We start from the raw sequence: 72,089 nt of genomic DNA on the forward strand, positions 1-72,089 counted from the left end.
CTAGATTGCAAATCTGAGTACAACAGATTACCTTAAAATGGGGCTAAACATTTTTTTTTGTTACGTGGCCTTAATTTGCAGATGTTGGTCTACTGTGCTATATGGCGCCATCGTCTAGGCTTGCATTGTGTGTGGAGCTCTGTGTGTGTGTGTGGGGGGGGCTCTGTGTGTTGTGTGTGTGGGGCGCTCTGTGTGTGTGTGGGGGGGGTCTGTGTGTGGCTCTGTGTGTATGTGGGGGGGGCTCTGTGTGTGTGTCGTACTGTGTGTGTGTGTGTGGCTGTGTGTGTGTGATGATGTGTGTGTGTGTCTGTGGCTGTGTGTGTGGGGCTGTGTGTGTCTGTGTGTGGGGGGGCTCTGTGTGTGTGTGTGTGGCTCTGTGTGCGTGTGGCTGTGTGTGTGTGTGTGTGTGAGTTAAGCATGGGCGGAAAATCCGTTTCGCTCGCGGATTTTGCGGATTTTCGGTAAATTCGCAATCCGCGAGATTCGCGAATCTCCCGCAAAATCCGCAAATCCGCGAGCAGCGGATTTTATGGCTTGCTCGCACTGTTCGCGTGAGTTCGCGGCTTCCCAGTACAACTTCGCGCCCCGCGAATAAGCGCTAAATTGCAGAAATACGATCTTAGGAAAACTGAAACTACTTACCAGGTTCAAAAGTTCAGGCTCATCATTAGTAGCCATTTCCTGTAGTGCTTCCTGAGGGGCTCCTCCAGAGTTCAGTTGCCTACTTGCAACTATTATGTGACCCTGCTCTGAACCTCAGAATAGTTACACATATGCCACAAAGGTCCTGAATTACAGCTAAGGGAGACAAGCGGGAGCCAGGCTGGAAGTTCAAATCCATTAATCAGCCCCTAATTCATTATTGTCAGTTGGGGCAGGGCAGGTGTTGTAACTAATTTTGCAACAATGAAAGCACTTAGCAAGTGCAAAAGATCACTAATCAGGAAGCACTAAGGAAGCAGGTGCCAGCTAAAAAAATATTCTGTGACACATTAATCAGCCCCAAATTAATTCAGGTCACTTGAGGCAGGGAAGGTGTGCTTTGCTTTGCCACAATAATGTACACTGACTGGACAACCAGAGGGTGCTGTGATGAAACAGAGGGTGGCATGGGTGGGCCAGAGGGTGGCATGAGTAGTCAGAGAGTGGCAGTGGTGACAGAGAGTGGCAGTGATGAAGAAGAGTGTCCCAAACAGGCTGGACACGTAGAAACAACAAGTTCGCAAAACTTGCGACCCGACAGGTAAGTTCGCATTTGCGAAATTGTACAAAACCCTCGCGAACTGGCAGAAACCTGCGCGAACACAAAAAAATCCGCAAATTCGCGAGAATTCGCGGATTTTGCGAATTGCGAGTTCGCAAATCCGCAAAATTCGCGAACGCGAGATTCGCAAAATTCGCCCATGTTTAGTGTGAGTGCAAATGCAATAGGTCTCGCATTTGCGAAGGATTAAGCTATTGACATTGTAAATGACAATGCCATTTATTTATCTATTTTCAAAACCAACACATAAATGAACAATTTGTCAATTACAATGCCAATAGCTCTAACTTTGTCAAAGGCGAAACCGTTGCATTGTAAATGCTTGTTGTGCCTTTCTGCCCCTGTTAGACTCGTTTTTGTGCCCTTCTGCCCTCTGTTAGACTCGTTTTTCCCTTGTTTTTCTGCCCTTCTGCCCTGTGTTAGACTCGTTTTTTGTGCCTTTCTGCCCTCTGCATCACCACATCATCACTCTGCGCTACCCCAACATCACTCAGCACCAACACATTATCACTCAGCACCACCACATTATCACTCAGCACCACCACAGCACCACTCAGCACCACCAAATTATCACTCAGCACCACCACATTATCACTTAGCACCACCACATTATCACTCAGCAATACCACAGCACTACTCAGCACCACCACCACAGCACCACTCAGCACCACCACCACAGCACCACTCAGCACCACCACCACAGCACCACTCAGCAGCACCACTCAGCACCACCACATTATCACTCAGTACCACCACATTATCATTCACCACCACCACAGCACCACTTAGCACCACCACAGCATCACTCAGCACCACCACAGTACCACTCAGCACCACCACAGCACCACTCAGCACCTCCACAGCACCACTTAGCACCACCACTGCACCACTCAGCACCACCACAGCACCACTCAGCACCACCACAGCACCACTCAGCACCACCACAGCACCACTCAGCGCAACCACAGCATCACTCAGCGCAACCACAGCATCACTCAGCGCAACCACAGCATCACTCAGCGCAACCACTGCATCACTTAGCGCAACCACAGCATCACTCAGTGCAACCACAGCATCACTTAGCGCAACCACAGCATCACTCAGCGCAACAACAGCATCACTCAGCACCACCACAGCATCACTGGTTCAAATATGTACTCTCAATGTTTCAAGCTTTATTACAAATGTCACAAAAAGATGTTAATATTTCACTTCTGTTCTTGGATTTTCGTCACAATAAAATACACTGAACATAATCTTCACAAAAGTTATTTACAAAAGTTTAAGCTATTGCCATTATAAATTACAATCACTTTTATGTAAGTATTAATTATTTAAAAAAATTAAAAGCCATTGTTGTTTGTAATATCAATAAATCTAAGTCACGTAAATACAAAACATGTTGCATTACAAATGCTATAGGTGTCACATTTGCGAAAGTTATAACTATTGGCATTGTAAATGACAAAGCTATTAATTTAGCTATTTTCAAAAACAACACATAAATAAAAAAATTGTCATTTAGAAGACCAATAGCTCAAACTGTCCTAATGCGAGACCTATTGCATTGCAAATGCTTGTTTTCTTCTGCTATTGCAGACAGCTCAGGCCTTTATTTCTCCTTTAATACATACGTCTGTACACGTCTTTCTGCTAATACTTGCATTGACACGAGTGGGCCTTCTTTATTTTCTACATTTATTATAACAGGCAAATCATTTATTTTCCCTGTGCCCTAAAAAAAGGAAGCAGAAAACTGAATGTGTCCTTGTGTAATGTAACTGGTGCTCATGTAAAGCTCTCAAAATCCTTCAGGTCGAGTTTGCCCTAAATAAAATTGCCAAAAAAGAAGAAAGATGAATACGGAACTTGGCTTGGAAGGCACAGTGCTTAAATGGTTTGCTTCTCTCCTCTTGGATAGATCTAAAGTGATTAAAATAGCTAACAGCCTTTCGTCTTCAATGGTGGTAGGTAAAGGCGTCCATCAAGGATCTACCCTTGCACCCACTTTGTTCAGTCATTGGGAAATCTCCAAAGTAAATCTGGGACCCTTTATCACCTCTATGCTGATGACACTCAAATCTACCTTAAGGTGTCTTCCGCACATGACATCTCAAACCTCAACACTACTCTCAACTCTATCCAAAACTGGATGTCAGCTAATTAACTCATTCTGAATCCTTCCAAAACTGAATTCCTTCTTCTCTCTCACTCTCTCCTCCTTCTGTTGAATCGTGGATGGATAGGCTGAATTTACTTAACAACAAACCTATAGTTCTCGACAGTGCTAAATCCCTTGGTGTCATACTTGACAAAAGGCTCAGTCTACACTCCCACATCAATTCCATTGCAAAGAATGCAAGTTACCAACTGCGCCTTCTCTGGGGTATTCGACGTTTCTTTCCGGAGCAAGACCTAAAAACCTTGGTCCAATCTCTGGTTCTCTCTAGATTGGACTATTGCAATTCTCTCCTTGCTGGCCTCCCCAAATCCCACCTTTCCCCTCTTAAATCCATAGTCCATTCAGCGGCTCGTTTTGTTTATGGGGCCAAAATAAGTATTCACATTACGCCCATACTGTTCTCTCTTCGATGGCTTCCTATCAAAGCAAGGTCAATCTACAAGACTGCCTATATCTCCCACAAAGTCTTGCACACTTCCTCATCGTGATACCTGGTGAATAAACTTAAAATCTCTGGAGGCTCTAGACCGTCACGTAATGCTGAAAATTTACTGCTTGAGCCCCTACCTTCAAAGGGGAAAGATCGATGTCTCAATCTTTCTTAGGCAATGCGGTTAGAAGCTGGAACTCACTCCGTACCACCGCCTCTACCCGGACATTCAAAACTGACCTCAAATCTCTTCTCTTCCAAAGATGCTTCCAGAATTAATACAATATTGTAAATATGTATTCTATGCCTGGACGAATCCAATCCTTGTGTGTTTTTTTGTGATTGACTTTGCTTCTTCAACTATTCCGTTTGAATCGGTAACTTGTAAGTATGTAAATATCCTCCTATAACATAATTGGTTCTATTGTGAAGCGCTCTGACACCTTCGGGTAAAATCTGCACTGTATAAAAATGCATTAAATAAAATAAAGGCATCTTTAATTATTACTTGGACTTTCGCAACCCACAGTTTGGGAAACACTATCCTAGATTCACCCACATCAGTGTTTGTGCTCTAACTCACATAAGGTTAAACTATTACCTTGAGAGACGACATCCTGTTGCAGCTGGCGTTTGTCCAGATGCCCACCACTGGTTGACTATGAAACTGAGAGCGTCACAGTAATGTCCTGTTTTATTCCCCTCCTTGGTAGACGTTATGTGCAGCCCTTCTCCCTAGAATGTGACTTCCAGAGAAACCAGGTTCTGTATGTATAGGTACTATCTAGAACCAGAATTACAAGCAGGTTTCCCGTGACTATCTAAAATGATGGTCATAAATGGTATTCTTAGTTTTTGTCTTCAGCTGACACGACTGCCCTCACCTTAATGTGAGGGCAGCTGATGTCCTCTCGTGTAAAGGCAGACACGAAGGAGCTGGCCGACACTAAGGAGAGCGAAGGAGGCTTCTCCGACTTCAGCGACTCGGAGTTGCTGCTCGTGGATCTGCCGGACACGCTGCCCGCACCGACATGGCAAACGTCTCCGGATCCGAGGGCGAAATGACAGCGGCGCTCAAGAGCGGCGCTCTGTTAGACTCGTTTTTAGGTTTCGCCTGTCGAAAGCTGCGCACTGCGCAGCTTTTCGCGCAGGAGAAATCTTATGTCTATAGTATGTGTGTGTTGTTCCGTCCCTCTGTTCCATTGGCTAGCTCCATAAATGGAGGCTAGCCATTGGAACAGAGATCTGTCCGTCAATGCCGGAGCAGATTCGTTGGCGTTCCCGATAATTTTAGGCTTTTGCCCACGTCATGCGGCTGTGGGCAGGGTTTTTTTTTTGTCCTCAAGGTTTGTTTTCGTCGTTTCACTGAAGATGGTGGCCGGGCAGTAGCTTGCCTGCGAAGCTCCGCAGTTTGTGGGCTCAACGCACATTCCAATCTTGCACATCACGAAACAAAAGAGCCAAAGGACTATTGCAGAGGATGCAAGAAATGCTTATGAGATCTCTTTGTATCAGCGGTGCATGCATAGCAACCCAGGGCACTCGAAATTCCCATCGAAAAATATTGCTCAGTCAACAGAGCATTGGCTGATGCTTAACCCCAGCACGGAGTGCCCTCGGTCGCACCAGTACAGAAGACGCACCTAGCCTGGAGGGGCAGGAACCCAACACGGTCTCCTTGCCCGGTGGGAGCCATGCAAACATACATGCAGGGCTGCAGACATATTTCTGCACGCACGCCATCTACGCCTTCTGCATCTTTAGCCTACGAGCCCAAACATCAGCCCGCAGCTGCCACAATCCCAGCCATTTTCATTCGCGAACTGATCGCTCTTCTCGAGCACCCGTCAATGGCACAGCGTGTGCCACCTTCCTCCCCCGGCAGCCACTGTGAAGTTTGCCATCACATCTGCGGACGGGGTCACCCGCGCGGACACCCGTCCGTATCACAAACAGAATCGATAAGGGGGAGTCCCCGTTCTGAGCACCATAGCGCACAATCCTGGCAGCCTGGCGAGCTCCTCCCCCACTCACAGGCACATTACCGGCGCCCCCTCGCTCACCTTCCTTCGCCCCTCAGCTGGTCAGCCTCCGCGGGAGCCGGCGACCACCTGCCCGGATCCGGGCCATGCTGCGGGCACAGCGCACACTCCACGGTCGACACACATCCGCAGTGGTGCCTCGGATCCCCCCTGCGCCGCCGGGGTCTACACATTTTTCCAACCACATGCCTTCCATCCTATGTTGTGCATGCAATGTTAAAAGATGTGTATGTTTGGTGTGTGTTCTGTTGGTGTAGCTTGAACTAAACACACCTGTTATGGACGTTTTGTTGAGGTGGTTATTCCTGGCCATCTGTTTCGCTTTGGTGCTATTTTTATTCACATAACGTTACAACGTGAATGTTTGGTCTATTCTGTTGGTGTAGGTCGAAGTAAACACACCTGGACATAAGTATATTGTTAAGGTGGCAATGCTTAGCACTCTATATGTCTTTGGTGCTGTGTTGTGTGCGTGAAGGTGCCAGTAGTGTGTCTCATTTGTTCTGTTGGATGTTGCACTGTCCTGGTAAAAAGGCATACACTGTAACAGTGCACATCCTGTAAACACAATTAATCATTTCTCTTAGTAGAACTTTAGTTGAGAAAAAAGTGAAAACATTGAAAAGCAAATATGGTACGTTTCACATCAAGGGTGGAACAGATCAGGTGATGTTGCTCAATTCATTGTTGTGCGAGTTTAGTGAGGTTCCGATAACTCCCGAGAACATCATATATGTATGTTGATGCAGAATATGGATGTTCTGTTTAGGAGGCAATGTCTTGCGAGCTAAATGACTTTGCTGTGTCCACTGTGGAGGTACATTTTCAGTGTCCACATTTAGAGGTGGGAATTCCACTATCTAAGAGGGACATCAGCAACGTGGCTCCTACTATGAAAGATACAGCTACTTTGGGTTAGAAACTGCTGCTGCAAGTGCTCCTTAAAGGACTGGCCAGATATATGACCTGGTGCATGGTCTATGCTGTTGTAAGTGATGGGTAGAAGTGGGCTGACACGCACACCTTGCTGCTATTGGTATGTTGTATAGGGCTAGACAAGCACCCTGCTGCCGCTGTTTGTACCAATACCCGTGGTTCAAAGACTCTGCTGCTGTCACTGCTGTTGCACGACTGTGCGTGGCACACGCGCTCATCCGTTCAACCTTGCTGCGATATACAGGGACGGATGAGACCAACGTACCCCGGCTGCCTCTGTCCGCGAGTGTAAGGCTGAGCATGTCACATCCACCCTGCTGCTGTCAGTGTGTGTATGCGAGACACATTCATGGCACTGCTTTCACTATTGTACACGCATGGCTGTAGCACATGCACCTTCTGCTGTCAGCGATGCTGTGTAGGACAGAGCAGGGCACTGCAACCGCCGTCACAGCAACTGTAGTCGCACATAACACTCGCTGCTGCTAGAACAAGTTACTATTACAGTGCCACAGCACACAACGCAGACCAGAAAGTAGTTGGTACATTCGCGCAGCATGTGCATTAACCCGCTGGCCTTCCCTCCCAGTTTTAGTCATGGAACATTGCGTTGACAACGAAAGGCATGTTTTTATTTTCCTTATTATTTTCACACGCATGAAATGCCCGGGTTGTGCCACACAGATTGTGCTGAGATAATGCAAGGCACTGGTGCATGCATTACAAAAGACTAATTGCCCAGACAGCAAAATGTACATTCCTACGGTATGCATTACCGCCTTTCAGTATATTATTACGCCGGGCATGTGGGGTGAGTTCATAATGTATAATCTGACAGTTTATAAAATAACAATGTTTGAAGTGTGTAAATGCCCGCTAAGAATCTGAGTGGTGTACTAGCTAGATTGCAAATCTGAGTACAACAGATTACCTTAAAACGGGGCTAAACATTTTTTTTTGTTACGTGGCCTTAATTTGCAGATGTTGGTCTACTGTGCTATATGGCGCCATCGTCTAGGCTTGCATTGTGTGTGGAACTCTGTGTGTGTGTGGGGGGGGCTCTGTGTGTTGTGTGTGTGGGGGGCTCTGTGTGTGTGTGGGGGGGTCTGTGTGTGGCTATGTGTGTATGTGGGGGGGGCTCTGTGTGTGTGTCGTACTGTGTGTGTGTGTGTGTGGCTGTGTGTGTGTGATGATGTGTGTGTGTGATGTGTGTGTCTGTGGCTGTGTGTGGGGCTGTGTGTGTCTGTGTGTGGGGGGCTCTTTGTGTGTGTGTGGCTCTGTGTGCGTGTGGCTGTGTGTGTGTGTGTGTGGGTGCAAATGCAATAGGTCTCGCATTTGCGAAGGATTAAGCTATTGACATTGTAAATGACAATGCCATTTATTTATCTGTTTTCAAAACCAACACATAAATGAAAAATTTGTCAATTACAATGCCAATAGCTCTAACTTTGTCAAAGGCGAAACCGTTGCATTGTAAATGCTTGTTGTGCCTTTCTGCCCCCTGTTAGACTCGTTTTTGTGCCCTTCTGCCCTCTGTTAGACTCGTTTTTCCCTTGTTTTTCTGCCCTTCTGCCCTGTGTTAGACTCGTTTTTTGTGCCTTTCTGCCCTCTGCATCACCACATCATCACTCTGCGCTACCCCAACATCACTCAGCACCACCACATCATCACTCAGCACCACCACATTATCACTCAGCACCACCACATTATCACTAAGCACCACCACATTATCACTCAGCACCACCACAGCACCACTCAGCACCACCACATTATCACTCAGCACCACCTCATTATCACTCAGCACCACCACATTATCACTCAGCACCACCACATTATCACTCAGCCTCACCACAGCACTACTCAGCACCACCACCACAGCACCACTCAGCACCACCACCACAGCACCACTCAGCACCACCACAACATCACTCAGCAGCACCACTCAGCACCACCACATTATCACTCAGTACCACCACATTATCATTCAGCACCACAACATCACCCTTAGCACCACCACATTATCACTCAGCACCACTCAGCACCACCACAGCACCACTCAGCACCACCACAGCATCACTCAGCACCACCACAGCACCACCACAGTACCATTCAGCACCACCACAGCACCACTCAGCACCTCCACAGCACTACTTAGCACCACCACAGCACCACTTAGCACCACCCCAGCCCCACTCAGCATCACCACAGCACCACTCAGCACCACCACAGCACCACTCAGCGCAACTACAGCATCACTCAGCGCAACCACAGCATCACTCAGCGCAACCACAGCATCACTCAGCGCAACCACAGCATCACTTAGTGCAACCACAGCATCACTCAGTGCAACTACAGCATCACTTAGCGCAACCACAGCACCACTCAGCGCAACCACAGCATCACTCAGCACCACCACAGCATCACTGGTTCAAATATGTACTCTCAATGTTTCAAGCTTTATTACAAATGTCACAAAAAGATGTTAATATTTCACTTCTGTTCTTGGATTTTCGTCACAATAAAATACACTGAACATAATCTTCACAAAAGTTATTTACAAAAGTTTAAGCTATTGCCATTAGAAATTACAATCACTTTTATGTAAGTATTAATTATTTAAAAAAATTAAAAGCCATTGTTGTTTGTAATATCAATAAATCTAAGTCACGTAAATACAAAACATGTTGCATTACAAATGCTATAGGTGTCACATTTTCGAAAGTTATAACTATTGGCATTGTAAATGACAAAGCTATTAATTTAGCTATTTTCAAACACAACACATAAATAAAAAAAATTGTCATTTAGAAGACCAATAGCTCAAACTGTCCTAATGCGAGACCTATTGCATTGCAAATGCTTATTTTTTTCTGCTATTGCAGACAGCTCAGGCCTTTATTTCTCCTTTAATACATACGTCTGTACACGTCTTTCTGCTAATACTTGCATTGACACGAGTGGGCCTTCTTTATTTTCTACATTTATTATGACAGGCAAATCATTTATTTTCCCTGTGCCCTAAAAAAAGGAAGCAGAAAACTGAATGTGTCCTTGTGTAATGTAACTGGTGCTCATGTAAAGCTCTCAAAATCCTTCAGGTCGAGTTTTCCCTAAATAAAATTGCCAAAAAAGAAGAAAGATGAATACGGAACTTGGCTTGGAAGGCACAGTGCTTAAATGGTTTGCTTCTCTCCTCTTGGATAGATCTCAAGTGATTAAAATAGCTAACAGCCTTTCATCTTCAATGGTGGTAGGTAAAGGCGTCCATCAAGTATCTACCCTTGCACCCACTTTGTTCAGTCATTGGGAAATCTCCAAAGTAAATCTGGGACCCTTTATCACCTCTATGCTGATGACACTCAAATATACCTTAATGTGTCTTCCGCACATGACATCTCAAACCTCAACACTACTCTCAACTCTATCCAAAACTGGATGTCAGCTAATTAACTCATTCTGAATCCTTCCAAAACTGAATTCCTTCTTCAGTTCTCTCTCACTCTCTCCTCCTTCTGTTCAATCGCGGATGGATAGGCTGAATTTACTTAACAACAAACCTATAGTTCTCGACAGTGCTAAATCCCTTGGTGTCATACTTGACAAAAGGCTCAGTCTACACTCCCACATCAATTCCATTGCAAAGAATGCAAGTTAGCAACTGCCCCTTCTCTGGGGTATTCGACGTTTCTTTCCGGAGCAAGACCTAAAAACCTTGGTCCAATCTCTGGTTCTCTCTAGATTGGACTATTGCAATTCTCTCCTTGCTGGCCTCCCCAAATCCCACCTTTCCCCTCTTAAATCCATAGTCCGTTCAGCGGCTCGTTTTGTTTATGGGGCCAAAATAAGTATTCACATCACGCCCATACTGTTCTCTCTTCGATGGCTTCCTATCAAAGCAAGGTCAATCTACAAGACTGCCTATATCTCCCACAAAGACTTGCACACTTCCTCCTTGTGATACCTGGTGAATAAACTTAAAATCTCTGGAGGCTCTAAACCGTCACGTAATGCTGAAAATGTACTGCTTGAGCCCCTACCTTCAAAGGGGAAAGATCGATGTCTCAATCTTTCTTAGGCAATGCGGTTAGAAGCTGGAACTCACTCCGTACCACCGCCTCTACCCGGACATTCAAAACTGACCTCAAATCTCTTCTCTTCCAAAGACACTTCCAGAATTAATACAATATTGTAAATATGTATTCTATGCCTGGACTAATCCAATCCTTGTGTGTTTTTTTGTGATTGATTTTGCTTCTTCAACTATTCCGTTTGAATCGGTAACTTGTAAGTATGTAAATATCCTCCTATAACTTAATTGGTTCTATTGTGAAGCGCTCTGACACCTTCGGGTAAAATCTGCACTGTATAAAAATGCATTAAATAAAATAAAGGCATCTTTAATTATTACTTGGACTTTTGCAACCCTCAGTTTGGGAAACACTATCCTAGATTCCCCCACATCAGTGTTTGTGCTCTAACTCACATCAGGTTAAACTATTACCTTGAGTGACGACATCCTGTTGCAGCTGGCGTTTGTCCAGATGCCCACCACTGGTTTACTATGAAACTGAGAGCGTCACAGTAATGTCCTGTTTTATTTCCCTCCTTGTAGACCTTATGTGCAGCCCTTCTCCCTAGAATGTGACTTCCAGAGAAACCAGGTTCTGTATGTATAGGTACTATCTAGAACCAGAATTACAAGCAGGTTTCCGTGACTATCTAAAATGATGGTCATAAATGGTATTCTTAGTTTTTGTCTTCAGCTGACACGACTGCCCTCACCTTAATGTGAGGGCAGCTGATGTCCTCTCGTGCAATGGCAGACACGAAGGAGCTGGCTGACACTGAGGAGAGCGAAGGAGGCTTCTCCGACTTCAGCGACTCGGAGTTGCTGCTCGTGGATCTGCCGGACACGCTGCCCGCACCGACATGGCAAACGTCTCCGGATCCGAGGGCGAAATGACAGCGGCGCTTAAGAGCGGGGACCTGGGCGGGCACGACATGGAGAGCTGCGTGCGGAAGTACGGGGCGGCCCGGGACTACTACCGGCTGGCCTCCTACAAGATCCTCAAGGAGATGGTGCTGCTGCAGCGGCTGAGGCACCCCAACGTGCTGCAGGTAACGGGGGCTCCAGGGCAAGCAGGGAGTGTGTGCGGTGCATGACTGGACGGACCGGTGAGTTCTCCAGCCACGGTAGAGAGCGCAGCGTGGCAACAGCAGGAAAGCCTCCTTCAAGGTGCAGCTCGAGGCAGGGGAACCGCGGGACATTCTATTCTTGATTTATAAAGCGGTCCAACGAAAAGCGTCAGTGACCGCCAGCCAACAAACCAGCAAGGACTCTCATGGACCTCTTTACTTTTTCTTTTGTCCTGGCCTCCATTTTGCTGCTGCTCTTAGTCGCTTTTCTCTGGACTATGACCTGCCATCTTGTCCATTCCCTCGTCCTTTACCCTTTTCCCTCGTTTCCACCTTGACGATCCTCCAACCCCACTTAATGGAACTCTGCTCTCCTGCTTTTTAGGTTTCGACCTGGCCGTAGCACCGCAGGTGCTACGCCCAGGGCGAAAGCTTTTGTTTACAGTATCGGGGACTTGAACACTCCCCTTCTTCCATTGGCTAGCTCCATAAATGGAGGCTAGCCATTGGGAGACAGAGGCTGTCAATCACGCTTTCCCCGTGAAAACGCGATTCGGGGGCGTTTCCGTGACTTTTTTTAAGTCCCGCCCCTTGTCCCGGGCCGCCTTGTGATTGGCTGTCGGCCCGGGACACCCCCGTGACGTCATTCCCCGGGCCGCGCTGTGATTGGCTGCCGGCCCGGGACCTGACTTGTTTTTTTTTTTTAAATACTGGTGGTGTGAAACATAACTATGGTTGCCACATTCCATGAGAAAAATACCGACCATCTGTTGTGTTTTAAGACCCTGCAATAGCCCGAACATGATACTAAATTGTACACTAAACAAAATCGTAACTTGACGTTGCTGCCTTTGTTACTTTAATTAACAGGGACCGTGAACGCAGCTTTGGTGCACATCTAAAATGTTATTCTAATTACATTTGCTGTTTGAATTACGCACGGATTAAGGGTAAAAGTACCGGCTTTGGGTGATTTTGCTTATTTTTGTACCAAAAGGGGAATTAAAAAACCGGCCACGTGGCAACCCTACAGGCGACGTATGAAGCTTGCAAGCTACATCCTTCCCTCACTCAGCATATATCACCTACTTGTCTTTTGACCCACACCCTCAATAGTTCCCTACATCCTGTAATCTCAGCACTCCCCCCCTCTAGCATTTCTACTGTCACCTCACGTTTCCGCCTCCTTCTACTCCAAATGAACTACTCTTCCCGTCGTGCGCTGCGGGCTTGTTATTCTGTGACATCACGTGTTGCCGGATGAAGATGGCGGCACGCTGGAGCAGTGAGAATGTGGTGGTGGAATTCAGGGACTCTCAGGTGAGTTAGGGGCGGGCCTGGGACTTCAGGATAAGGAGAACCTACTGCATTGTGGCTTATGGAAGCCTTGCATATCCTCACACGTTTTCCATTTTAACTGTATTTAGTTCTCTCCTGTGCGATCTTATGTCACTCCCAGTCAGAGTTTGTGATGTGCAGTCTGTAGATTTTACGTGTGTGCGGTGAGATGTTCAAATGTTTGCCAGCAAAGGGAATGGATCATATTCGATCTGTTGTTTCTTCTCCATCTGCTGTGCTCTCAAGTTTAGAGTTTCTTCTGCCACCATTTACTGTTTGACTGTCTCTTCAATGCTCGATGTTGGCTGGGTCAAAAGTAAAGATGCCCATTTAGATCTCAGAGCGCCTCTTCTTACTGTTGCTGAGTACACGTTGTCTGCGGTGCTCCCGCCCTCATTTCACCTGTCCTTGATGTTTGGTCGTATACACGAAGAGCCTTTACAAACGAATTAGGTTTTGCCTTGCCCAGCCCACGCCCGGACATTGACAAAATGTACCTGGACTGTGTTTTGGAGAGGTTGCATTATTCATCTTCACTAAAACGTACTTTTTTTGTATATTCGCTTGCATTGATTCCTCTCTTCTTTGCGACTGCTTGAGCTTTAATATTATTACATAAAGTATTTATTTCTTTCCCTTCTTCGCATTCCTCTCACCTCGCATCTCACCCCCACCCGTACTTCAGTTCTCTTTTGCTTTCTCTTCCATTTTCTCTTCTTACCTCACCTCATCACTCTTTCTTCCTTAGTCTCTTTCTTTCATGTATTACCTCTTCTCTTAAATTCCTTTATCTTTCCTGTATTCCCCGTTTAATTTTATTTCCCTCGCCTCCTTTCCCTCCCCTTGCCTCTCTCAGTTTTATTTCCATTACTTTTTCTCTAGTCGCTCCTCATTTCGCGTTGTTTCCTTTCAAATTTTTCTCTTCTTCCCATCCACACTTCCCTGAACCTAACTCCCAATCTCCTTTCTTTCCTGTAGGTGTTATCCTGTCTTCTATCCTTCCATCTTGCAGAACTTCTTCTGTCCCCTCTCTTTTCATTCATTCTTTCTCTCTCTCCTTCACCCTTCTACCCAACTCTTGGCTCGCGAACTCCTACAACCTCGTGTCATTTCCTTGTGCACAGAAGTGATCTGGTCTCTCCTGTGTTAGAGGGTTTTAAGCGTAGAAATTATTGAAAGCCCAGTGTGTTCACAATCAGGTGTCAGACTTCAGTGCCTGTCAGCGTTTTATATGTAGGCGCTACAGCAATGTATGCAGACGCTTGTTTATTTCTGCAGTGTTTCATTTATAAAGTGTTAAATGTAGAAGCCGACTCATTTTCTCAGCAGCTGCGTCCTTCCCAGTGGCTATAATATACTCAATATCAGCTTTGAAGCCAGCTCTTTTGGACAGTTAGGTGCTGAGTGTACGATCTGTCACAAGGGCCTCTGCCTCTGGAATTATGCGGCAAAGGAGGACCCAAATAAGCCTTAAGGTAAGGCTAACTCAATCAATTAGCAGAATGCTACAGCATATCATGTGACGGTATACGCTTGTTATTTTATCATTTTATCAAAGATGCAGATTATACAGTAGATTATGGTAAATTCACAACTATACCAACACATAAATACAAATTTTGTCATTTACAATGCCAATAGCTCAAACTTTTCCAAAGGCGAAACCGTTGCATTGTAAATGCTTGTTTTGTTTTTTGAGGGGGTCTTGACCTGAGATCTACTATGTGTATGTATGTATATAGAGATAACTCTAATTTGCTTCCATTCTGGACAAGCGCTGGGATGCCAGAGAGTAGCTATGCGCTATATAAAATTCAAATAAAATAAATACATTTGCTTCCATTCTGGACAAGCACTGGGAGGCCCGAGGGTAGCTATGCGCTATATAAAATTCAAATAAATGTGACTCTTAGAGTATATCCAGTCATATCCCTTCCCTATGTATATAGAGATAACTCTAATCACTAGTATATGCAGTAGACCTTTGGACTCTACCATTCCTATGTGACTCTTAGAGTATATCCAGCCATATCCCTGCCCTATGTATATAGAGATAACTCTAATCACTAGTATATGCAGTAGACCTGTGTACTATCTACCATTCCTATGTGACTATTAGAGTATATCCAGTCAGGGCCGGTCCTAGCCATGGGCGTTATGGGCAGCTGCCCAGGGCCTCGCGCTCAGGGGGGCCCCTCCAGCGCCGCCTGCCCCGCAGTTTGGCAGATGGCCTGGGGAAAAGCGCTGCGCAGTGGGTGTGTTTCTCAGGGGGGGGGGGGCACTGCGGCCCCCCCTGAGAAACACACACACTCTCGATATTATTGGACGGACGGAGGAATGCACTGTGCTGTGCTCACTGCGCAGCGCTTTTCCCCAGGCCATAATTTATTTTTTTGTTGAAAATGTCTTTATTGTGCTAATGCATAGTACAGGAGGCTGCAACAGAAGAAGCGGGATAAAGGAAGATACAAAGAAATTAGGAGAGAAGATGAGATGTATGTTAAAAGGCTATTGATGGAGGTGAAAGTAGGGGGACGAGAAGGGCAGAGAAAAAGATGTATACACTAAATAAGGCAAATGGTAAAGTGAGAGAATAAGACATGGATGGAAAATAGTGATGTTGAGAGAGGGGAAGAGAAAAGCAATAAGAAAGGGAAGGAAGCAGAATATGAGAGAGGGGTGTGTCAGAATGAGACCAGAATTAATAAGTAGACCGCTTGGGCCATATTATAGAAACTTTGGAGTGCTGCCAAAGCAGTATATAATCATTTTGCACTGTTTTTGCTATGTATCTAATACAAATAGGCGAGTTTAGGTGGAGGAAGATGAAAGGAAATGATGAGAAAGTGGGCGGGATAGAAGAGTAGATTTTTTAGAGGGGTTTAACTGGCAGATTTAAAGTGTGAGGCAGGACAACAGAGCCAGAGGGGAAAGGTGGACAGGCGAGTCAGAGAGGTCACGTGTATGTCTGCGAGTAAAAGAGAACGTGTGTGTTCAGAATAAAAAAGAGACCAGTGCTGGAAGTGGGAGAAAAAAATGTACACAGGGATACCGTAAATAGGGGTAAGCATAAAAGGGGTGGGGGTCACAAAGGGCAGAGTCTGACTGTCACCGTATCCACTAAAAAAACCTGCAGCACCTAAATAAATTTGCAACAAGTACTAATATGTGCTCAGCCCCTGAGGGGTTGCAGCTCTGAACGCACAGTACACAGAAAGCAGTGCAGATAACTGTGTCCTGGTACCTGCAAATTGCACCAGCGCTGGAAAAGGCAAGAAGAAAGTGGGAGAGGAATTCAGAGCAAAGAAAGAAGAAAGTGGGAGAGGAATTCAGAGCGAAACTAATGAAGCAGGGACAAGAGATGTGGAAACGGAAATTCACAGCAAATGGGTAGCAAGAGATGGAAACGGCAGAATTGTTGATTTGGCGAGTACAAAGTAGAAGAATCAAGAGACCTCGATAAAGAAAGGTGGGGTATAAACAATGGGGTGATGGGGAGAGGGAATTCGAGAGGTTGAAGAGGAGACAGGAGAGTTGAGAGGGTGTTTGGAGAGTGGGTACATTTGGCGATGGTATGGGTGGCGGTATCAGTGTGGAGGGTAGAGATGGGAATGTGGAAAAAGAGGGCTTGGAAAGTGGACGAATGGGTGGAGATGGAGACAGACGTAGAGAGAGTGATAGAGAAACACAAATCGGCAGAGAGAGAGAGAGAGGTGGACAGCAAATAAATGGTGGGGGAGCATGGGTGACGGGGACAGAGAGATGGAAAGAATGAGATTGGGGACCTCGAGCAGACAGAGGATGAATGGAAACGAGATGGAGCTGGAGGGAGAATATATAGAGATGTAGGCTGAGAGAAGAGACAGAGACACAGAATGGAGCAGGAAAAGTGGATTAATCCGCTGGAAGAAGCCACACTAGAAACATCGCAGGTGATTTATTTAAGGCTGAGACCTCCGAAAGTGCTTCAGATCTATCGCACAGACATTAATTCATTCAACAAATGAAATGTGTACCCAGAGAAGTCGGAACAGGATCAGCGCTAGCGGAGACGTGCAGAGGATAGAGCTTCCAGGCGCTCGCTTGGTGCTGTTTTCTTGACCCTCTGGTTCCTTTGGAATTTGGGGGCATGTCCAACTAATCATTCAAGGAGACGGCAAGTGTTACACTCATGGATATTTGCTCACCTGTTTTCCATTCCCTCTACTTTTGTCCATGTTACTGATATCCACATTAGTTTGCTTCACTGATGCCAAATAACTAAGATCAAAAGTCCTGCGAAGTCACTTTCTGTGATGTCACTTGGAGGGGCCTCACATCTTCCCTTTCGCCCGGGGCCTCAGAAGGCCTAGGACCGGCACTGTATCCAGTCATATCCCTTCCCTATGTATATAGAGATAACTCTAATCACTAGTATATGCAGTAGACCTTTGTACTCTCTACCATTCCTATGTGACTCTTAGAGTATATCCAGCCATATCCCTTCCCTATGTATATAGAGATAACTCTAATCACTAGTATATGCAGTTGACCTTTGTACTATCTACCATTCCATGTGACTCTTATGGCCACATGCATCAAAGTCCGTTTTTGCGATTCCTTATTTGCGATTTTTAGGGAATCGCAAATAAGGAATCGCAAAACGGGATGCATGTATAACATTGCATACAATTTGCGATTCTGTAAAAATCGCAATTTTTACCAAATCGCAAATATTATGCGAATTCCAATCTGCGATTTCGCAATTCCCATTCATTCCTATGGGCCAAAAGGCCCATAGGAATCAATGGGAATTGCGAATTCGCAAATTGGAATTCGCAAAATGTTAATGCATTCCATGGGTGCAGGGGGGGGGGGTCTAAAGGACCACCCCTGCACCCCTGAAATGTATTTTAAAATGTATGTTTCACACACACATGTCCTAAGGCTAATTTGAGCATTTTAAACCTTTTTCGCAAATTACCACGAGGTTCACCCTTGTGGTAATTTGCCCCCCCCAATTGCGAATTCGCATTTTTAAAAACAATCATGCATTGCTTTTAAGGAATTGCAAATTTGCGATTCCTTAGAAGCAATCGCATTTTTGGAAATCGCTAAAAATAGCGATTTTTCCAAACATGATTGATGCATAGTAAAAAGGTATTTAGGAATCGCAAATGGCCGATTTTGCCGAATCGCACCGTTTGCCATTCCTAAATAGCTTGATGCATGTGGCCGTTAGAGTATATCCGTTTGTATCTCTTCCTTGAGTGACTTTACTACTTGTACATTTGCAATTTTTCTTTCTGTTTGTATCTCCTCCTTGTGTGGCTTTGCATCTTGTACATTTGCAATTGTTTCTGTGTGTATCTGTTATGAAACGCATGTAATCCTAAATCCTTATGTTTTTCAACTGGTTCTTATGTAAAGCGCTCTGACACCTTCGGGTAAAGTTCGCGCTATATAAAATCGCATTAAATAAAAAAAAAATATATATATATATATATATATATATATATATATACACTTTCCCCACATCCTGCGTCAACAGACGTCTCAGGTCAAGTGACCCTGATTGTAAAGGAGGAGTCGGGCAAAAGTGCCCTCCCTCCAGCTTACTTCCAGCACGCTGTCTCTCTCCTTTACACCAGTGAGGGCTTAGTGTCTTCGACACAACACAGCCCTTGCCTCCGGTCCAGCCATAGAATTAAATAAAGTCCAGCAGTTATAAATTGAAAAGATAACCTACAGAGGAGATAGATTCAAGCCCGTCAGAACCATGTGTCAATGTTGCACTACATATGGAAAACGGAGCAGCCATCTTTGAGTTCCCTTTTTCAAATTAACGGGATTTTAAAAACAATAAATGTTTGCATGTATGCTCGAAATTCCTCTCTCTGCGCATGTTTACATTGAATATTTCATGTATTTAAAAAATATACGTTTTTGGTACCAAATCGAGGAGTATCTGTATCTTATTTTCTTTTTAGAAATACATCTGCTTGCACTGAAATTGGTTTGAAAGGTCGTCAGGAACACTAAAATATGTGCATGGCGTTCGTTTTCAGGGTCAAAAAGTCCCATTCTATCGTCGCCATTGAAGGAAACGTCATATCCGGCGGGCTACGTCACCGCTAGCTATTGCTATCCTACCCCCTCTCTGTGCAGCAGTCGCCATTTTGTGAGCTGAAAGTGAAGGAAGGAGTTGTCCGAGAAGTGCAGAGAAACATAGACTGCCTAAGCGGCGGCAAAGGTGCGGTAAGCCGGGAGTCTGCTACCGATGGGTGGGCTCGAAGATATATGCTCATGCAGGAAAGAAGGGGCGGGGAGCAAGTAGAAGTACGCGGAAATTATAGGTGAACTGTTACCGACTGCGAGGGTAATGGTAAGATGAGATGGTGGAAACTGTGTTACATGTCTGTCATGTAGTAGAGCTGAGAAATAAGGACTCTCTGAGGTTGAGATCGCAGATGTTTGCGAGAAGGCGATGCGTGGGGGCTGACAAACGGCCCATTTAATGTGGAAATGAAATATGATTAGTTAGGTGTTTGTTATGCTGAAGGCTGACCAGCACAGAAATGCTTCTCATCCTCGGGTAGTTTTTTGGGTGGGGGCGAGCGGATCACCTGGGAAGAAGACCAAGCACATAAGGGGGCGAGGGGAGGGGAGCGATCCGAGGAGACAGATCCAGGGTGGAGGGGCGAAATTAGGGGCCTGAGAATGCAATTTGAGGTGAGATGGAGGACAAAGAAGGCGAAATGGAGGGGACATGGGAGTGGAAAGGGAGGCATGAGATAATGATCTAAGGACGTCGAGGGATGGAATAAGGGGTTTATTTACGAGTCGAATGTGAAGGAGGGCATTACCTGGCTACTTTAGGGACAGAATATGGTTGACTGGGCAAGAGTAATGTTGGAAGGAGGAAAAGGGTGGCATGAGAAGCTTAGGATCCCATCTCCCATAGAGGGTGGGGCTAAGATGGTCTGAATCTGTTAAATCGGTTCTTGATCTGGGTCCTCGTTGAATCACTATTGGTATCCTGGGACACAGGCAGTTTCTTCAGTTTGAACTGGAAAACAAGTATACAGCATACAAGTGTACAATTCGTTATTTTTTTTATTAAGATGCTACGTTCATATTTTTGCTCCTAACGCGTGCTCTCCTTTTGTCGGTGCATACCATTGGTTTAGTTGAAGCCACCCATCGTCCATACTATATTGTTTGCCGTTTTTAGCCTTCATGTCAAAATTCTTTACATTAACACGGTATCTCAAATATTTAAATGCAACATTTGCCTTTTATGTATGTATAGTCGGGTAGCCTGCTAATTTTATTTAATCGTTTAAACACACAGAACCCCTGAATAGGCGTGGTGGGGCCCCTGGATAAGAACAGCTGGTGCAGTGGAAAGGTGAGACTGGTTGTTAACGTGCAGCACTATTGCTAATTTTGTACGTGGTTATTTGCGATGGCTGTGATGCCATATGTTCGATTGCCCCATGTATCATGCACTTAGTTTATGCGCATGTTTAGGTGTCCAATGTCTCTTACGTACACCTTGCTGTCAATGTAGTATAAACATAGGTTTCACAATTTGCTCAGTTGTAAAAAGGGCGGTGTGGAGTAGGTGGTCTGTAAACCCAAAGCTAACATGTTTAGTTTCTACGAGTTTACTAGTTTCCTTGGTTTGTAATTAGTATCCACATATAAATTGCCTCTGATTCACTCGTTTAACTTGCACGCCATGAACGGCCCACACCCCCCTGATTCCCTGCCACTGATTGAGGGTAAAACCATTTAAGTGTTGCCAATACGATGATCGTTAATACGACAGTCTGCTTACCCATTGGTGTGTGACAGATTGGATTCGTTTATCTTAATATCCTGTTTATGGGTGGGAAATTATCGGGAGGGTGTATGTTTTTTCATAGGTTTTATGGCGTAGCTATTACAACAATATGCAATTTGATCTGTAGACCTTTTGATTACAAAAAAAATATTAAACATAGATTGACAATAGTCCTTATTTAACGGGGCTTTCAGCCAGCTCTCTTCATTTATTCTCTATCAATTTCATTCTCATTTTGCAGGGGCACCAAAGCACTTCACTTTGAGTGACTCTCTGCATTTTGCTCTTTCACACGGAGCCCATCCGCAACCGAGCCAATGTGCCAATTGTTTCCCCTTTGTTTATCCCTCTGATGTTGCCTTTGTGTTTAGTCTCATTTGACAGCACTGCACTTTCTACCAGATGTGAGCAGAGGCCACGTTCCGCACTTTGTCGGTTCCAGTCTCCTGCAAGTGCTGTTGGGAATTCATAAGCTGGGAATTCTTAACATGTTTGTTATGTAATCAATTTCACCAGTGGCTCTTTAATAAACTTTGCCCAGGAAGAAACCCAGGCTTTATCATGTTTAATGTGCATCTCTTGTAATACTTTATTGCCTTCTTTCCTTTCTTATTTTTTTCCCTGTCTTTCTTACTCAAATCACTCTTTACCTTTCATTCCCTCCTTTCCTTTTCATAAAGACACAGGCAGCCAGTGGCACATCCATTGCCGCCTTTGTGTATGTGGTAGAAAATACCTTTATTGATTTTACTAAAATTGTGTATGGCATCAATTACTTACAGGAGTTTTTAGTCACACTTCATCCATTTGTCTGCGTTGTCGTTCCCCTGTTTCCTCAACCCTCTTGAGGAAACCAATTAACGTTGCTAGTTTGGTACATGATGGTGAGCAAAAACTCGTGGGTAAACAGTTAAGAACAGCCTTGTGTGTGTGCAGTTAATATATTTTGAGTGCATTTAGGTGAATTTGTATTGATTTTCTCAGCTTGGAAAGTGTGAATTTGAAAAACTTGTTAGCAACACTAGCGGCATGGGGTGTGGTGTTGGTGCCAACACCTGTATCGATGGGCCTCAGACATGAAACACAGGCAGTGTTACTGAGGCGGTAGTTTTCCAAAGCAGTGTCGTAGACACCAGTAGGGTCTCATTTTCTCCAGAAGTTGAAGCCTGCAAAATTGTAGAAGTAGTCGTCCTCAGCTCGCAGCCAATCCACTCACTGCATTGTCTTTTTCAAAGGACTCTCTGCGCTGCATGCATGTAGCCGGAAAGAAGCAACGAGTCCTTTCCCTGGAGCGTTGTCTAATTGCCTGTACCGGTTTATTGTCCCATGGCTGTAGATCTTTTATTCAGCTCGAAGTGCTGCCCGCGGATTCAAAATCCAGTTTTGGAAACATGCGCCGCTTTCATACATTGTATTGGCATCGAGGTAAAGGGACACCCCCCAGCCCCAAGTGATCTCCCCGTTCCTGAGCACTTCTGGAAAAATCCATGTTGTGGTAAAGCACATCACCCAAAAAAAGTATGAAGAAGCGTGCTTACCAAACTGGCTGGCGCCCAATTCAATTGACCTTATGTTATGTACTGTGTGTGCACACGGTAATTAACAGGCCTATCCTGGTTTTTTTTTTTTTTTTAATTTCTTCTGCCTTGCCCCGGGCGATCCGATGTGTCCTTTTGCGCAAACTCTAACTTCCTATTCCGGTGTCATTTAAAGACGTGCTTCTTATGCAACTGTTGAGTACCTGTCTGAGTTTCACTCTAGGTTCTCTTAACACACGTCATTTTTTTGAAAATATATTTATTGCGGAAAATATAGAAGACACAATCCAGCATAACCTCTCAGAAAGACCGAGAGTACAGATTATCCACATGTAAGATTCAGGATTAGACACAGCCACATGGGCCCACATCCCGGAGGCTGGGCGGCGTCGGGTCAGTACATGCCACAAATTAATCATAGTAGTTTGTAAACAGTACGCATATATCATGGTAACCGCAGTTTTTTCATGTATGCTCTCTCCTATGTCTAACATGGAACCCTGCTCCCATCCATCCGGACAGATATACTTTTCAATAGAACACCGTCTAATACAGAAACAATAAACAAACCCCCCTGTGCGTGGCATCAATATTAAGATACGTGCAAAAGTCAGGTTATCCATTTAAGGCCCTAGAAGGTGCAGACATCATATTCAGAAGTAATCATTTGGGAATCAAAACAAATCACAGATATATACGATAGGGAACATTAGTGCGCGCACAGCAGGGCATTACTCTAGGCCAGGGCCCTCCAACCCGTCTCCTTCCCCATCCTCTTCGGATGCAGACCCCCAGGGGTGAACAATTCGGCACTGGTGGCATCTGAGTTATTATCCGGCAACCCTTCTGCATACATTATCCTCCAAGCAAGTAGGTCTTCCTGAAATTTGTCAGAGTGGCGCGTGCGCTGCATATGCGTCTCCTCAGCTAGGGACCACTCTCGAACATCCTTTAGCCAAAGGGATATCTCGGGAGCTCTCTGCCCCATCCAAGTTATAGCCATGCGCCGCCTTGCCAACACTAATAACAACTGCAGAAACTTAGAGGACAAATTCCTCTTTCTGGGCTTGGGTACCAGGGCCAAAAGACAATGGAGCGGATCTAGGGCAATCCGGAGGTTTGTAGCATGGCCAATATGGTCCACTACCTCTCCCCAAAAGCTACCAACCTGTGGTCACTCCCAAGCCAAATGGAAGAATCCAGCTCTCTCCGCCCCACATCTAGGGCAGTTGTCGCCTATCCGCAGAAATGCGATTCAGTGAGACCGGGGTCATGTAGGTGTGGTGAACGAAATTAAAGTGGATCAACTTAAACCGTGCATTACACAAGACTTTCCGGGTCAGGAGCCCAATACGCTGGCGTTTTCTCGGCTCCAGAGCCGTCCCCATGTCCGCCGCCCAGGACGGTGGTGCCGAATCCCTTCGCATGGCCGAGTACAGTTGGGAGATCAGCCGCTTTCCTCTACCACACGATAGGAGGATGTCTAGGGTGAGAGTCAGTGGAGGCGCCTCCGGGAACTGAGGCCATGTGGTCTTAGCCACCTCTTGGAGTCCCCTGTAGTAGGTATTGTCCCCTGCTCAAATCAAAGGATTCTGTGGCACGCTCAAGTCACAAAGGAGTCATCTGGGTAGAGGTCTGCTAGTCTCACATCCGCCGACCGCCATTCCCGGAAGGACACGTTCTCCTCCATCCAGAGCACCGGGGCCAAAATCCACACCGGCAGTTCCCTATGGAAGGGGGCCCGCCTCAACACCTTCTCCACAAATCGCTGCCAGACTCCCGCTGTGTGACGCACCACATAGGACAAGGCCTCGCCTGCTCCCCTTCCCTGCATCAAAGCCTCTCGTAAAGCCTTCTCGTTTGCTCTGCCCATCAGTAGTTGCAGCTCCCAGTTATCTTCATCTGCGAATCACCTCGCGGCTTGCAGGAGCTGTGCCGTATAGTAATAGAGTTATTTACAACAAGGGGTGGTGAGGGACAGAGTCTCTGAATTAAACAGAATACTCTCACCCAGTCAAGAGATCAGGGCTAGATCCAACACCGTTTTTTAGCTCACTGCACCATCCCAGTTTCAGAACCTGGCTGTATGCAAATTAGTCTGTTCCTGTCCCAGTGCATGATGGGAACAGGGCAAACCAAACTACAAAAGCCAATTCTTACACTGGGAAGGAAACAAGCTACCGGGGACCGGTTTCTGGCATTTCAGCCGTCTTCGGCCCGGCTTGCTTGAATCTGCGACCGGCCCTACCCTCCGCGTCCTCAGCTCTCATCTCCAATCACGTGTCGTGGCCGTGAGGTGCGTGACCGTCTTCTGCAAGGAGGCCACCTCCCCCTGTAGTTGGGTAATATTTCCGTCCGCAGCAGATTGACATCTATTGATAGTCTATCTGCCTCTCCAGAGCCGAGTGGGAGCCCTGTAAAGCCTTCAATATCTCTGCTCGAGAAAGGCTCCGCTGGCACATCCACACCCTCTTCCTGACCCGTCTGGCGCGTGATCCTCTGCGACGGCAGCCACGGGGTGGTATACTGTACAATGGTGTTGGGCCGCGAAGACCGTGAGGTCCTATCCTAGCGGGCCGCCATCAGGGGAAAGTCTCGCATCTCCTTCAGTGGATCGCAAAGGGTTCCCCTCAGCCACCGCCGGTCAGGCGCCCGCTGCTAGGTCGGTCTGCAGATCAGTGTCGGACACTATAGCTCACCTCCGGGTAGCTCCAGTCTGCTGCAATTCGGGGGGTGCCCGGGGTGGCCGGTATCCCAGGTGGGTCAAGCACGGGCGCCCACTCCCATCAGGGTAGCAGCGTCTGTAGAGGCAAGAGTCTGCCTTCCCAAAAAGCACCCAAGGAAGGACCAAGGCCCGCAGAATGGTGGGAAGCAACGTCCACTGGCACATACGCTCTCCACCGATCAGGAGGTGGGGACCCGGGTAATCAGGCTGGTGTATGAGGCAGGCCCCTCGCAGTGAGTGGGGTGCCCAGATCGCAGTCACTCGCCACACCCACCAGCACGATCCTTCGAGCTCCCAAGGCGCCCTCCAACAATGAGCGCCTGATGACAGTCCAGCACGGGCCAGCGGGCCTCCAGGCGATGGGTCCAAGCGCCACAGGGGAACAAGCGCCTCGGTGCAGGGGCAAGATGGCGGCTCAGTGGGGGAGGGGCGCCGATCTAATCGTGCGTATCTCCCAATGTCCTACACCCCCCCCCCCCCCAGCTGTCCCAGGCTTCAAGCTAGCCCCCCGGGGTCCCAGAAGTCGGAAGTGATCACTCCGCAGGGGCGCTCACCCGGCGGGAGGCTCCACTCCGAGGCAGCGCCTGGGGGAGGGCCGGACGCCGTGGCTCTCTTCCTCTGGATCAAGGCAGGCCAGGTCGCAGAGGCCGCCTGAAGGTCCGTCAGCTGCACACTATCGCCCTCAAGGTGGAGCCCCAGACGACAGCGGGCTCCGCCGATTCTCGATCAGACTCAGGGTCACCCGGGACCTCCGTAGGTGCGGATCGCCCCCGCAGCACCGCTCCGGCCTCGCGTAGTCCGGTGCAGCCCTCAGAGCGCCCGCACTACCTCCGGAACAGTTTGCCTATGTCCGCCAGCGGCCTCTTCGGAGCGAGGGTCCCCTCAATGCGAGAGGAGCTTCGGGTCCCCGAATCAGGGAAAAACAGCCCAAATAGGATATATATTCAGGATATCTGGGTCCTCAGGGCGGGAGCTGGAGGAGCTCACGTCCTGTCGGCCATGCTGCTTCGCCACGCCCCCCTTAACACACGTCTTTAACAGAATATTTTTTTTTGTCACGTGATTGGTTTGCAATTTTTTTTTTATTTATTTTTTTTTATTTTTTTTAACCAAACTACTGAAAATGTCCTTTTGGAATTTAATACATTTCTTTTGGAATAAAATGACATATTTGCAGAATACAGAGATCTGGGTTTTTTCTAACCAAAAATACCAGGTTTGGTAATGTTACCACCGCCGCAGAGCTTTTTAGAAGCAGAATATCTCTCCCCCCGCCCATGCACACAGGAAACTGAAAACCAGAATGCGCTTTATAACAAGTCTCCCGTGGAACATTTACTTCTTGTTAATGAGCTTGATTTCATAGCCCAACTCCCGCTTATCCATTGACTTGGGCTCGGTTCTCCAGCTCTTGACGTCCAGTTAATTAACAGCTGCGATGTTGGACTTTCCTTGCTCTCAAATTTAACTCCCCGGATTGTAGCTTCCCTAGATCGCTTGTTTCAGGGATTTAGTGCTGTGTGTTAGCAAGATCTTTGATTTTACTCCAGCATACAATTACACACACTTATAGGGACTTAACGCCGTTGTAGTTTTATTCTGTCCACTACAGCAAGCAGCCACCTCAGGCAAAACCAACCCACATTCCGCAGCCCGCAACCTCAGACAGTGGATTGACGACTGTGCCAACACCCTCGCCCCACTCAAGAAATCCTCCCAACAACCACGCCAGAAAAAGAGCCACCTGGTTCACAGATGAGCTGCAGACTTCCAAACGCGCATGCCAGAACCCAGAGCGTCCGCCTCCCGATCTGAGACCACCGACATCCTCTGCGGCGTCCCCCAGGGCTCGTCCCTCAGCCCAACGTCTACATGCCCCCCCTCGCACAAGTGGCCCGCCAACACGACCTAAACATCCTCTCCTACGCCGACGACACCCAGCACACTGCCAAAACCAACCTCCACGAGGGAATGAAGACCGTCGCCGACTGGATGAGGAACAGCCGTCTGAAGCTGAACTTGGACAAAACTGAGGTCCTCCTCCTCTGACCCACCCCCTCAGCCTGGGCAACGACACCCACCGACCATGCACGCAACCTAGGATTCATCCTAGACTCCCTATCCATGTCTAAACAGGACAACACAGTCTCCTCCACCTGCTACAACAACCCAGCGCATGTTCTACAAGTGGATCCCGACCGAAACAAGAACGGTGACGCAGGCCCTCATCAGCAGCCGACTGGACTACGGCAACGCACTCTACACAGGAATCCCAGCCAAACACCTACAATGACTACAGCGAATCCAAAACTCCTCCGCCCGACTGATCGTCAGCGCCCCCCGCCGCAGCCACAGCGCCCCCCGCCTGAAAGACCTGCGCTGGCTCCTCTTCGACAAGAGAATCACCTTAAAGCTTCTTACCCACGCACACAGAGCACTCCACAACGCCGGACCAGCCTACCTGAACAGCAGACTCTGCTTCTACACCCCCACCCGCCAGCCTCACCGCTGCCCCCTGCATCCAACGAACAACCTCCGGCGGCAGATCCTTCTCCTACCTCGCCGCCAAGACCCGGAACACCCTCCCTACCCACCTACGGCAGACTCGAGACCTACTCGCCTTCAGAAGACACCTCAAGACCTGGCTCTTCGAGCAGTAGCGGCACCCCTCCCCTCAGCACCATGAGACCCTCACAGGTGGGTAGCGCGCTTTACAAATACTCTGGATCAGCCCTCATTAGTTTAGCGTTAACCAAGCCTTGATTTTTTTTTAAATGAGATTAAAAATTGTCATTAGATTTTTGTACATGCATGGTCACCTGGAAATCACTGTCTTAAAGGCCTAGTGTTCTTTGCAATATCCTGGACCTCAATCCAGGACTGTGGTGTCCAAGACATCACTTTTTTCTTGTGTATTTGTCTAGCCAGCATAAATTCAAAGGATTCCTTTCCAGCAATGCCATTTCCATGTGTATCCAATATTTGAGTATCTCCGTAAACATTACAAGATTATTCTAAATTGAGTAGGGTGTTAATTTTAGAGATCTGTAAGCCCTATCCTCGATATGAACAGTAGCCCCAAGCACTACAGGTCTCCTGATTTCTTAAACTAGCTCAGGATTGTCCAGGCCGTATAGGTTTTGCAGTGTAGGCAGAATATTTCCAGATAATTAACATCGCTAAATTTTAAAGTGATTTGAAACCATTTTACTATTGTGCACAGCGTTATCTTTTTTGATTTCAAAATATTTTTATTACATTTTACAGGTAAGTACATTCGCTTTACAGTTACGGGGTACCAGCCAAGCTTGTTTGGTGATGCCTCTTTCCTTAATCTGTCCTAATCTTCTAGCAAGACATTGTAAAGGGATGCAGTCAAACATGTGCACAGCATTATCCAAACATTTTTTACTGGTGCTACTTAGCATTGGCAACCTAGGTGTTTGGCTTTGCCAATGCTCATTAGCAAATGACACTGTAAACATTGGTGACACTCTTAGACTTATTGCCTGAGGAATGGTGATAGACAAGTCACCAGTAACTCAATTTGGTGGGAGCAGTGTCTGCAGGGGGCGTATTTCAGAGTGGCTGAGCAAGTATGTGAGCCATTGTGCTGCAACTGCTTGGCAATGCTGTACGTAGTGCTGGCAGCAGTCAAAGTGGGCATCATGAGGTGTGTGCAGCGTCTATGGGTGCAGGCAAGATGTGTGATGAAGGAAATCCATTTCATATGAGTTTTTTGTGATCGACTATGAACCTAAAGCTGTTCAAGTATGATATCTAGTGGCAGTTATCTGTGACTGAAATCCTACCTGAAGCTTGTGCCTACAAGTACTAGACTCCAGACTGGCCGTGAGGTTAGTTGTAATTTTGAGAGTTGGACTTGCTTGACAAATGACTGGAGTCTAGAACATTGGTGGCTCCTTATATAAACTAGCTGGGGATTTTCTTCCAAGTTCAGGAAGCTGAGAACCGCAATATGTCTTTGCATCAAGCTAATGTGGTGTTTAAGATGGGGTTAGGAGCTCTGATGTGGACACAATCAAGCCCCACTGGAAGGGATTAAAGCAAGTTATTAGAACAAAAACATGGGCCTATTTAAGAAGTTTGTGAAGATTTGGAAAGGGCAAAGCTGTACTGAAGTCTGGTTGGTGGTTATATACTTCAACATCACAGAGGCTTTTTGGGATCCTGCAGTGAATATTTTCCCTGTTAATCTCATTGGGGCAGTACCCTCACACATGGTAATCAGCTGTGGTCAAACTGCTACTAAAAAAGCTATTTTGGATCCCTCTGAACTAAAAGTTATCTTTGCTACCAGTAAACTCAATCTTGGCTCCTATCTGGAGTAACAATGTCTGCTTGATGGCTTCCAGCATGGGTACAGAAGTGGCCTTAGCCCGGAGACTGCTTAAACTTCTGCTATAAATGACATACGTAATCAAGTAGAGGGTGGATACACCTCTTTTACCTAACTGCACCTTTTGATACCATATCTTCTACGAGGCTGGTTGGCCGTCTCGTAGAAATTGGGGGCATGGCCCCCGCTTTGATGTCTCTGTGCTCATTTCTTACGGATCGATCACAAAATTTAAAACGGGATCACTTCTATCTCACGCCACTCATACGTTTTGCGGAGTCCCACAGGGTTCATCGAGTCCAACCCTGTTTAACATCTTTCGCTCCTCTGGCCAATGTTATCCGATCTTTTGGGCTGGAGGCACTGGATACACATTTTTGAGTATTGCCAATAGCATTGAGGTGTCCGCTGCCAATGTTAAGAGCTGCATGCAGGCTTTGGCCTCCTGGATGGTAGACCACTACCTGCGACTCAATGGGGACAAAACAGAAGTCTTGGTATTTGGCAACAAACAATCTATATGGTCCCACTCCTGGTGGCCTGAAATGCTCGGCTCATGCCCCTGTCATTATTGACAGCTTTTTTTTTTTTAACCCCCAGATCAAAATAACTGTCTCTACCTGTTTTGGTGGTATCAGGATTCTGAGGAATATATTTCCCTGTCTCTCCTCTTCCTCCCGAAAGCAGGCTGTGGTGGCCATGGTTTTTTCCAGATTGGATTATTGTAATTCCCCTTTACCTGGATATCAATAAGGGTTTCTCCACAAATTGCAGCTTGTACAGAATGCAGCGACCCGACTTGTAATGGATCTTCCCGAATTCCACCCAGTCTCTGCTTCCCTTAGAAAAGAGAATTCTGTTCAATACCCTATGCCTCGTCCATAAGTCTCTGGCCAACACTGGCCCAAAGGCATTAAACGGCTCTTCCGACGGTATGCTCCTACCAAACATCTGCAATCGTCCATCAAAAACTGGTTGGTAGTTCCTATGTTCAGGAGAGCCAGGTTGGGTAGGGGGGGGGGGAGCTTTTTCTGTTGCTGCCTCAAAGCTCTTGAATTTTTCCCCCCTACCAATCTCTGGGCAAAACTCTCACCCTCTGTTTCGCAAGGCATTGAAAACATGGCTCTTAACTGCTAGGCCCTTTTTAGGTTTCGCCTGGCGTCCACTGCGCAGCAGTGTTCGTGCAGGCGAAATATTTTGAGCTTCAGTAGGGGGCTTTAACCCGCCTCTCTTCCATTGGCTAGCTCCATAAATGGAGGCTAGCCATTGGAAGAGATGGTTGTCAATCACTCTTTCCCGTCACGATGCGATTCGTGGGCGTTTCTGGGTCTAGTCCCGCCCCTTTTCTCTCCGTCATTCGGAGGTAGGCGTTTACTAATTTCCCCCACTACCGCCGCCCGCCGGACGAAATCGTCCTCGGGTGAGTGCTTGTTTCAACTTCTTAACTCCTCTGTACGACTGCATCGACAATGGTCACTTAATATTTGAAGTGGTTTTGTGCGGTTTCAAATTAGGGGATGTCTTTAAAATTTATTTGAAAATTAACCCTTTTGTGACATCCGGAGTATTCAAAACCAACACACGCAGATTATTAGTAGGCACACACTGGTGTATAAACAACAAATACAAAAGCTCGCAGGAAAATACAAAGACTACGTTAATGAAACAGATGTGCCTTTATAGTTAGTCTCCTCCCATACCACTGAGGCACCAACATGGCGGCCGGCGATGCAAAAGCCCCGTCCACTCGCAGAAGTCTAGCCCCAAGGAGTATGCAAAACCTGTTACTCTAGCAACCGAGGCCGCGCGCACCTAGGCAAAAACTTTCTCGGCCGCCTAAAAATGTCACACAGGACCTTGCACACCCCTGCACGCAGCGGGAAGATCCAGGCCTGGGAAATAAGCCCTGAAGAAGCTACTGAGGTGCATGAGAAGACTAGTTGTGGATGGAATGCTTCTTCGTCAGTGGTCCGGGGCGCACTCTGCGATGCAGCCGACAGGGAGGACAGTGGCGGGGGTCAGCAGGTTCTGCTTTGCGGGATATTTTCTGTGTGCAACAAAGCCGCGAGGTACAACTGACTGACAGCAGGCTGGTCTGGAGCCCCATCCTGTCCGAAAGACCCCCAGGTAAGTACCTGAAACCTGGTGGGAGTCTCCGGGATACGTTCAACAACCTCCATTACTACATGTTTGTTTCTTCGGGTGACAGCAGTAGAGCTACGATATGGTATTACTACAGAAGTCGGGCACATTAGTCATGCTCACGCTGCCCGGAGTGTAGCTGGACACACTTCTCTTGATCCCAGCATTGCACAGAGTAGCCCAGAACTCTCAAGTTGGCTAAATTCTTAGTCGTGAGAAATAATTTGCATGTTGATGACACAACCTTTGACATTGAGGTCTTCACATGAAGGCATAACTGTAAAATGGTAGAACTGCAGTAAATAGATGTAAAACGAATAAAGTAACGGGGAGCCCTCCCTAAAGTAACCATACAAAGAAAACAGCACCGACTAAAGAATATGCAACAAAGTGTTCAGTGGAAAATGTATTGTCCTTAAAGAGATAAATTAACTCATGAGCCTAATAAAGCTGCAGTAAAAACAACAAAAATAATCTTGGAAAAAATGTTTGTTACAAAAGGGATAGAGCACTAGAAACGGATAGAAAATGGTAGCTTCTGTGAACTATATGGAGTAAAATGATTTTGAGTTGACGTGCCGGGACATACTTTTAAAACTCTGCCCAGTGGTGCGTCCGCAGCCTCGCCCCTTCTTTTTTGCCTGGCACACTCCCGCGGGAACCATTGCTGCAAACACCGTTACTGACCGCTGCCAGGGGGGGGTTCTGTCTGTGTGTGGGGGGGGTTCTGTCTGTGTGTGGGGGGGGTTCTGTCTGTGTGTGGGGGGGGTTCTGTCTGTGTGTGGGGGGGGTTCTGTCTGTGTGTGGGGGGGGTTCTGTCTGTGTGTGGGGGGGGTTCTGTCTGTGTGTGGGGGGGGTTCTGTCTGTGTGTGGGGGGGGTTCTGTCTGTGTGTGGGGGGGTTCTGTCTGTGTGTGGGGGGGGGTTCTGTCTGTGTGGGGGGGTTCTGTCTGTGGGGGGGGGGTTCTGTCTGTGGGGGGGGGGGTTCTGTCTGTGGGGGGGTTCTGTCTGTGGGGGGGTTCTGTCTGTGGGGGGGGGGTTCTGTCTGTGTGTGGGGGGGGGGTTCTGTCTGTGTGTGGGGGGGGGGTTCTGTCTGTGTGTGGGGGGGGTTCTGTCTGTGTGCGCAAATGCAATAGGTCTCGCATTTGCGAGAGATTAAGCTATTGGCATTGTAAATGACAATGCGATTTATTTATCTGTTTCAAAACCAACACATAAATAAAAATGTCATTTACAATGCCAATAGCTCTAATTTTTGCAAAGGCGAGACCATTACATTGTAAATGCTTGTTTGTGCTTTCCCCGACCTCCTGCTCTATCTGTAGCGCCTTGACACGCTTGGGCAAAGTTCGCACTTTATAAGACTAATATTCATTAATTGTTAATAGATTTAACATTTAAAATTACAGTGCAATAAGCATTGTGGATGAGGTTTAGGGTATTGGTGCAATTTGAGCAAAGCTAAATCATAACAGCCTTTATGCACAGCAGCAAAATAGCACTGTGCTAATATATGTGAAAAGTAGCCCTGAATTTGTTTTCCCGTCAAACTTCATACTGCTATGTGGCTATTTTTTCAGTTCTGTGGAGTTATCATATTTTTGAATATCCTGATCTGCCAAGTCCTAATACACGTTTTCTCTCAGACCAACAGTTTAGTATTGAATGTGACCTACTGTACTCTACACTAACCAGTTATCTGTTTTTGCAGGTTCTTCTAGGACAAAATGAGTGGCTGCCGTGTCTTTGTTGGGCGCCTGAGTCCTCATGCCCGGGAGCGGGATGTGGAGAAATTCTTCAAGGGATATGGACGCATTAGAGAGATTAATCTTAAAAACGGTTTCGGTTTTGTGGTAAGCTGTTTGTTTGACCAATCTGAATTTTGTACAGTTTGTTTTGTGAACTATCCTGAAATTCATAGAGAAAATGCAATGACAGTCTCCTTTTGTTACAGGAGGTGCATGAACCAATCAGATAATGCACATGCTGGAGTGTCACTAAATGACCATCCAACTTATAAAATGTGACTGACTTTGAGAACCTCAGCCGTGTGTTAAAGCCCCAAAAGGAGTACAGAGCCCCCTGCTGCTACTAAAACACATAATTACTATCCAAAAGAAGTGGCGCGTCTCCTTTGCCTATTTCCTGTTGGTGTCCCAGATTTTGTCTTGTTTGTCTCTCCTATGGAGCACTGCCTATTTACAGTTTATTTGACTGGCATCACTGCTTCTGCTTCCTGCTATTCGAACACTATTTTGTTTTTGTGAAGCAGTCCATTAATGTGTGTTAGAGCCACCTCACACGGGTACTTCTCTCCCTATGCACCGTGTTGCTCAATAGCTTCTCCCCACTCCCTTACTCTTGTTCTCGCCCGTGTACTCCACCCCCCCCCACCCATGTTTTTCTCCAACCCCTGTGCTGCTTTCACTCAAACCTTTGCTTTGGCATCCCCCCCCACACTGTAGCTCCCCTCCTGCTTTCTTTAACATTCCCCATGTTGCTTCGCTTCCACACCCAATTGTCGTCTATGCCTGAAACAAAAAACAAAAATATTATACCCTTTTTTTTTTCTTCTCCTACTTTGATCCTTAACTAAAGGGAACACACCCGTGTCATTTTGTAGGAAAGTGCATGTCGTCTGCCAAACGTTCATAGCATTCCACTAGAGCAATAATGGTTTTAAGAAAACTATTCTGTATAGACTGCTGCTTGGTTCGCTGACCACTTGCCAGGAGGTCCATTACAGTAGGAGGGGAAACTAACTGTTGCTGCTTTGTCTAGTTCTGGACTGCTTTTGACCGGGTGGACTAGAACTTGCTTTTGGGAAAAGTTATTTTACTTTAAAGCAACAGTAAATGCAAGTATAGAATATTAAAGCTATGATTTTATTTATTTTTCCCCATTCTATGGGGATGAAAAACCACTTTTTGTTTCTCTCGAATATCCTTTAAGTACTCATGTAAATACTTAGGTTTTCATTTCTCTTGGCCAAAGCATATTACAACAGGAGAAATCGGCCATTTTGAGTAACTTAAAAAAAAGTATTCCATGCAAAAATAGCCGTCGTTAACAAACGCCAAGACAGAGCGCTTCTTTACTAATAAAAATCAGTTGCCTGCTCTTTTGTGTCATGGGTCTGTAGAGTCATTCCTATACATGTCAAAACTCTCTGAAATGGTGCTAACCAGCCTATTAATTTTACTTTCGCAGAACTGGGGAGGGGTATTGGTGGTCGGACTGGGTGGAGGATCATTCGAAGAGCCATGTTTTGAGTGGTCAACAACTAAATTGACCAACAAATTGGGTCAGCAACGCGGATTGCCCGAGGGGCAGGGTGTTCCAGGTCTTGGCTACCAGGTAGAACTTCCTTCCTCTGGTTCTGGTCTTGTGGATTCTGGGGACGGAGGCAAGTTAGGAGGATCGTAGTTGTCTTGCAGGTGAGTGGAATGTGAGGCATAGGTTAAAGTATGCTGGTTCATCGTCGTTCAGAGCTTTGTAGGCGTGAGTGAGGAGCTGGAAAGTGACTCTTATCTGGGAGCCAGTGGAGTTGTCTAAGGTGTCGTGTGATGTGGCTGCAGTGTGGGATGTTGATGCCAGTTTGGCTGCAGTGTTTTGGCAGTTTTGAAGTTTTTCGAGCGGTTTCTGGGTGAAGCTAGTGTAGTGTGTTGCCATAGTAGTCTGCTGGTGATGAGTGCGTGGGTGACAGTCTTTCTGTGGATATCCATCTGAATGTCTTTCGAAGCGGGCAGAGCATGTGGAAGTAGGCTGAGGAAACTACGTTTATTTGGTGGCTCATTGTGAGAGTGGAGTCCAGTATGGTGCAGAGGTTGCATGTGTTGTCTGAGTGGGGGAGATCCCAGAGTCATCCCAGGCTGAAGGGGTGTGTCCCAGGATGAGTACTTCAGTCTTGTCTGCGTTGAGCTTGAGGCAGCTGTCTTTCATCCAGGTAGCAACGGTCTTCATTACTGTCATTTTGAGTCAATGGCTTCTGATGATGGTTGTGAGGGGGGGGCATATAATCGGTGGGGCTCAAGGATGAACCCTGGGGTACCCCATAGCTGATCTCCATGGGTTCTGAGAGGAACAGTGGTAGTCTGACTCACTGGGTCCGACCAGTGAGTAAGGATCGGATCCAGCCCAAAGCAATGTTACTGATGCCGCCGTCATGTAGTCTTGTGACTAGGTTGTGGTGGGAGACTGTCTAAGCAGGTCGAGGGGTATAGTAGGGTGAGGGCTGTGGTCTCGTCCCAGTCTGAGGATAGCTTCAGCAGGGTGTTGATCTCTGCTTGCCTCCAGTCATCTGGGAAGGAGGCAGTTTAGATGAAGCAGTTGATGGTGCGGCAAACCTGGGGTGCGATGACAGCAGCTGCTCTTTGGATGATGTGGTACGGGCAGGGTTCTGTCGTGGTACCTGAGTGGATGTTCTCAAATGTCTTGAGCTTGTTCCCTGTTAGCAGGGTCCAGCAGAGCATGGTGTGTTGGGATGTGGTTTAGTTGTGTGTGTGTGTGTGTGATGGTGTTGGCTGGGGTCTAGGCTGTTGCAGCTCTTTTAGATCTTCCTGATGTGGTGGAAGAAGGTGCCGAGTTTGTGGCAAAGGTCTTAGGAGCGGATGACAAGTCTGTTGTGTGTCGGGCCTGGTGAAATCCTTGACATCGGTTCTTTGCTGTTGGTATTGATTCTGTTTTGGAGGGCTGTTTTCTTAGTGGTTTTCAGGAGGAGGTGGCAAGGTGGCATGAGTTTCTGGGGTTTGTTGTGCCTCCATCTTTTCTTGAGACGTTTGCAGGTGCGCCTAGACTCTTGCAGGGTGGGAGTGAACCAGCTGGCCTTCTTGAAGTGTTTGCCTGCTCTTTTCTGGAGGGGCGCCACTGTGTTGGCGCAGTTGACGATACTTCGGTGGAGGTTGTGTGTTGCAGAGTTGCTGTCAGTAGCCTCTAACTGGTAATTAAGGCCAAGATAGTTTTGTAGATGGATTTTAATATGTAACATGCGGTCTTATACGTTTGTCTTAAATTAGTTGTTTGGAGAGCAAGAGTTTTTAAAGGATTGTTATTTATGAAACCTTATTGCACATCTCATTGCTAATGAGCAAAAAATACATGGTCTGTTTTTTGTTTAATTGTGTACCTGCTGCAATGTGTAATGTGCATTGCCTGTATATTAAAAGGTTTGTTTTAAATGTGCATCTTTTCTGTTTATGCTGTATTTTGAGACGTTTACATGAAGTTTATTTCCATAAGACACTATCCTAAAAATTAATGAGTGACCCAGAAGTGAGCTGCAACAGTGAAAGCTATGCATAGTTGTCCATGTAGAATCCTATTTAGACTGACTTACGTCTGAATTTTAAGTTGAGTGAATATATTTAGTCTGGCTTCATCACAAAAAGTTAAGTGTTCCATGATAGTCACCCGGATTCACCCTGGACAACGATCAGAACTCGCTCCTTAAAGTGAAGTCATTTGTTTCAAGAAAACTGTTAAAGCATTCCTGCTCTGGACAATAGTAATGTCATGCACAATGGTCTCCCAGACTCCACACCATCGTCTACTTAAGGGCATCCTACGTGGTTCAACATGACTCGGTGAGGTCCTGAAAAGGAATGGCCACACCACAACCACCCTGATGGAACTCCACTAGATCCCCTTACTGGCCTGCACTATTTGCTTCATCTACAAAGCCATTTTGGTTAGGCACACCCTGCTCCTTTGGCTGATATGTTTACCAAAGCTAGTGACTTGTACCACCTGCAGCAAGGACACCATGAGAGTAGAACAGTATCTCTATCAATTAGGAATGTCCCAAACCTCCAGTTTATGAAAAATGTAAGACTGTTCTATAAACACCACATTATGATGCAGCAACAGTCGACGACTAGCTAGCCCTCCTATCATGATGACGGTTTCTTTGCCCTTGACCTTTTACACCGTTCCTCTGCTGTTCAAAGTAGAGGAGGGTCCAGAGGTCCTAGAACTGGATATTGATTCCCATTTTAATGGAGAAACTTCACAAGGCTCTGGACTTTTCCAGCCTTGTATTAAGTGATGGTGGGGGCGTGAACATATGTTTCTCTCTTCCATCTAAATCAAATTCAGCCAAAAGGATAATTCCTTATTTGCAACACCCGATAATCATCAAGAACAGTTTGAATAGAAGTAGGGGTTTATTGGCATCAGCCACTTTGTCATTTCATTGTGCAAGAATTTCACCTTTTTAAAAAAAAGTTTTTTTACAAATTAAGCCAGACCTTTCTCAAAGCTGTAAAAGAAAATTGCAATAAGTACAGAGTGTATTGAATTGGTAGAAAGAGAACCCAGAGAGGAACCACCAAGTTCTGCTCGAAGAGAGTAACAGTAAAACAAATTATTTAAGATGTATGTTAGTCAAAGGATAAGAAAAGAACAAGAAGAGAAATTAGACAAAGGCAGGAAAACATAGAAAAGCCAGAAAGAAACAGAAGACAAGGTGTGGTGCTGGCAAAGGCTCGTCTCCAACAAGATTAACTTAATATACTACAGAAGCATGTGGGCGTCCGGTCTCTAGGCAGGCTTAATGAGTTAAATGAGGACTTTCTTCGCCTAATCTCAGTAGGTATTTAGTGCTGCATGACTACTGCCTTACAGCTGCATTTGTGTTTATCATACATAGGAGAAAAAAGCTGCTGCATTTCCACTTATCTATAAAAGTACTCGAAATTGCAGACAATCTCTCTAGTCGTCATTACTGAAATTTGTAATGTAATAGATTCATCTAACCTACTACAAAAATGTTCTTGCTTCAGTACATTAACTTTCTGGGCGCAGATGCATGGAAATGTATCAGTGGACCATGTGTATCAGCACACTTTTGTAGGAGGCAGCTAATTGTGCTTTGTAGTTTTAATTTCTGCTTCGTTTTTCCTGTTGTCTTTTAGGAATTTGAAGATCACAGAGATGCAGAAGATGCAGTCTACGAACTTAATGGTAAAGAGCTATGCAGCGAAAGGTAAATTGTTCACTTGTACCACACTGGTTTCCATGTTTGCCACCATCTGTTTTGTTCCTAAGAGTTCCTTTCCTTACTGTCAAACCATGGTTGTGTGGAAGTAAAAATATATTTTTACTGCAGTTTTGGCTGACGTGTCACCTTAAGTTTGATCTCGTAAGATGAAGCTTACATTTTTTTTTCTTCTTGATCAGGGCTCATGGAATTTTTATCCTTTAAGTATCCTCTAACCTGTATTGCCATGTGTATGGCCGATCGTTGAAAAATAAGTCTGTACTGCAGTGCATATTTGACCACCGCTTAAGTGAATGTTTTGTTTAATTAAAATTTCAGCGTCGGGTTATCTCCAAACTCGGAGATTGAAATCCTGGGTGGGTGACATTGAAGCATCTGGATGGATGTGAATTACATACAGATGAAGGGCAGTGGATAGGAGATGGGGCGCTGGGGGAAAGGGGGGTGGGGGCACGGCAATTCAAGTTACCTCTGAAGGGACTTAAGCGAATTTCAAAAATAGAAATACTCTTCGCTGTGGGACGCATGTAAAGTACTGATAGAAGCGCTTAAGAAAACAGTTGTTTGCTAATACTTTGAATTTGAAATATCCTTACTATTGCACTAGGAAACTGCTTAGGGGGGACTAAATACTGATTTGAGGTTTCGGTGATGATTGAGATTAGATTTGTTTTTAGAAGATCAGCTGCATAAGAATTCATCCAATATTGAAATGGTGGGTGGGCTTTGGTGTGCAAGGAAATATGGACGAAATGTCCGCATATGAGTGCAGAGCAAACAATAAGGAAAATGTCCTTTTTTCATGAAGGTGATATCCATGTTGACTCATGGAAAGACTTTGCCTCTGGTCTGTTAAAACTGGGCAGTGCCTTGGTTCCTCTAGCAAACGTTTCTGCTGCCTGTATGTTTTACTCATGTCGCTGTTTATATTTAGCACATTTTATGGATGATAACTTTTTGTATTTTTTGTTAGGGTAACGATTGAGCATGCCAGGAATCGTAGAGGGAGAGGTGGCTTCGGCGGTGGAGGTGGTGGTGGCGGCGGCGGTGGCGGTGGCGGAGGTGGTGGTGGAGGAATGGGTGGCAGGTTCCCATCAAGATTCGGCTATCGTCAGTCCCGCAGTAATGCTCCCAGGTAATCTTGGTTTTCCTTTTCAATCTAAATATGGTGCAGGCACACTCTAAGCTTCAATTTTAGTTTAAACTTCAGTAGACCCGGTACAATTAAATGTTACGTAAATTTGTACAGTTAAAAGGATCTTGTCTGCTCCATTTAGTCTGAATGGCCCTATTAGTGCTTGCAGTGCTCCTAGAGTGGTCTCCTATTTTGGTGACTATAAATAGAGCACTGTTGCTTTATACCTTAAGTCAGCTACGGTCTCCAAGTCTGGAAACATTCACGTGAACATCAGCACGCCACAGTATCACCTCCCGCCCACAAATAGCCCATCGTCAATCAACCCACCCTCCTTATTTTAAACTTGGGCCCACCAAAACTTGCGGATCAGTGCTCAATCCAGTCATTCTGCTTGCCCCAGTTGCACAATTTCGCAAGTAAGTCTGGTTGCTGTCATTTGCACCATTGCCACAGTTCTCCTTTAGCAGCTTTAATCCGAGTCTACTATCAAGACTCCTAACTTGGGCATGGTATGCACCACTAAATCTCACCCACCACTTTATGGATTTAGCCTTATTCCAGTGCTCCTTTCAATCACCTCCAAGTTGGATAGGCAGTCATGAGATCTCCCCACCCCTTCTTACATCAGTCAATCAAACCCAGAAGACAACTCATTGGACTCCTCACCCATGACCAGTGCACTCGACCAAACCCATCGCCTGGCTTGGATTCCAATGGCCATTTTGCTTTCCTCTGCAGACTTTGCAAACTAGTTCTTCTATAGCCCACAGATGTCCGTCTTTCTTCAAATCTGCCTAACTTTTAAATCTTACTGCATGATCGGCAAAGCATTGTGGTAAGGAGATCCGTGATTTGTTAGTCCTGCTCCGAGTTGAGAAACATCTCAGCTGAAGCAAGCCCCCTCCATTTATGCTCCCAGACTCTGTACTGAGTCATCCCCCCACCTTTTTCAAATCACACTTATTCATTACCCTGCACTCCTCTTTGGTCTTAGCCGCTCCACTCTGTCAGCTTGTTCTTCCATTGCCTCTTGCTTCATCACCCGTGCTCTACATGCCTTCCTTACTTTACCGTACTCTGATCACTGTTAAAGCAGCTTGAGCAACGTTCCAGTATCTCTGAAACTCTTGTGAGACTGCGCCCCATGAGTTGCTTTGCCTCGCTTCTACGGTTCCTTTCAGGGTGGCAGAGCGTTGCCACTGCACAGCACTTGCAGGTGACCACGGGAGCTTGTTGGCTGTGCAGCACTATGGATTGAGTCCCAAGGGAGCCGCCATTTCCGTTCCTGTGGTTGGCATTGCTGAGGAAACGTTCACTTCAGCAGTTCTATATTTGTCTTCTTTTTTTCCTTTCCTCCGCTCAAAGGTTTGAACACACTGCTTCCTTGCACGCACAATTTTTTTCTGTCCACCCCTTTGCCACGATCTTTCTTTTCCTATTTATTTTTTTTCTCCACTGTTTTTCCCAATATTCCTTTGCTCACTTTAGTATTGCCCACCTAGCCAGTGAATTCAGCAGCAGGGTGAGACCTGAGACACCTGCGAGGTGTAGGCAGAGTTAGTTTGGTCATCTGCTACCACCTCAAAGTTGGAACATGACACTCGCCCACCTCAGACGCTGTCGGCTTGTACAGATTCAGTCACAAACTAATTGTGCCAGCTTGTGAAATGTCAAGAACTGCTCACGGTACATACTCCAAAATTGTTCTCTCTTATGAACTTCAACATTTCTTTTTATGAATTGAACGATCTGATCGTGTTACTACAGCCAACCACTAAAATATCCAATCTGTTCCTTGCAAATATCGAGACTGGACTCCTCGGGATGTCTTGGTTGTTGGTATGCTAGCTTAGAAACCAGGTAGCAACAGGGGTGGGAGCTAATTTGAGGGAAACTCACAGCAGATTACAACCTTCCACACAATTGTTCACTTGTGTGGCACATTTGTTACATTTATTTTTACGTTTTCTCTCAGATATGGACCTCCAGTTCGTACAGAACACAGGATTATTGTGGAAAACCTTTCTTCTCGTGTTAGTTGGCAGGTGAGCGTTTAATCGCAGTCCTCTTGTATGACCGTATTTGCTACAGGTTCATATACATTTGTATAAATTGCACCACTATGTATAATGCTTTGACTAAATGTGTGTGGTTTTTATAATGTTCCCTTTCCCGAAGGAAGATCATGGCGAGAGACACTGCTTTATGGGAAATACAATAACTGGAATTTTGAGTACAAATGTCGCCCTGGAGATGGCATATAAATGTATTACCCTGGACATCTGGCGTGCTTCCTTGAGCAGTGACCCATACACTACACTATATACGTTGGTTTTTCAGTATTTCTATGCTTATCTTCAAGTAGGAGTTTAGAGGCAGAAAATTATTGGGGAATTCGCTGATGCACATTACTACCGATTTTACCTTGTGGCCCCTTGAGATGTAAAATCTCTTATTAGTCGGTTTATATGAAGTATGCGTGACATCAGACTGCCCGATTTGTACTACTTGCTGCTCGATTCTTTGAAGCACACATTAGGTTTTATCCTGCCTTTCTTAATATTTAAATTGTACTGCCCAGTTTCATGTAGCAGTCTTTTGATTGACCTAATTTGCACAATTTAAATTTGCAGCTTTTGAAATTAGTGTTTTATCGCAGTCTTTGCGTGCATTGCTTTTAGTGAAACAAAAAGGAAATGCAGGTAATGTCCTTGAGCAGTGGTATGTTCCATTTGTTTTATTTATTTTTTTACTTTCAATGCGGTGGCATTGTGGTATTCCATAACTTACTACTTTCTGACACGTTTTGCTTTCCAGTTTGCGCTGACGTGACTGTTTCCAGCAGTACCGTTTTCATGACGCCCTCAACCACCAACCTCAAACATACTGGCCTAGAGCTTGTGGCTAGGGGAGAAATGGGAAGGCCCTCTTGCAGTTGAACACTTCCCATTTTAGTTTAGTTCTAGGCAGTTGAGCGTTAACTGGCTCTGGAGTTTGTCCATAGATTAATTTGGTCATCCTAATCGGTACTATGCTACTTTTGACCACTGCTGTGGTACATAAATGTTTTTTTTTTGGCTTTTTGTTTCACCTAGATCGATTCTGGTATGTTCTCTCTCGCTCATCCACTTTTAAAAATATAAATATTAACTTTAATGAATTGAAGTGTGAATAGGTGAAAGTTGTTCGATATTGTGTCAAATGTTTGAATGTACACTATCTGAAATGACTTCGTTCATGCAAAATGACCGAGAAACTCAAAAGAACTTGACTAGGTCTTGGAGTTTTGAACTGTAAAATAGCGGGTGTGAGGCTGTAGTCTGGTGGCTTAGAACTCTGGTTGCAGAAGCTTCTGCTGCCTCGCTCCCTCACCTTTCAGTTTCAATACTACCTGGGGTATCAATTTGCTCATTTTCTGCAGTTTTTGTGATCTGCTCAGCAGGTGTCAACCGGTTAACCGATTTGTTGCATGCCCTTTCCAGAACAGCATAGCTAGCTCTTTGATTACAACTTTTGTGATTCAATTTGAAGCTAAAGTCTCTCCATAAGATTGGAAAATCTTATCGACTGTCGAGTTGTCAGTGAAGCTATGTAGAGAAGTTTACCACCGCCTTTCCAGAGTTTGTGGGTCACCGTAGCATTCGCATACTCGTATGTACCACTTCAAAGGGCCCATCTAGAACTCTATATGATGGGGTCAGTGATTGGTTAAGACATGCATTAGGTAAACCTTTTGTGTATGTTTTAATTTGTTTTTAAAATATTTACGGTATTGTCATGATATTTTGCACAATTGCGGAGGATCACACCTGTTTTGATTAATGATGGAATCTCCAAGAATAAAAAAAATGCCATTCAAATAGTGCTAACCAAATTCAATGTGATTTTAAAACATTATATATAATGCGAATACTCTTGTACATTTATGCATTTTCATCCTGGTGATCCTCGGCATATTGATATTGTTAAGGATGGCTCAGTTAATTAGTCTTGGTACTGGTCTGGTCCACAGAAAACAAACTCCAGTTGGGCTTTAATGTAGTAATAAAAAAAATCCTTTCCGGAGTTTGCCTGCTCTGGGTCAAACTTTTGCTCCCAAATATTTTGTTTCCGATTTCAAAAGTAATTATCTGTGGTTTTCTTAATTTCCTATCAAATTACTTTTCTTTAAATACCGCTTATCACATTCGAGCATTTGAAACTTAACATAACAGACTGCAATTCTTACAACATTGCACCAAAAATGTAATTAAACCAGATTATCGAAGCTGTTAATTAGAATTTGAAGTTAATCTTGCTGAAAAGTTGTCGAATGTATTTCTATGTACATTTGTAAACCCGGTTTCAAAACGTTGTACATTTTAAGATGTTGATAGTGCTTGAATGCAGTGAATTTAGACATTAGTGAACTTGAGCCATCCTTTGTAGTAAATGCCTAGAAAATTTATTTTGTTTGTATTTTTTTCCCTCAACCATATATCTAACCAAGTGCATTTTGAACCTCTTTTAACAGCCTTTCTTTGGGTTAACCCTCATTTCTCTTGTGTGGAGGAGCGCCAAGAGTATTGGGTTTCCTATTGGCTGCAATTCTAGGGCTGGGCCTGTTCTGAAGTTTCCTTTTGGTTCCTATGATCCTCCCGTTTTGGCGTTCTGTATCTTGGTTGGCCCAGGTGTGAGCAAGATTGGCTAGCACAGGTCATCCTCAGGTTCTGTAGCCACTTCCGGAGCTTGAATCACGTGGTTTCAGGGTTCCCCTCAGGCTTATACTGGGGATCTGGCACATCCCCCCTGCAGCATGTTGGTATGATTCATTCTTCTACTGTTCTCATGTAAGTGGGAATTTCTGTAAAGGAAGTGCTATTTGACCAGCTAGTATTTGGACAGGCGGCTCTTTGCGCAAGGTACCTTAAACCATCTGATCATGACGGTATCTTGCTGTAAATAGCTTGGGGCTCGTAACTGCTACAAATATGGTACATTTAAAAAATGTATATTCTAAACTAAAATTGACAGCTAATGTTTTTTTCAGCATTTATCAGTCCGTAATGAAATTCTATTTGCATATTTAACGTTGGGGCATGTTACTGGTGTGCATTCTTACTTTTTTCTAGAATATTGTCAGTCAAACATCAGTGGGTTGTTTGGAACAGCATGGTCTTCTGTTCTCCTGCTGTCACTTAAACATTTGCTCACGCTACACCTTTCAGTTAATGAACTGCTCATGGGTTTTAATCAGTTGGGCATTCACTATGGAAACGTATCCATAAATAAAACTTCCGGTTTCAGCTTAGCTACACGAGCCCACTGTCTGTCAGTTGTAGTTTATTATGAGAGGTTGAGCTTTTAAAAGTAAACCTCAGTTTAGTTTACAATTTTTTATTTATAATTAGGATGATGTGCTTTTGTTTTTTACCGTTTTATCTAACTCTTTTCATTTTAATGCAGGACTTGAAGGATTTCATGAGAAAAGCAGGAGAAGTGACTTACGTGGATGCGCACAGGAATAACCGCAATGAAGGGTTTGTTTCAGTTTTATTTCCCCCACTGCTCTAAACTGTTGATGTACTTTAGATCAAATGTATATAAATGCATCCCATGTAGACTTAACTGTTGATATAGTGGTGAATCTAAAATCTATCATGATTTAACCTTCTTGGCTCATTTGAAAAAAGGAAAGACTTGGGTAGCACTCCTGCTGTTCTGCAGGCAAACAAAAGTTCAATTGCGTTTTATTGTCTCTGTAAGCAAAACATTTCCTTTTCAACACCCCAGGAGAACAAGTACTCACTTAATGACGTTAACCTTTTCTACTAACAATAGTGATAAAGCAAACCTAAATTGTAAAAGACCCTCGTGTGAAACTTAATTTCTTGCGCAGTATCACTCAAATCTCCACAAAGCGCAAGTACTTGCTCTCCAGCATGGGATAATTCCATGCTTAAATCCTTCCCGGTTTGTTTAGTAGCACATCCACCTCTTTTGAAACAATGTGAACTGAGCTGGAAGAGCTAAGCTCCCTAACTTCCTTTAGAAGCCACCATTGTTCAGATTTGTACCGCACATTGAGTCCCAAGAAGTGCCCTGCTTTACCTCTCAGCGACCATATCCCTTTTTAGGGCTTGCTGCGGAAAGCGCGCTCTCGCAGAGAGAACTATAGCTGTCGGCTCAGCCGACAACGAGTTGGAATGTGGATACAAGACCTGGCCACGCGCGCAGCGTTGTCCCATAGGATAACGTCGTGCGCTTTTGCATGGCAGACGAAGCCGGATCGCGACACTCGCCTCGTGGAATGCAGGGGGAGTCTGCAGAGGGGCGCGCGGCAGATTGCGACGCGCGCCTTGTGTCGCGCTCGTGAGCTTCTACCGTTGACTGCTCACGTCGCGCGGCCCAATCCCAAGGCGCGCGCCGACTCTGTGCACACTCACGACGTGTGACCCAACTGAGTGCCGCTCTGGAGAAGGACAGCGCAGAGAGGAGTGCTGTCCCAATAGCAAGCGGCCGGGTGAAGTTAACGGCCCGTAGTACGGCCTCGTTGCTCCTGTCGGAGGCCCCCATATGAGTTGGCTGTGACAGCGATGAATCAGCAGAGGCTTGGGGCTGTGCAGAGGCGGTGAGACTGTGGGGAAGCTCTTATTGTGAATTGGGCTGAGCGACCAATCGAAGAGTACATCCGGGGAGACCCTAGGCAACTTTACCCGAACATATGCTCCCAGATACCCGCCACTGCTGTGTAACACAGAGGTGAGGTAAAGAGGGAGGCGGCAATGAGGCGTAGTCGGAGCAGTTATGCAACTCCTCGGGGGGAACAGTCAGGTTCGGTTACGATCGTTCTGTTAGAACCACTGACTCCCAAGAGGTCATCTTCCACTGCATCCCTACGTGAGCCCAAAGGCTGGGGGCTCACTAGCAGGTCCCACTTGCCACACTATTACCCTGCTCCTTAGCTTCAAGCTTGGCCCTGAACCCTCCACTGGGGTGGCTGAGTGAGCTAAAGAATGGTGATGGATTAAACCCAGATCAGCTGACTGGGGTGAGTGTTTGATTTGCTCAAACGTTTCGTCCATTATTCCCTTTTGTTCCGCATTGGCAAAGAAGCAGACTCCTTACTGAACCACCCATCCTCCCTATTTGTGGACTGATTTCTATGGTCAGGGCAGATCACCATCAGAGCCTTCACTTAGAGCGGCAAGGAGAGTTGGAGAGATTCAACCATTTAATGTGAAAGACCCCTTTCTTCACTTTACCATAGACTATCCTCTTACCGCCCAACGCTAAATTCATGCCTGAAGTTACTACTAATTTCCATCTGAATTAACTAGTCCTGTTACTCTCATTCATCCATATTTCGACAACAGGAGAAAGATGCATGCAAGTACATTCTGTTTTATATGTACAAGACAGACTGTGCATTCACCAGGCCAGTGATGCTCCCAAGTATGGCCCGCTGGCTTTACATGAGGCCCCCAGCTGAACGACGGCACTGGGCCTCTGTACTTAAGAGTGCACTAAATTCCAGAATAGCAAATACACGGGCCAGCAAAGCCCCACTCCTGCTCTGCTGGCATAAATGTGGCCCTCTGACACACCACAGACCATATTTTGTGACTCCATGGAAAATGTTTGAGTACTCATGCACCAGACCAACCATTTTTTCCGGCCAGCCAGAAAGGGACCAACATCGAAGGATAGCATGTATGCAATCAATCTGCTTCCATCTTCTGCCACAGTAAAGCATCTGCACCAAGGGAAAGTGAGGGTACATTCCAACAGAAGCATGGCGAATGCTGCTGCGTTATACACTACTATGCCATTAACACCTTGACTGCTAAGGCAATTCCCGCTGGGGGCTGACATCATTTGAATACCATTGTTCATGACGAGCTCAGCTCGTCATAAGCACACAACCAGTGTACTGCATGACGAGCTGAGCTAGTCATGAGCAGCAAAGGGGTTAAGTGACCTCTGCAATGCAGGTACATGGAAAAGCAGGCACATGTTCACAAGCCACTACTGCTTGGTTGTAAACTTAGCGGTGTTTCAATGAAGGTGAGCCACTATCCGGCTTTATTTTTATGTGCCGATTGCTATACAGATTTAAGCATGTGGCTATAGAATTATACCAATGCTGTAGAACTGGAGTGACAAGTATGTAACATTTTAATAAAATCCTTTCCACATATTTCAGAAGGCAAATCTCAACCAAATGGCTTTGCAAAGGATGAGGCTCCACCACATATTTCAGAAGGCAAATCTCAACCAAATGGCTTTGCAAAGGATGAGGCTCCACCACACCTCATAAAATGTACCCCTCTTATCCTTCCATGCCATTTAATCCTCTTCTCCTTACAATCCAGCATCTCCGCCATAAATCCGTCCAGTCTCAGTGGCTTAAACTCAGCTTTTTAAATAATGCCACATTATGAACTTATTACGTGCAAAAGACTTCTTGGCTTTCCCAGTTTTTGCTGATGGGTCATTTTGTTTGAATGCAGAAAACCATCCATAACTAGCACTTGCTAAGCCTAGAGGATGGTTAACACCCCTCAGAGGCAAGCCTTAATTAGCCTTTGGTTGTTTTTAAGTAGTGATAACTGACCACTAGTAATAAGAGCTAAAGCTATGTTTGCAGAAACCATTCTAATTGAGTAGTCATTTAAAACTAATCCGTCTTACTTTTCTGAACTTGTTTCGTAGATCAATGACAATCTTAGCCTGCATTAAAAAAAAAATATCCATATGGAAGTTTTTTGCATACAGATGGTGACCAAATTTAACTGCATATGACTTTCACGTTTATGCACGCATATCAACATAGCACTTGTGCAACATGAATAAACTTGATGTTTCTAATCTGGATCCAAATCGATTACTGGGTGTTGAATTGTGGGGGATAAAGCCTGGCTCATTATTTCTTTGACTAGGAACATAATGGCTTTTCTTTCGCTGAACTGTCCTTTTCTAAAGCTTCGGTTCTGTTACCTTTTACAGAGTTGTCGAATTTGCTTCCTATACTGATATGAAGTCTGCAATTGACAAGCTGGATGGGACCGATCTGAATGGGCGCAAAATTAAATTGGTGGAAGATCGTAAGAAGCACAGGTATGTAAAAACATAATAGATCCACAAAAATGAAGGGAAGAGATTGAGCCTTCCGTCATTCTCCCACCAACTATGCCATTCACTCCATGAGAAGGACGTGTAGATGGGGATAATAACACAAATGTTTATTTATATGTATTACTCCGTAGGGGGTGGGCCAGCCAGTTAATCCTAGTTTAAAAAAGAAATTCTTTGCCTTAAGATTTAAAGAAAAGCCAAATTCCCCTAGACTTGTGAAAAAGGAAAAGTGAAAAATCATGACCCAATTTGGGAATCCCAAAGGGGTGTAAATACTTCCCTCACACATTCAGCGTGGCATACTTCATCATAGGGCCGCTGCGACTCCCTGGTGCAGACCAACGTCCTGAGAGCTGAGAAACAAAGAATATAAAGAAAAATCTTAGAATGACATGATCCTAACTTTGGGACAGAGTGGGAACCCCAACCTATAGTCATACTTCAAGGTACGGGAGTCTTCTAATTGGCCACTCTTATCCCTCCAGTAGGACGCGCTATACAAATGCACCCACACAATACATTTCCACGGGCCGTCCGTAGAGGCCCATATTGATCTGTCACTGGGTTGTCCCACAGTCCCGTGGGGGGGAGGGGGGGGAGAGTATGGGGGGGGGGGGTAGAGTCTTAGAGTGGCAGGAGTATAAGTCCCTCTATTGAACCACTGTGCTTCAGAGCCTGAATTTAAACAGCGTGACAGCCCTCGAGGCGCAGCGTTATCCAGTTAGTAGTCTTCTGTCAGTGGGTGGCATTAGATAGGCCCACGGGGGACGATCAGTGTACCCCTGGTTTGTAACTAGCAACTGAAACAGTAACATGAGGACACGTTGTGTGCTTTGGCTGCAGAGAACAGATACATTTATCATGCCATGCCTAAACGTTTTTCTTATTTATGCAATTTATAGAGCGCGCAAATACCCTTAAGTATAATACTCCTGCCACTCGAAGACTCTACCACCTGCCAATAAGGCCAATACCCCCTCCCCAAACTGACCCAGAGTCTACATCCAGGGTCAGCTCTCACCTGACTTTTTACTGGTAGCTGCTGCATGAAAAAGGGCCAACTCAAATCACTGGTGATGCACCTCCACCAGATAAAGCATAAGCGAATAGATGCTACAGGCACAAGAGTAACCTTGCAATCTGCCATTTATTGCCAGATTGCCAGTTCCATTTGGTTACTTTCTTAAATGTACTTTCAGAAAACTTTTTGGGGCCCTGGGTAGATACTTAAAACAGGACCATGAAACGGTGAAAACAATGGGTCCATACAAACCCCATAAGACCACTGCCCTGACCCCAAAAATTCAAAAGGCAGATGTAAAGTTGGGTTCCCCCCAAAGGTTCTGCCACCACCAATGAGCCCTGACTTGCCTCTCATTCACCTGATCACATAATACCAGTCGTGTTTCATCTCAAGGGTTTTCTCGCTTCGTGGAAAGTCACCTCTGACCAGTGTATTTTGGATATTATCCAACCTGGTTATTGTCTGGAGCTCACATCCACACCTTTCGACATTCCAACTCTCAAACCCAAACATTCCCCACAACAGAGGTTACTCTGGGAAGATGTCCAAGCACTCCTTCAGAAAGGAGCCATAGAACCGTGCCTCACCATCAACAGAGTGCAGGAGTTTACTCTCTATACTTCCTTATCCACAAAAGGGAAGGGTCCCTCAGACCAATTTTAGATCTCAAGCCACTAAAGGAATGCATTCTCTCAGAGCACTTTCACATGGTCACTCCTATCTCCAGCCTCTTCAAACTACGGTCAAATACCAATTCGGAGATGGGCCTAGGCTAACCTAACCAAGTGCTGCCACAATACAATCCTTTCAGGCACTCCTTCCTCTAATTCAACCAAATCATCAAGTTAGTCAAAATGGTATTCCGTAAAACGCCATAAAAGTACATTGATAGAAAAATATATCTGTATACACAACTTAGTAACACATTTCAACACATTTTAAAGGCACATAAAGACAGTACAGATAAACTACATATTTAAAATACCACTAAAGCTGTTCATTGAAATGAGACAGATATTTGTGTACTTATGAAAGTCTATTTAAGACTATATTTTCTTAATACCAAATGCACAGCAAATAAATTTAAGGACTGCACATCTACTGACTCTTGTAGATACCAGAAGTCCAATTTATATAAATGAAATGTTTAGGCCATAAGACTGCCGGAACAGTTATATGCTTCCTAGGCATAATGGCCTTGTGCATTTCTATAGCACTTCATGCCAGGTTACACACACACACATTACAGTCCTGCTTAACGCACCAATAGTCTCAAGGGGAGGTCTAGTGTAGGTCGGCCTTCTAACATGCCACTCTATGGTGGAACACCAACAACTTGTTAAAAGACCAACCATTCCTAGACCCAGTTCTGCAATATCGGATGCCTCCCTTACGGCGTGGGGAGCACATTCACAGAATTTGACAGTCCAGCGTCCGTGGAAGCAGTCAACGACCTCTCCACATAATTCACATAGAACTAATAGCTGTTCACCTTGTGTTGAAAGCTTTTCTTCCTCACCTAATTGACTAGGTAGTCCTGATCAAGACTGGCAACATGACAGCCAGGTGTTACCTTCAGAAACAAGTGAGACCAGATCCCCCTCCTAATTCTCTCACCTAGCCCAGAACATTTTTGTAAATGGGCCCTATCATAAGATCCAACTCTTGGGGAAAACTTTCTGGAAGTGGACAACAACGTTGCTGACCTCTTCAGTAGGATGCAGCAACAAGTGGGAACTCCACACACAAGTCCTCCACAACTATTGGCATTGGGTACTACCAGAAATGAACCTCTTTGCTGCTTCAGAATGCCCAAACTTCGCCACCAGGTTTCCACACCCACAGTCCAAGTGCAATTCACTATTCATGAGTTGGTCAGGGATATTTGTTTATGCTTTTTCTCCTCTCCTTTTTAGTTTGTGGTTCAAAAACTTCGACTGACATCACTCATCCTGGTGGCTCCCACATGGGAATGACAGCCACGGTTCACCACCCTCCTCAAACACTTGCCAACAGACAGGACCTTCTCACGCAGAGCCAATGAGATCAGTCACCTGGATCCCAGATCTCACAACTATGTGATCTCTCATGAGGTCCTAAAATTTAGATGGCTTAATCTCCCACTAGAATAAATGAACATACTCCGAGGCATGCCTGTTGCTTTGCTAAATGGAAGATATTTGTTCATTGTCATTCCACATTTATTGTTCCCTTGGCAGACAAACTACAAGACTTCTTGCTACTGCTTTCACATACAAACTTCTGGTTTATCTTTCAGAACCATAAGACACCTAGCAGCTGTAGCCGCTTAGCTTTAGAAAAGGCAACCCGTATCCCTATTCTGAATTCCTGCCACTATCCTTCATTGAAGATCTTAAGTCATTCCGTCTCTGGTCTCACCAGTCCTTATATGGAATCTTGTATAGTAATAACTAGATTAATGGGCCCTCCATTTGAGCTCCTGCCCCCTGCAGTTTCTATCCTGAAAGGAAACCTTTTTGGTCACCATCACTTCACACTGCCACACTAGATGGCATGTGAATCGACAGCACTATATGCCAAAATAATGCTTACTAGGTTAGTAACAATGCCCTACTGAGTGAAACCTGTTTAGTAAATTCATTCGATATCCTGCAAGGACACAACTGTTTAACACTGACCACAACAGCAAAGGCCTTGGGGCTGTTTCACTTGCTGTTCCCAGATTCTGGCGAGCTCCTGCCGCTCTGCTACTGGACTTCCTGCAGAACTTTAGGAAGAAGTTAACACTTTTTTAAGTAAAATCTCCAAATAGAGGTTCTGTGAATTCTAAATCCCATTACTACATATCCAGCACATAATATGCCAACAATCTGCAGGCTGCCATTGCAGGTTTCAGTCATTGAGACTAAAGGGAAGTACACCTAAATATCAGGGTATGAGGCATTGGGCTAAACGGACTACATGCACTGCCCGTCTTCTGCTAGTCAGAGGTACCTTTTTTGAGTTTGTTCTTCTGGGTGGTTTTTGGTGTTATGCCTGATGGTTTTTTGGTGTTATGCCTGATGGTTCATTTGATTACGCATGTGGGGTAGCTTTCTCCTTTCCTTGAACAATAGCCAAGCACTGGAATTGTGTGTTGCTGTAATTTTATGTTTGGTCGGTAGGTCGCCACATGCCATGCTGTAAAGCTACCACTTCATAGAAAACTGTGAACCATTTTGCATGCATTACTAATCTTACTTGTTTTTCCCCCAACAGCAGGTCACGTTCAAGAAGCTATTCAAGATCTCGCAGCAAGTCAAAATCTGCAAACTCCTCACGTTCACGCTCCCGATCTAGATCTGCCCGTTCTCCTCGATCTCCCCGTTCTCCCCGTTCTCGGTCTCCTCGACCTGCACGATCTCCTCGACCTGCACGATCTCCCAGCCGTTCTCGATCTCGCAGTCGCACACCTGAAAAGAAATCATTGCAGAAAAATAGCCACTCTGATCCCCCTGCTTCTTCCCCATCTCCGCGTCCGTCTAAAAGACGATCTCGCTCCAGGTCAAGTTCAGCAGATAGCCGTAATTAAATGTTTTTGTAGCAATGGATGAGCGTTTTAATTTCTGAATCCCATTTTTGATAGTTTTGAGAAGCTGGGGAGGCTTTTGATCGGGGGCAGGGGGTCAACTGAGAAGAACTGATTAGTGAATGATCCAAACCTTTTCACATTACCAAAGTGCCTGTATTCCTTTAGTATTAAAGTAAGGTAGGGCGCATGAGTCCAGTGGTTGAGCCCTACTACCTTTTCTTCATATCGCCCTAGTCTACAAGTAGATAGACCCAGAATTTTAGCACCAAAACATTAGTTCATTTCTTGCATAAAAAGGCCACTATCCCTGCATGACTATTTGTTCCTACCAACATTTTTGGAAACATTGTCAGTTGGGCAGTTTTCTTGCAAAGAACTACAACCTGTTTTTTTAATGTTTTTTTTTTTTTGGGGGTGAATTGGCTCAAAAAAAATCCAATTCCAAAGAAGGGCCCCAGGCTGTTCATAGGGCAGTGGTTGATAGGTGCATTTTTTATGCAGACCATGTTGCATGTCCCATCCTAGTTCCATGATGACCATCTGATACATTCCTGAATTGGCAAATTGGAGAAATTATATTTATATTTTTTCTGTTTCTTTTTTGTTTTATATTCTGTAAAAGCACTTGTAGTCCAGGAGGGTAAAACATTAACATTGTGGCTTTGCCTCCACCAGATCTGTTACAAGTAAAACCTACACTGGGACACTGTTCTCAAAAGGCAATGGATACAGTGGTGTAGTGCAGATTTTAAAATGCACGGACTACATTTTGGTAATGTCTAAGGGTTAGTAAGGCAGTTTTGTTGTAACGTGCTGAATGTGCGATTATTTGTTCACTATGTATTTCTACTGCAAATATTTGCTGTCTTTGCAAGCATAGTTCATTGTGATTGGTAATATGTTTCCTTTTTTTATTCTGATTTTGTGGGTGGGATGGGTGGAAAGCTGTTGAAGTAGTTTGTAAAACAGAGACCTATTTATGTAAAAAAGTAGAAATCTTAGTGAAATAAATAAATCCCCCTGCTTAGGCCTATTTTATTCCAGTGTTGCATTTATTTATTGCACTGCATTTGTGTGTATCAAGAAGTGTAATTATTTGGAAAATGTGGGTATCACTCATACAGGTAAGTGATGCGCCTCTGACATAATTTGGTAATGCCCAAGAGCATCCTGGAAGTTTTTCTGTTTGTCTGGCTCACTCGAGTTCTGTGCCATTTCAAAAGTCCCACTGGACAGAGCCAGAGGACAAGTCTGCAAAGGCCCAATTTTCTCCTATATTTGTCCACCCACCTTATTCCCAAACATATGTATCATTTTAAAAGCAAGCGATCTGAATTAATCTTTTATTGAACAATTTACGGTTTGTTTTAAGCTTATTCAGTCTGGTATTGGGGAATATTCTTTTTGGAATTCTGCTTGTGGTGGAATGTTACGTTTGTGACCAGTCCAGTATTAAGCACACATCTGATGTTAAATGTGAGCCTATATGTTGCAAGTACCCTTAAAAAGCTGTTGTGCAATGGCCCACCCTGTTTCAAGTCTGAGAATCACCAGACTCCAAAAAGGAGATTGGGATATACTCCTTGAAAGTGCACCAGAACTGTTGTTCTCCTAGCCTGGACGTTGTAATGAACATGCATCTGTTCAAATGTTTGACTGTTTTTAGCAGGATACTGTATACCAAGACAACAATGTTTACACTAATGTCCTTGGCTCCCAAACACCAGTGATAGCTAGTCTAGCAGTCTAAGCGTAGCTCTTGGGAGGTGGTGTGAAGGTCTCAACATACCAAAGGCTGTTCACTAGTCACTGTTCAGTTAATAATGCTCCTCAAAATAATGCTTTTTATTTGGCTACGTATTGAAGATTTGCATGTTCTAAGCTTTGGCTCTGTATAATGCACCAAAATGAAGTACACTGTACAGAGTCCAGGCAAACTTCAAAGGAGTTGCAGAGGCACAAATGACCTCCCAAATGCTCTGTTGTGGTAGTGTGAGCGAGTAGTTAGGCATATAAGAGGGTAGTTAGTTAGGCATATAAGAGGGTAGTGCTAAGCATTTATTAAGGATACAGAAAAGGGGGTGGTGATGAACAGAGTGTCTGAATTAAGCAGACCACTCTTACCCAGTCCGAAGATCAGGGCTTGATCCATCACCGTTATTTATCTCACTGCCCCATCCCAGCTCAGAACCTGGCCATATGCAAATTAGTCTGTCCCTGGCCCAGTGCATCATGGGAACAGGGCAGACTAAACTACTAAGCCAATTCTTCACCAGAAAGGAGACAAGTTACCGGGGACCGGTTTCTGGCATTTCAGCCTCTTCGGCCCGGCTTGCTTGAATCCTGATGGAGCAGTGAGAAAGGGACTCATGTCTGAGTATACCCTGCCACACCTATAGTGGCCAAAAACGATACAGAAAAGGGGGTGGGTCATTTATTAAGAGCACCGATATCATATACGTAGAGCACAATGGATAAAAGCGTTCCTCACCTTACTCACTATCTCCACCACCAGGAAATCCGCCCATGGCCTAACACTGTCCACCACACCATCCCAACTCTTCCCAGCCAGAGCAACCATCACTATCTACAACAACGGCATTATCTTAATTCAATCCACAGACCGGAACCTTGACCTATTCGACAACTTGTTCCCCATTTTCAAAGAATATATCTCCAACCCTCAGACTCCAATCCATCTGGCCTCCAATCCTAACAACCTTGACTCCACAGCGCCTCCTACCACTAAAACACACAACCCCCCCCTCCCCCCAGTACTCTACTCCTTCACCCACCCGCTCCAATCACCTCACATCCCTCAATCACAGGCGTAGATCACTCCTCTTCTGACATCCTCCCCACCCCCTCTACCCCCCAACATAACCCTCCCCTCCCACTTCCAACTAGACTCTCAGAACACCCCACCTCCCTTAACTACACTCCCCTTCCCCACATCAGGACCTTCTCCCATCTCTCCCCCCCCCCCCCCCCCCATTACCAGTCCACACCACCTCACCTGCACTCCCGCCACCCCTAGCCCTCACCCATCCATCAACTTCTCCCCCACCCATTCTCAGTCCCCACTACCTCACCTGCACCCCCGCACCCACCAGCCTACACTCATCCCTCAACTTCCCTCCCCATCCTACCACTTACTCCCGGCCCAATAACACCAACCCCCCTACTTATACTCACACCCCTCCCCCCCACCTTTCCTACCCCTCTTACCACCAACACCCTCACCTATACCACTAACCTCCCTAATTCAACCACTCCCTTCCCCCCCCAACCTCCCTACACTTCCGAACACCAACCCACTCACTACTACCACCAACCCCTGCACTAACACCACACTCCTCCCCACTCTAGTAACCTATTCACTTATTCACCCTCGGGGCCCATCCCCAACTCCTTTCCCAATCCCACGCTGGACATGATTATGTCCACTCTCCTCCAAATCAAAGATCTCCACACCCTCAAAGAGTTACTATTCACACAACCAAGACACCCCCTACCCACCACCTCCCCACCTAACAAATCCCCCACCCATCCTACTCACCCTCTCACACAAAAATCCCCACACTGGACCTCCATCCCTGCTCGCAATCCCACCAACCGCTCCAGACGCACCATCAATCCACTGTCGGACCACGACATACGCACCCTCCTCCGCTCATATGACCCAGTTCCCCAAAACCACTTAGCCACAAAACACCTTTCTATCCCCACGATTCATTCTAACCCCCTTAGGCACCCCACACAAAACGGAGGCTCCGTCCCAAATACCCTTAAAGTCCCCATCACTCTAGAACCCTCTACCACCCTCTGCACCCCCAGGCTCAATTGCATACTTCTTAACTGCAGGGCAGCCCCTAGACACTCCTCCGACATCGCTGATCTCATCAAAACACTGGACCTTGATCTAACCATTTTGACTGAAACCTGGTTAACTGAATCTTCTACACCTATCGTGGATATTCTAATTCCCCCCCAACTACCACATCATTAGACTTGATAGGTCCAGCAAGACAGGCGGTGGAATCGCATGTATTTATAGGAGCAACCTCTCAGTTACTAGTCACCTTCCCCCCCCCCACCCCCCTTACCTCCTGTGAATACATCCGTCTCGATGTCATCAGCGAGAGCAAACCTGTAAGGTCTCTACACGTCATCTACCACCCACCTGGGGACAACCTCATCTTCACCCAACAACTCATGGACACAATCTCAACCAATTCTGGACGGCAAAACACTCAAATTTTCCTTGGTGACTTCAATCTCCATTGGAACGGTCACAATGACGCGGTGGTAAATAGTCTCAAAAACGACCTCAACGCTCTTGACCTCTCTCAAATCTGCAACAGCCCGACCCACGATTAAGGCTCTATCCTCGACCTTATCTCCAAAGAGAACTCTACCCAATTTGGGTCAATCCAACCCTGTGACTGGTCAGACCACCACATTATCACGTTCTTCATCAATGAAAGTTAAATTTAACCCTGTTCAATCCACCAAATCCAAGGTCTGGAAAAGGGACCTGAAGAAACTCTTTACCTTCCCACAGCTGCAATCTCCTCCTTCCCCCTGCCGGCGCTTTTGACGTTCAATCTTTGACCGACCACTACCTCAACTCTGACTTCAATAATCAATGAGGCCGCCCCCTTGCAACTGAAAAGAGTCTCCACTAAGAACTCCAACCCATGGTACGATGGTAGACTCAACGAAGATAGACGGGCTATGCGAATGGCAGAGCGCACCTGGAGATCAGCCCCTTCGGCACTGCACCTAAAAAAAACTCTGAAGAAAAAGAAACGCCTACTTCAGGAAAATCAAGTGCACAAAATCAGATTTCTTCAGCCTCCAGCTCGACCAAGCAAAAAAAGGCCAAGAAAACTGTTTTAACTAATCAAAACACAATCCAAGGAACAACCCCAACAATCACATAGCACAATGGGCGATATACCATCCTGTGAAGACTTCTCTGCTTTCTTTAATTTAAAGACTGACATAAGGAGCGATCTCCTCAATGACGTAAGCCTTTACTCCAACCTCCACAGCATAACACCCACTGAACCAAAAAACAATGCTGCATGGTCAACCTTTGACACTTACTCAGAAGAAACCATTGACAAACTGTTCAGCATATTGAAACCTTCTAATCACCTCACAGACCCCCTTCCTGCTAACTCTGTAAAGGACTTCATCCCATTGCTCCTCCCACTCTGGACCAAAATTATTAAGAGTTCACTTCAGCAAGGACTTATCCCAAACTCCCTCAAAGTTGGACAAGTCACACCTATACTCAAGAAACCAACAGCTGACCTAAACAATTACCGTCCTATTACCAATATTCCCACCCTTGCCAAACTGTTGGAAAAATGCGTACAGCTCCAATTGACAAAACAAATTGATCAGTTTGACCTCAACCCTCATCAATCAGGCTTCCGAGCAGGGCACAGTACTGAAACTGCAATGACACACAATTGATGACTCCCTCCAAATCCTAGATCAAAACGATACCTGCCTCCTCATCCTTCTTGATCTCTCCTCAGCATTTGACACAGTCAAACATGAGAACTTACTCGAGCTGTTAAACACCAGAATGGGTCTATCTGTGACTGTTCTCAAGTGGTTCACTTCCTTTCTGCATAACCGGTCTCAGAAATTCAAGAGCAACAACTTGATGTCCCCACCAGTGCCTGTAACATTAGGCGTCCCACAAGGATCTTCCCTATCCCCAACATTGTTCAACCTGGTCATGGAACCTCTCACCACCTTGTTACAAGCATATAATGTACACTTTCACATGTACGCCGACGACACCCAACTATATCTCAAATTACAATCCCCCAAAGACATCCAACTTCTGAACTTAACGCTCAAACACCCAATCATGGCTTTCTGATAATCACCTCAAACTCAATGCTCTGAAAACTGAGTTCCTTCTGATCTCACCTCCCGCGAAAATCTCCACCACTCAAACTTGGCTTAAGCACCTAACTGCACTCAATGTCCAACCTACCATTGTGGGCTCAGCGAAATCTTTAGGCATAACACTTGACGCCAATCTCAACATGCAGCAGCATATCAGCAAGGCAACTAAGGGAGCTAATTTCCAAATCAATACCGTGAGGAAACTTAAACCCTTCCTCCCAGCCAAGGACTTCGAAACTGCAGTACAAGCCCTAGTCATTCCTCAATTAGACTACGGTAGCGTCGCCCTCTGCGGACTTCCTTCCCCCCCCCCCCCCCCCCCTGCATATTTCACCTGACCTAAAATCCCTGAACTGGCTGCCGTTTGAAGCCAGAATACATCTGAAAATTGCCTGCATGACACACAGGGCTTTACACCACAACTCAGCCGGCTACCTCACTCAGAAGTTGACAATATCTGGTGGCTCGAGAACCACTAGAAGTACAAAGAATCTTCTGAAACCTCGTAGATTCCAGATGGAAAAAACATATAAACGCTCCTTTTCAGGAATGGCACCCAGGATCTGGAATTCACTCCCTCCAGAAACCAGGCTTATCTCATCCACTACATTCTTTAAGAAAGAAGTAAAAGCTATCCTCGTGGCTAAATTCACCTGAACTTTTATTTTGGATCTATTTGAGACTCTGCACCTATTTGTACTATTTGTTTATCTGATTGTCTATTTGTATTATTGGTTTAGCTGATTGACTATGCTCCCTCATGTACCTACCCTATTTTGCTACTCATTTATTACCTACAACTATTCTTTGTTCAAAAGTCTGTTAATCACTCTCGTTTTCTTACCCCTAGTTTTTGTAAAGAGCTGATATCTGCAAAGATCTTGTTAGCGCTATATAAAACTTTCAAAACAAAGGCAGTAAATGAGAAATCCAACACAAATTAATAAATATAACACATACTTTTATATTAATTTAGATACCAAGATCATCGAAATTGTGCAAGTATTTTAGAATTCTGAATGTTTTACAGTTTTCAGAAGTGCATTTTTGGACCAGCAATGTTATCCTATGGAGGATAAACATGTTTTGCATGCAGGCACTCTGCAGCGACTCACAGGACTAGTCTTCAAGTGAGTATAGGGCAAGGTCCGAGGACACACCAATAGGCCACTTGGGAGGCTCTAGGGAGTCTGGGTGCAGCAGTGTCATGGCATTGGGTGTCCCAATCACTTCAATGGTCCGGTTAGAGGCTGCAAGCCGGTACTGGGGCACCAGTCCAGGGGTAACTCACTGGGACTCAACCCTTGAGATTCTTGGGCATGAGGGGATGCCTTTGGTCACCTTCTATGCAGGCTGTGTTACTCTGGCAGTGGTGTCTTGACATCTGATTCCGGTGCATGCATCTTTTTCGTGGATTTGGGATAGTGGGGCAAACCAAAGTGTGGGCTTGTTGGCACGGTCTCCTCCTTTGGACTGTGGTTGCGGAGCACGGGTACTTAAGTGCTTAGAGGCATCTGCCATCAGATAGTCGCTCTTGGCCTCTGTTTCTGCTGCATGGTTCGAACGACATCAGTGCCACTCTGTGGGTCTCACTGTCCTAAGTCCCTATTCGTTCAGGTTGGATTTCCTGTGGTGGTTTACAGTCTGGGCACAACCAGCCTTGGCTGCTGCAAGGGGTCCAGTATCCCAGCGATTGGTACTGTGTGGCTCAAGTCTGTCCTGGCGTCCCCACACTTGGAGGGATCTCCACTGTAGGAGCAATGCTACTTCTTTCTGGGTAATTGCTGTGTTGGTAGTCCCGCATAGCCATCTGGGTTTCTTGGAGTCTGCGCAGCAGCAGGAAGAGTCAGAAGATCCATGAGGGTCTGGCGCGGCAGGCAGGGTTTGCATCAAATCAGTCGTGCTTCTTGGGCCAGGAGTCTTTAGTCCACTTTTGTGTTAGTCAATTTAAAGATCTGGTATTGAGGATCCACTAAATACTCCGTATAGGGTGATGGATAGTAGCCAATGGGCTACTTACCTTAGTGGTCACTACACCCCCTAGATGACCATTTCCTTTGTGGTGTGGGCATCACCATGTCCCAGAATTCCTAATTCCACCACAGACGATACAGTGGAATTTCTAAAGTTGTGTTTACTTTCAGCTGGTCACCTTAGGTCATGGGTACTCACAAACTTTCTCTCGGGGGCCGAATTTACAGTGTGGTTTGTGGCCGAGGGCCGCATTGGTGGGGGCGGGGTCATTTGGGGGCGGGGCTAAAATAAGACCACTGCCATTTCAAAACATTACTAGACAGTGCTGTATTTCCAAAGCAGATTTAACTACATGCAACACATGTTTGTTGTATTTTTTTATTAGCAGACAGAGCAATCTGAAGTGGGATTGAATGGCAATTGTTAGTAATTGTTTGGCATTTCATTGCCCAGTTACAACTTATTACGTTATATAATTCAACAATGCAGCTTCTTAAATATCTCCAGCTAGCTGAAAGTACAAACAAGGAAGCAAGCATTAGCAAAGCCAATAGGTATAGCCTTGGCAAGATTGCAATAAATTGAGAGCTTGATGCCATCTTTGGCCCAGTCACTGAAAGTGCACAGGTGCACTCGCCTAAATTCTCAATGTGTTTACATTTTATAATCATGGCTAGTAAATGTTTTCAATATTGTAACACAGCAGTAGCTCACTAATATTACTGCAAGTAATGTCTGTGACTCCACTCCCATTTCTCATATGTGAGTTCCTGTTTTGATCTGGTTTAGCACTTAACTTGACAATAAAACAATCCCCTTTTACAGTTCCTTATTGTGATCCACTCCATATTATTCCTCCCCTAGAATGAAGCAAATGCTACTGCATCTCTATTTTTTAAATTAAACACAATTTGACAAAAGAAAAAGTTCCCATCAGAAAGCCTAAAACAAGTTTTCCGTTTTTGGCTAGTATTATTCGAAATGCAAATCTTAAAAATAAAAAGGAAACATATTGTTCTTTTACACAGGGAATTCTAATTAAAATAATTTTGGGTAGGGCAGGTGGCAGAGGAGCACATCATAGCAGTATGTCTGGGACATCGTGGGCTGTGAGAATGCGGAAAGGACGTAAGGCGGTTTGGTCTTAATGACAGTGTTTTTTCAGTACAGAACCTTGCAATTGTCAAACACCTTCAACTAAGTCCCTGCTGCAAAAGCCAGTCCTTCCCCAAGAACAAATCAATACATACTGCAAAACAGGTGTTCACCCCTTTTCAATCCATGTCATTTAAGTGAGGTCAATGTCAGTTATGTCACCCATTCTACCCTGCCACTTTGGTAAATCCACCGTCATGGAAACGTGTTCAGGTGGTTCGGCCGGAGTTGGAGGTTTCAGGGCACCCAAGGTGGATTGCAGTTTAAGGTTCCCTGCCCCATCTTCATTTCCCTGCCCCATCTTCATTTCCCTGCCCCATCTTCATTTCCCTGCCCCTTCTTCACTTCACTGCCCCTTCTTCATTTCACTGCCCCTTCTTCACTTCCATTCCGTTCCCTCACCTCTCTTTCCATCCCTCCCCAGTCACCTCCCCTCCCTTTCCATTGCCTCTCCCCTTATCTCTTTCTCTCCCCCCCCTTGTCTCCCACTCACTTTCTATTTGCTTCTCGGACCCCTGTTCAGCGTGCTTCATTGCTGTGCCGGCACAAATTAAGCACCTTTGCTTTCAGTCCCCCGAGCTCAGGTGTAGCCCACGCCCACCCCCAGTAGGTAACCTGCAGGCCCCAGGACAAAGGATGCTTCCAAAACGCACGTCTCCCCCCAGAGCCCCCCTAACATGCACACACCACTTTTCTCTTGTAACACACTATTTGCTACCTCTTACATTTTGTTTGCTTTCCATACTTGCACAAGTGCCACCATTGCCTCATGTAACGTTTGTTCTTTGTTCTTGTGTTTGAAAGTCCTCCATTTATTGCAGTATTATACCGTGACGTGTACTTTGTACGCTTTTGTAACCTTCACACCTGTATTGCACCGTTTCCTACCTCTTGTATTTTGTTTGCTCACTATTGTCACTATTGCCTCATGCAACTTAACGTTTGCTTTTGTAATTTGTTCACACGTAAGTATTCTCATGTATCAGCTCTGTTCATACATATTGTGAGGCCTCTGACACCTTCGGGTAAAGTCCGCGCGAGAGAACAATGCATAAATAAATAACTAAGTAACTGAATAAAGCTGAGGGGTGCCCCCCCCCCCCCCCTCCCTCCCCTTCGACAACACACTCCTCCATGCATGGGCCTCACGCCTTGAGGTGCCCCTCACCCGAGCCGGTGCCACCCCTCACACAATATGGTTCACTGACCTATTAAAGCAGAAGACTTTACGGCGGTAGTCAAGATCTCCGTGGCTGGGGGGCAGCGAGGACTTTTGTGAAGATTCTCCCGGGCTGCTGCAAGGAACGTGACGGAGGTGAAGATTCATCCCGGCTGCTCCAATGCGAGGAGGCTGCTGCAGAGAGGGCCGTCGACGTCACCACGGACACAGGAAGCTCCTTTAATAGTCAGCTGTAACAGCGCTAGTTACAGCTGACTTTTAAAGGGCCTGTGCTTTGCGCCGGTGCCGGGGCCGACGTCACAGGGGCGCAGTCCAATGAAAGGAAATCTAAAGTAAAGAAGATGGCCGCACGAGCAAACATTGTGAATACTATTTAATACGTATTCACAACATATGTGCCTGCGGCCTTCTTCTCTGTTTAACGTTCAAGTTTATCCATGCACAGGGTCCACGGGCCGCCAATTAAGGCCAGGCGGGCCGCACTATGAGTACCCCTGCCTTAGGTGTTTCAAGCCTGGCAGTGCAACACTGCTCCTGCATAGGTAATTTTCATGCTTCTCCAGGTACCTAAGGGCTCCTGTGAGGGGACGACCAAATTCGCATACCAAAGGGGTTGGGCCCTTTGAAGCTCTCCTGCCTTGATATGCTAATCTGCAGGTTATCCTATGGGAGAGGTGTGTAAACACCCTATGCCTGACCAGGCCTTTCTGGCCTCCTGACGGCAGGTCCCTCCCCCTTTGGGCAGTAAAACTTGACTGGTGGCAGGCTTGTGAAAAACAGCACATCATCCAATATAGATGGGGGAAGAAGGGCATCACCTGGTGAACATCCGAGGGGTGCTGGTGAGGCCAAAGAGGAGCTTAACAAACTGAAAATGGTTGAATGCGAGGTAGTGCCTACGGGCAGAAAGGATGGGAATGTGAAAATGGCATCCTGCGAGTCCAATGCTACCATCCTGGGTCCAGGGCAGACAGTACCCAAGCCAGAGTGACCATCTTGAATTTCTCCTCTGGTGGGATCTTTGCCTTGTAAACACAAGCCTGCCACCACAAGACATGTTTCCGGACCCCTGGGGTGGGAGTCTTTGCTTCCTGGACTCGGAAGCAAAGCATTTCCTGGTTGAAGGTGTTCAAGAACAATCTGTGGCAGGGCAGCTTCAAAGGCGTTGCTGCCTTTGTAACACGACTCCCAGCCTCTCCTGCTATCAGGAGCAGGCCCCCTTCCTGTCACTCCCTTTTCGGCGGCAAGACAGGTGGAAAACCAGAAGGTGTCCGCCTCTGCCAACCCCATACCTTAGGTGGGGGAGGCAAGGTGAAGCCCACTCTTCAGTGATCGGCATCTTGCAGATGGCAGGCAGTCTCTATTCAGGATTAGGGGGGTGTGTGCACTCCCCATGTGGGGTGAGCACTCCAAGGGTGTGGTCATCCTCAGGTCAGTAGCGCACTGGCTACTAACCTTGGGACCTCCTAAATACAGTATTTAGGGGACAGGCCAGAACCAAGAAGGCAGATTCATGCAACCCTCAAGACACCCAGCCGAGGAGACTGCAGAGAAGAACGGACTTGGCCCCCGCTCTACTTTCTCGTCTGCAGTTTTCAGAGATCCTGAAAAATTGCCTTGTCCTGCGGCCAGCAAACTCCAAAGCCCCCGGGAGGAAGACTGCCATCAACAAAGACCGGGTCTCTTGTGAACAGCTCAAAAGAATTTCCAAAAAATGACCCTGAGCTTGCTGAGGACAAAAAACCGGACCCCTGGAACCACCCGACACCTACGTCCTGAGTCTGATTGTCCCACTGGTCCTGGCATTGTCATCCAGCGCTCCAGTATGTAGGTCGACCCCACCCCCCAGCCTACCCAACGGCACCTGCAGCCTCGGAGTGTGGCATTTCTTGCCTGAGTGTGTACAATAAATGCTTAACACCACTCTGATTTAGTCTTACTGCTCGCCCACACTATCACAAATGGAGTACGCGGTATTATCTACTTCTACCTTTGGGTATCCACTGGACTCTGTGCACACTGTACCTTGCTTGTGTATAGTATACACAGAGCCAGCTTCCTACAGTGGTCGGACTAGAAGGGTTACGAGACTGTGGCGGAAGCACCCACCTTTGGTCTCCATCTTCAGATTCTTTTTTCTGCTGTTGGGTCTAGAATCTGGATCGTCGCGGAAGAGTTCCAGAAACTTTTGAAGGAATCCACGAATATCTGCAAAAAAAACATTGAAAATTGGAGAATTCAGCACCGACTGCAGGCCGGACAACCGGGACGACGAGGAAGAGAGAAAAACCAAGCACTTCAACATCCAACGTAGAATGCGCACACACGGAGTGCCCTGAGCACGGTCATGGATGAAACTCCATTCAAATTCTGCAACCATTGCCACCACAAGTACGCGCAGAAGGACTAGCACCCAGTTTGCAACTTCTGCCTGCTGCTCGACCATCGAAGTGAAGACTGCAACGTCTGCTCAGCGTTCACACTGAAGACCCTCGGAGTTCGGGAGAGGCAGCGAAGGGTAAACTACAACATGCAGGGTCAAGGACCACCCCCATCGCTCCGAGATTGGGCCTCTCCAGTGCGGAAGAGGACATCGCGGAGGGACCAGAAGACTGCACGGTCGTCGAACGATAAGTCTGCAAAGGAGGCTAAGAGTAGTTAACCCAAAGACCCCCGACCGACGCTCCAAAAAGTGATACAAAGTCCACCGAAGGGGCGCTGCCGTCAACTCTTGATGCCCACAGCTGCACCCATGGACAAACAGCCCAGCTGATCCTTCGAAAACGACTCTCAGCCGGCAAAAACTCTGGAGAAATCTAGGTCATCGAAGCCCAGTCTTAAAAAGGACAGCTTGACACAGAGGGAAATAGTTAAAGGCTACTTGAGGTTGACCAGCGCTGGGGCGCTCCACGCCGAACAGGCGGCCGAGATGCAGAAAAGAAGGCTCAAGGCTGAAATGGTAAACCTCCAGCGAAAGGATTTCGATGACCATCCCTTCGAGGCACGCAGCTGAAGCAGAGCTGAAAGAGGGGGTCGAGGACCCATATCCACGAAAAACTCCAGAACCTGCCGAAGAACAGGAGGCAGGGGGCCTAGATTACTTTGAAGTAGAAGGCGAAGTGGATCAACAGACCTACCAGGACTCTACATCCTCGGTGGCGCAAGACCTGGAGTGGCAGGATCTCGACGCCGAAAACCCTGAAGAGGTTGTAGTCATATCCACCGAGGCCTTTGCCGCTGGACGACATTGGCATATACAATCTAGTCAAAAAGAATACTGCAGCCACTTATGGAGTGAAACTAGAGGAGGAAAAGCCCAAAGCTTGTTTTCTCCTGGAAACTCTGCTTCCTACACAGACCAGGAGCCAATTTCTACCCATGCTCCCAAGTGTGCTGGACCAGGGCAGGGAGGCCTTCAGGGAGCCAGCTATATCTCAGTGACTCCAAGGACAGTGAAGAAATATAAACATTCCTCACAAGACCCAGCATTTATTCAGTGATCAGTATCTGCTAACTATAATGGCATCAACAGCTAGGAAGAGGGCCAACGTGCCCACTAACTCCAGACAAGGAGATCAGGAGGATGGATCTCGCAGGAAGTAAGATAGAGAAAAGTGCAGCAATTCAATGGCGCATCGCCAACTCAAATGCCTTGATTAACAGACATGCCTGCCAGCATTGGGAGGAACGATTCAGAAAAGGGAGGAAGGCAGCCAGCTGCTCAAACTAATCTACCGGAGCAAAACCAAAAGAAGGCACACCACCTCGTGGAAGAGGGCAGGAACATGGCCAACACATGCCTGAAATCGCCCTGGACGCAGCACAGACATTCAGTGGGCAGATGAGCGGGGTTACGAAAAGGCATGTCTGGCTGAGGATCTCAGGGTTCAAGCCAGAAGTCCTAAATAACATCCTGACCACACCCTTCAATGGAGAACTGTTCAGCACTCCGGTTGACGAGAAACTTACACCGCTAAAAAAGGACAATGAAACTGCAAGGTCCATGCGAGTGCTGCAGTTCAGGGCGATGAGGGGCAACCCCTCAAGGAGACCAGCAGGCAGAGGAAACAGCCGGCCGGCAACCTCACATCTAGCCTTCCAACAGGGTTACCAAGGAGGCAACCAGACACAGCAACAGCAAAACTGGCAGTACCAGCCATGGGCCAACCCTTTTCGAGGGCGCTCGAACGGACCAGGTCAGACAAGAAGGGGAGGGCAGCAACCCACCTCAAAGTGACTGCTGTAAGGACGCTCACCCACACTACACCTCGGGGGAGGGGGGGCGGCAATACAAGGAAAAAGACAAACTATTAGTACCACAAGACAAACAGTTCCACGAGCACACAACACTTGTAGGAGGCAGAATCAGACACTTCTTTCAGGAGTGGAAGATGGTCACAACCGACAAATGGATACTCATCATACAACACGGCTACTGCATAGAACTAGAAAAGCCACCTCCAAAACAGGAAACCAAACTACAAGGCACACTCTACAGCAGAACTATCACTCTTGCTGTTAGAGGCACAGGAGCTCCTAAAGGAGGCACTAGAGTCTGCCGTACAACGAAAGAAACGAGGGGATCTACTCCAACTACTTCCTCGTACCAAAGATAGATGAAACATTAAGACCTAAATGTTAAGACCTATCCTGGACCTGCGGTTCTTCAACAAATTCGTAAAGACTCTGAGGTTCAAGATGACATCTCTGCAAAATGTAATACCCTTGATACAGGAAGGGAATTACATGACCACTATAGACCTAGAAGATGCTTACCTGCACATCCCCATGAATAATAGACAAATGCTTACTAAGATTTGGGATCAAGGAAACTGTTCGGTCCTAGCATTCGGCCTAAAGTCCGCACCAAGGGTGTTCACAGAATGCATAGCTGCGGTTGCAGCACACCTATGGAGGCAGGGGATACACGTATACCCGTACCTCGAAGACTGGCTGGTAAATGCAAACTCTTACAGCCAATGGAAACAACACATTCAGCAGGTTACTCAAACGCTAATGCAATTAGGGTTTGCAATACATTGGGGAAAATCCTCACCAGAACAGGTGAAGATATTCCTAAGGGCAGAGTTCAACACCTTACAGGGAGATGTGTTCCCCAGCACGAGGAGCACATAGGCTCTACTGAAGGACACACTTTGCGACCACAAAAGGGCAAGTTCTGACCCCGAGGACGGTGAGCAAGCTCTTGGGAATGATGGCATCATGCATACACCTAGTTCCAAATATTCGACTCCACATGAGACCATTCCAAGAATGGCTCCAACACCAAAAGCAACGGAGTTGGGAAGATCTAGTGGTTGTCACACACGAAGTGCAGCAGGAAATAGTGTGGTTGAAGAAGGAAAACGGCACAGCGTAAGCCATCCACACGACCAACTCCAACAATGACCATCACAACTGATGCCTCCCACAACCTATTTGAAACACACCATAATGCAAAATGCCAACACTTCGCATCCCAGACAACTAGACCACCACTTTCAAGGGAATTTGCTATGGTTAAGTTGGTCAAAGACATTTGCATATGCTTTTCCCCCATTACTACCGATACACAGGGTACTCAACAAATGCAGGATCAGCAACATGATGCTAATTCTGATAGCACCTCAGTGGGCCAGACAGTCCGGGTTCTCACAGATAGTAGAAATGGCACCGGAACCAGCACACAGGTTCCCAAAAAGAAGAGACCTGTTAACAATGCAGAACGGAAAGGTAGTGCACCCGGAGCCAGAGAGCCTCAGCCTAGTAGGATGGCTCCTGAAGACCTAGAATTTGCACACCTCAAGCTACCAGCAAGTACCAATGCAGTACTCAGAAGCGTGGAGACCTACAACAAGGAAGTGCTACATAGCAAAATGGAAAAGGTTCTCCCAATGATGCATCAAGGAGAAACTACAATGGAAGATCACAAGGGAATCCACAGTACAAAAATACTTAACGTACCTGCTACAAAGCGAACAAAGCTACACATCCGTATGGGTGCACTTTGCGGCAATAGTGGCTTACACGAGGGAAGAAACAGGGAAGACTTTCACCTCCCAAGTTGTAAAGAGATTTCTGGAAGGAGCTAATAGAATTGCATCACCAAAAGGGATGCCAGCACCAACATGGAACCTAAACGTGGTGCTAACTCAATTGATGAAGTCGCCCTTTGGACCTATTCACAAGGCAACACTGCACATGCTCACACTTAAGATAGTCTTCTTCGTGGCTATCACGTTGCTACGAAGAGTAAGGGAATTGCAAGCGCTAACCCTCCAAGAGCCCTACCTACAAATACATATCGACTGATTGGCATGAAGTGTGGGTCCATTCTCATTACAAAGGTGGTGTCGCTTCCACATTAACCAAACAATCCAGATACCTAGTTTTTTCAAAAAACCTACCACAAGTACAGAAATGGCGCTGCACACACTGGACACCAGAAGGGCTGTCATGCACTATATAGAAAGGACAAAAGAGTGCAGGAAAACAAAACAGTTCTTTGTATCCTTTACCAGCAGCCTTTTGGAACGGCCAGTCACCAAAAAAAACCATTGCACGATGGATTGCACAAGCAATTCAACTCTGCCACAAGCGGGCAGGATAAGAGTTACAAGGAGCAGCTCAAGCTTTCTCTACTAGGAAGAAAGGAGCAACTATTGTGTTTTTAGCAAACACACCTATCTGAAAGAGACCCGTTAGTGATAGATTCCTTACCTTAGAATATCCCCAGGTGTCAGACTGGATCCAGAAAGTTTTGCTTTGCAGTACCCCTGTGCGTCAGTAGGTGGTGTCCTGCGGCGCTGCGTCCTTCACTTGCGTTGTAAGTGCCAAGATGACGTCACAGAGAGGACTTGGGCGCCACCCATGCGTGCTGATTACAGTTCTTTCTTTTTCCACGCCAGCAAGTGCATATCCGGATTGAGCACGTACCTTGGTCACTTTTGACTATTTTTTTAGAATTTTGTCTCCCGTCCCCCACACCCCTTTCTTCTAATGGTGCACGTAGGGATGCCTGGCTTTAAGTCCTATGGGGCCTGCAGTTGTAATATGTCAGTGGCGGACCCCCACGATGTTTGCCTCTACTGCCTGGAGACTGATCACGACTCCCGGGACTGTCGAGCCATGGCCCGAAGACCTTGAGTGAGCGGCGCTGGAAATTGCTGGAGATTCGGCATTTGTCACTGCCGGGTCTAGGGGCTGTTCCCGGGACTGCTCGTGGGACTGGAGCTATTGCCCCTCGGGCTCCTAGTCTTTACCTTCGGATTCTGGTAAGCGACGTCATTTAAAAGAAGTTGAAGGAGCGTGTTGGCTCTCTGACGTCCCTGTTGCTCCTCGGAGCCAGACGAGGGAGACAGGGTTTCTTCCCCTGCGGCTCCTTTGGAGCCTGGGAGTCCCACGGTCTACCTGCCCTACACGGGTCCGTCGGTGACTACCGAACAGGTGCAAGAGTTTCTTGCTGCCATGGACTGACTTTTTAAGTCCTCTGGCTCCTGCCGGTGCGCCTTCGGGCCGTTCGGTCCAGAGCTGTTGGCCTGATGGCTCTGCCAGCGGATCCAGCCTCAGCGCCCCCAGGATCCTACTCTGTTGGCTCCGGCGCCACGAGGTGCAGCATAGCCGACTCTGGCCCCGTTCATTCCACCCTTGCCCGTACCTCGAAGACTGGCTGGTAAATGCAAACTCTTACAGCCAATGGAAACAACACATTCAGCAGGTTACTCAAACGCTAATGCAATTAGGGTTTGCAATACATTGGGGAAAATCCTCACCAGAACAGGTGAAGATATTCCTAAGGGCAGAGTTCAACACCTTACAGGGAGATGTGTTCCCCAGCACGAGGAGCACATAGGCTCTACTGAAGGACACACTTTGCGACCACAAAAGGGCAAGTTCTGACCCCGAGGACGGTGAGCAAGCTCTTGGGAATGATGGCATCATGCATACACCTAGTTCCAAATATTCGACTCCACATGAGACCATTCCAAGAATGGCTCCAACACCAAAAGCAACGGAGTTGGGAAGATCTAGTGGTTGTCACACACGAAGTGCAGCAGGAAATAGTGTGGTTGAAGAAGGAAAACGGCACAGCGTAAGC

The 72,089-nt window shown here is 46.1% G+C and overlaps 1 protein-coding gene across 2 annotated transcripts; it reads left to right on the plus strand.

Moving 5' to 3' along the window:
- The first annotated feature begins 19,421 nt into the window (after positions 1-19,421).
- LOC147689670 (serine/arginine-rich splicing factor 5-like) lies at positions 19,422-54,786 on the plus strand. 2 transcript variants are annotated; one of them, XM_086937133.1, is made up of 9 exons: positions 19,422-19,560; positions 20,662-20,718; positions 33,631-33,772; positions 38,831-38,901; positions 39,890-40,051; positions 42,030-42,099; positions 45,500-45,573; positions 49,043-49,153; positions 53,436-54,786. In XM_086937133.1, exons 3-9 carry the CDS (start codon positions 33,647-33,649, stop codon positions 53,746-53,748), a joined length of 927 nt encoding a protein of 308 aa, XP_086793259.1. In that variant the 5' UTR covers positions 19,422-19,560; positions 20,662-20,718; positions 33,631-33,646; the 3' UTR covers positions 53,749-54,786. The 2 variants fall into 2 exon arrangements, with proteins under 2 accessions (XP_086793259.1, XP_086793260.1); XM_086937134.1 differs by lacking the exon at positions 20,662-20,718 and having other exon boundaries at positions 19,476-19,560.
- Positions 54,787-72,089: the final 17,303 nt, after the last annotated feature.

The sequence above is a fragment of the Lissotriton vulgaris genome, chromosome 9 (genome assembly GCF_964263255.1).
Source record: "Lissotriton vulgaris chromosome 9, aLisVul1.2, whole genome shotgun sequence".
NCBI classification, from domain to species: domain Eukaryota; kingdom Metazoa; phylum Chordata; class Amphibia; order Caudata; family Salamandridae; genus Lissotriton; species Lissotriton vulgaris.

Bases quoted from the DNA above. Each gene is read 5' to 3' on its own strand.
- LOC147689670 (XM_086937133.1), top strand. From the start codon at position 33,647: ATGAGTGGCTGCCGTGTCTTTGTTGGGCGCCTGAGTCCTCATGCCCGG. The intron at 33,773-38,830 runs GTAAGCTGTTTG...GTTGTCTTTTAG, and splicing joins AAAACGGTTTCGGTTTTGTG to GAATTTGAAGATCACAGAGA. The intron at 42,100-45,499 runs GTGAGCGTTTAA...ATTTTAATGCAG, and splicing joins CTTCTCGTGTTAGTTGGCAG to GACTTGAAGGATTTCATGAG.